We start from the raw sequence: 72,089 nt of genomic DNA, 5'->3' as shown, positions 1-72,089 counted from the left end.
CCCCTGCAAATAGTTCCCTGAGCCCTGAGCCAGGAGTGATCCTTGAATTCGAATTCATGAATGAGCCCTGAGCACAGCTGGGTGTGGTCTAATCTTGGGGGGTACGGGTGGGGGAGAAGAGAAGCCCAAGAATTAAGATTTTTCTAAATGGCAAAAATAAATGGTAAATTAGGAATATTTAAAATTTTGTTCCCTTGGGCCAGAGTGAGAACACAGTGGTAGAGCGTTTGCCTTGCACGTATCTAACCCTGGATGGACCCCAGTTTGATCCTGGCATCCCATATGGTCCCCTGAGCCTGCCAGGAGCGACTTCCGAGCTCAGAGCCAGGAGTAACACCTGAGCACTGCAGAATGTGATCCAAAAACCAAAATAAATACATAAATAAATAAATAAATTGTTCCCTCACCCATAGAAAGTAATCATAAATGATACAACAGTAATGGGGGAAATTTCCTCTGCAAATTTAGTTTTTTCTTACCCATCAGTTTGTTGACATTTTGTTTCTGTAGGTGTCCAATAAAGTGCCATTTAATGTCTGGACATGAAGACAGAATCTGAAGAGGAAACATGTTTATTGTAGATTTTATAAAAACAATGCCAGCTCTCTAACCTTTCATAACTATGCAATAAATTACTTTTATCATTTTCAGCTAGGTTCCTAATGATACCTTGAGGAAAGTTTAAGGTTCCTGTCTTTTTCTCATCCTCTTTTCCATCAACTCTTTCTACCTTTCAGATAGCACCCACTAAAAATGAACTGACTAAAGCTTTATCTTTCAAAAGGATCTAAGATTATAATAAGCCCTAATAATCACACAGGAGAAAATGACAGTTTTAATAAAGAAAGAGATCTAGCTAGAAACTATCTGGGTTGCTAAGCGAAAGCTGACATATCTACTGACAGCCTAACTTCCTGCTTTAATACAACCATAAAACGAGGATCAAATTTTCCAATTAAGAGCCAAGAATTAGAGACTTGCTCCTGAGCCCATGTTCCTCTGTGCCTACCTATCTTTATGTCTCTTTGCTAACTTGTCTGCTTTTTTCAAGTTTTTCTTGAACACATATTCCTTGCCCTTGCCCACACCTAAGTAAGTTTTGTTTAATAAAAGCTATCTTGCTCCACACATACATAAAAAAGCCAAGAATTAGAGAAATTTAGATATCCACTCACTTTAGGATTTGATGCTTTTTCTAGCAGTTCTTGAACCTAAAGAGTAAAACAGAAGTCAGAAGACACTTTAAAAAACAATTTAAAAAATGCTTTTTTGAGGCCAAAGAGATAGCATGGAGGTAAGGCGTTTGCCTTTCATGCAGAAGGTCAGTGGTTTGAATCCCGGCATCCCATATGGTCCCCTGTATCTGCCAGGAGTGATTTCTGAGCGTAGAGCCAGGAGTAATCCCTGAGCACTGCTAGGGGTTTTTGGGTGGCTGGGACATCCAAGTGTGCGTGCGTGCGTGCGTGCGTGTGTGTGTGTGTGTGTGTGTGTGTGTGTATTTTGCAGGGACTGAATTTGCGGCCTAGTATGTGCTCGCCACAATCCCTAACAAAAGGATCCTTACATAGTTCTCCCCAAAAGTACGCTGGCCATGTCCATAGGCCTCGATCACCATATCTGCAGGTTTGGTTTTGCTGACAGCTACTAGCCGGGGCTGGATGGCTGGGAGATCCTGTCAAGGCAAAGAGGCACAGAGTTAATATTTCAGGAATGTCAGATAGGTCATGTAGAATAGTTTTATTTATTTATTTTTGTGCCACACCCAGTGACTCTCAGGGGTTACTCCTGGATATATGCTCAGAAATCACTTCTGGCTTGGGGGACCATATGGATGCCAGGGGATCGAACTGCGGTCCATCCGAGGTTAGCATGTGCAAAGCAGACAACCTACTGCTTGCGCCACTGCTCCAGCCTCAATAAATAGATTAGTTTTTAAAGGGTAACACCTAGCACCTCCAGGGCTGGCAGAGCCTTGCAGGTCCTAAATGAGGTGCTAGGGATCAAGTCTGGGTTGGTCTCATGAAAAGCAAATACACTGGCTGCTGCCTTATTGCTCTAGTCTCTAAGAATCTTAAGAATTTTTTTGGTTTTTGGGTTATACCCAGTGGTGCTCAGGGGTTACTCTTGGCTCTGCACTCAGAAATTGCTCCTGGAAGATTTGGGGGACCATATGCGATGCCAGGAATAGAACTTGGGTCTGTCCACAGTTGGCTGTGTGCAAGGCAAATGCCTTACCCCTGTGCTAATGCTCTGGCCCTAAGAACTGTTTTTTGTTTTTGGGTCACACCCAGAGGCTCTTAGGGGTTATTCCTGACTCTGTGTTCAAAAGTTGCTCCTGGCAGGCTCAAGGGACCATATGGGATGCTGGGATTCAAACCACCGTCTGTCCTGGGTTGGCCGTGTGCAGGCAAACGCCTTATCGCTGTGCTATTGCTCCAGCCCCAAAGAACCTATTTTTTAAGAAACTCTACAGATAAATCTCCCAATACCTAGATTGAAAGTTCAAAAATCCCTAGAAGTAAACTGCTGGGTATGGCTCAAAAACAAACAAAACAACAACAAAAGAAAGTAGCATTATCAACCTTTTATGAGATCATGTCATAACTGTTTTGCTTTTGTATTACTATTGACGGGACTAGGAGGCCCACCAGTGAAGCCAAGGATAGAACTTGGGATGGCCAAGGCAGGCACTTGGCCTGCAGTACTTTCTTTGCTTTTTGTTTTGTTTTTGGGCCATGCCTGGAAATGCTCAGGGACTTGTGAAGGGGGGAATATATATGGGATGGTGGGAGTAGGGGGGATAAAACCTGAGTAACCCCTACTTTTTCTTTTTGTTTTTGGACGACACCCGGCAGTGTTTAGGGGTTACTACTGGCTCTACACTCAGAAATCGCTCCTGGCAGGCTCGGGGGATCATATGGGATGCTGGGATTCGAACCACCGTCCTACTGCATGCAAGGCAAATGCCTTACCTCCATGCTATCTCTCAGGCCCCCCTACTTTTTCTTAGAGCATCAGATGATTTATTTTTTTCCTGGTTTGTTCTGGGTCACACCCAGACGTGCTCAGGGCTTACTTCTGTCTCTGTGCTCCTGGTGGGGGATCAAACCTAGTTTTACTATGTACAAGGCAAATAAGTGCCCTACTCTTTTTACTATCGCTCTGGACCTTGGGTTGTTTTCTTGAATAGTCTGATTAAAGACTGTCTAGGCCAGCATTGCAGTTGCCACCTAGTCAATGATTTATGAGAGAAACCTTTAACCTCTCTCTCAGTCTGTTGGACCTCACTTTTTAGCCAAAAAGTCTCTAAAAGGGGGCAGATATTGACTTTGGGGCTAATGACATTTTAAGGGGAATGACTGACACTGACACTGACACTGACACACACACACACACACACACGACATTTTAAGGGGAATGACACACACACACACTAATGACATTTTAAAGGGAATGACACGCACACATATACACATATAAGGAAAACAAAAAACTCCCCTTAAACTGCTCGGGATGGGATGTCAGTTCTCTCTCTCCTGTCCAGAAAGTGCAATCTTCCCCGGGGTCCCCCAAAGTCCGGCCTGCGCCCCCTTTCCTCTCTGGGTGGAGCACACATTTGCAGAGCATCTGCCATCAGGTGCCGCCACGCACGTGACCGTGCCAGGCAGCTCCTGCGGGACTCGCTCGGCCCCCCAGCAGCCTCCGGGCCCGAGAGACAAGACCAGACAAGGCAGCAGTGGCCCCAACACCCCCGCCCCGTCTCACCCGCGGCCGCCGCGCCACCGCCTGCTGCATGCGCTCGTTCACCGCCCGCAGCGCGACCCCCAAGCCGAGCTCCGCCGACATGCCGCCGGCTCGCCGCCACATCCCCCGGGGGCCCGCGGCCGACTCCAGACCCCCGCGCGCGGCGTTTTCCGGTCCCGCCCAGTCACGACTCGCCGCGGACCAATCAGCGCTCGGCGGCTGCGCGGCCTCGCCCAATCGCCGCGCGGGTAGAGCTAGAGGCCCGCCCCCTCTCGGCGGCCATCTTGGGAAGGTCTTCTCGGGAGGCCCGCAGTGAGGTCCGCGGGTGCTGCTGACACCACCTGCCAGCTTGCCTGTTCCTGGACTTCAGAGATGAAATTTCTTTGGGTAGCCTTAAAGGCGGGCAGAGCAGGAGCGATGGCTTTCGTAGCATACAGTGATTCTTGTGCTAAACCAGGGGAAAGGAAAACTAAAGCTAGAGGGCTGGATTCAAAAAGGTGTGACTTAACTTCTAGACCTGGGAGTGTTGGTAGACATGTGGGATCCACTTAATTGAGAAATGACCCAATGGGGACTGAAAAATAAAACATCTTACTAGCCATATAGTCATTTAAATAAGATTTCAACATGCAACTGTTGAGGCAGAATAGATGGGAGGAAGGAGGGCTCTGGGATTCAGCTTTTGGGGTACAATAAAACCTAAGAAATGGCCCACCCCTGAAGTGACCCAAGGGATGGTGCATGAAGATCACATCCTGTGAGATATGACTCCTGAGCTCATTGGAGATGGCGAAACTGAAGCATAATCCAGATAAGGGCGTGCTCCTCTCTGAAAGGAGAAGCTACAGGACTTAGGTTGTAATGAAATTATGCAAGGCCTTCCCTGTGACTAACCTCCTCCCAGCAGCCCTTCCACACTTATTTTGTGTGCTTTCTCCTGCCTGTGTTCTCTTGGTCACATCTCACTATTTCTTTCCCGTTCCCTTGCATATCTTTAAATTTCTTTTAACAAAACATTTTGACTTCATTTTGCCTCTTCCTCTTCTGTATAAGGAGAGGGACCTGAATGGGACCTCATGTTGCAGGCAGATAGGGGGCTCTGATAATGTATTTTAGGGAAATAATAGAATGTAAGGTTGCCTAACCCAGAAGTAGCCCAAAGGGAGAAAGTTCTGATTCTTTTGAAATACAGGTCTCGAGTTCATTGAAGAAAAACTGAGATACCATCTACATGCAGAAACACAAGACCCTATGCAGAGGATGGACCCCCCTTCCCCCTCAGTAAAGCTACAGGAGAGGCTCAGAGCGATAGCACAGCAGATGGACACTTGTCTTGCACACAGCTGACCCGGGTTCGATCCCTGGCATCCCACATGGTCCCCAGAGCCTGCCAGGAGAAATTTCTGAGTGAAGAGCCAGGAGTAACCAACCCCTGAACTCGACTGTGTGGCCCGAAAACAAAAACAAAAAGAAGCTATAGGAGAGTCTATGCAATTATGAAGACCATCGACTTCACAAGGGATGAGATTATGAAAAGATCATCAACAGAGCAAGGTTTTCCTGTGACAACATCAGGATTAATTTGCTTCTTTTTGCTTTTGGGCCACCCAGCAGTTCTTTATTTCTGGTGAGCTCAGAAGAACCATAGTGAAATGTCAGGGATGGAACCTGGGTCTACTGCAAGGCAAGGAAGGGGCTTACCAACTATACTATCTGAGTCAGCACCAGGTGTAGGTGTGTGTGTGTGTGTGTGTGTGTGTGTGTGTGTATGCACACAAATATATACATATACATACACACACACACACACACACACACAAACCTCCAGGAAAATTGGAGGAATTGTATAAAAGCTTATATTGAAAGCCATTTAGGTTTTTTTTTTTTTTTTTTTTGTCACACCCGGTGGTGCTCAGGGGCTACTCCTGGCTGTCTGCTCAGAAATAGCTTCTGGCAGGCACGGGGGACCATATGGGACACCGGGATTCGAACCAACTACCTTTGGTCCTGAATCGGCTGCTTGCAAGGCAAACGCCGCGGTGCTATCTCTCAGCTTGCCCTTTTAAGTCTGTGTTCTCCTTTGAACATCTATCTTGCTTACTTGTTTAAATGACTCTGCTTGTCCTATGAAAGTTATTGTCTTTTAAACTTGTATTCTTTTCCTTCTACCCCTTGCCTTTTTTTTTTTTTTTTTTTTTTTTTTTGGCTTTTGGGTCACACCCGGTGATGCTCAGGGGTTACTCCTGTCTATGAGTTCAGAAATCACGCCTGGCTTGGGGGACCTTATGGGACGCCGGGGGATCGAACCTAGGTCAGTCCTAGGCTAGCACAGGCAAGGCAGGCACCTTACCTCTAGCGCCACCATGCCAGCCCACCCCTTGCATCTTTTTAAGTAAGTTTTGTTCAAGAAAAAACCAAGTTGCTTCACTATTTTGCTTCTTCCTGGAATTCTTTTGTGAGGAAAGATGACAGACTCAGAATGTCTGAGGCAAGTTTAGGACTTTCTTGCAAAAGAGCAATTATTTGCTCTGGCCATGGCTCCCCAAGAACTTGGATGGTAAGGCTCCATCCCAATGCTATGCAGGACAAGTGTACTTCAGGTAGCGGCCTTATGAGGGTCTTTGCTGTGTAAGTGCTCACAACAGACCATACCAATCCTTGACCTACCCCCGGCATTTCCCTAGGTGCTGATGTAGGTTGTGCAAAGTGGAAGCACTCTTTTCCTTGCTTCACACTTTACCAAGACATCTGCAACTAAACTGATAGAAAACCTTTGAATGACAATACATATGTTGTATATATACATTACAGGTATAGCTTGCCTCAATTTTGTTTGTGGTGCAGTAGTTTTGAAGTCGTTGGTAAGTCCCCATGGCTAGTATTTTCTTGTGGATAGAGACAGTCAGTTTTGGCTTGGACAGCATGAGTTCAGTCATATGCTTAACCTAACTCGAGCATCCTGACCTGACTTCTGTTGGAATCTGAGAAATAGGAAGGTCATGAACGTGATGGAATCCAACACCACAAAGGAGACTCAGTGAAATACTAAGCTTAATAGTTCAGATGGTAAAATAGCAGCTGGTGTGGCAAGTAGAAAATCAATTTTGTTGAGGGAAGTAAACTTGGCTGTTTGTTCCTGTTGAAAGAGTTCCAAATGTTATTTCAACGTTTCTTTCCAGGTGGGAAGCTATTATGGTGGTGAAAGGGCTCCAGTTTCTCCAGGTTGCTTTGAGGTACCTGGGCTTCTGCTGACAGGCCCAGACACTAAGAGCTTGTGCACTAATTCAGAAGACCTGTGGTTTGACAAGTGGGTTTACTATAGACCTACTCTTCACTTCACTAAGAGACACTGATATGGAAACTATCACAGATAAAACAGGCCAAAGATGAGCTGCTGTGGGGCAGGAGAGATAGCACAGCAGTAGGGCGTTTGCCTTGCACACAGCTGATTTGAACAGAAGGTGGTTTGAATCCCAGCACCCATGTAGTCCCCAAGCCTGCCAGGAGTGACTTCTTTTTATTTTATTATTTTTTTTTTGGGGCCACACCCGTTTAACGCTCAGGGGTTACTCCTGGCTATGCGCTCAGAAATCGCCCCTGGCTTGGGGGGACCATATGGGACGCCGGGGATCGAACCGTGGTCCGTCCTACGCTAGCGCTTGCAAGGCAGACACCTTACCTCTAGCGCCACCTTCCTGGCCCCCAGGATTGACTTCTGAGTGCAGAGCCAGGAATAACTCCTGAGCACTGCTAGGTGTGACCCCCAAAACCAAAACCAAAATAAAGATGAGCTACAGTGTGCAATACAGCCTTGAGAAAGAACAGATGGTATGACTGTGTTGTCCCTTGCCTGAAAGTTTATGAAAACACCTGAAGAGCTCTATATCCTGGGAATATAATGACCAGGATTTTGTCCTGGAGTCAGCCTGTTCAGTTGGGATCTGACCTCTTCATTTCTCTTTCTCCCCAGCATACTTTTTTCCTTCTAGAGTGGTGGAATCTTCTTACTTTCTGCTACCCCAAACTCCAGGAACTGTGATGAAATTTCACAATTTCTGCTCTGAGAAATTGAGAAGACTCTATGGTTCCTTACTATTAAGAATTTCTGGGGCCGGGCGGTGGCGCTAAAGGTAAAGTGCCTGCCTTGCCTGCGCTAGCCTTGGACAGACCGCGGTTCGATTCCCCGGTGTCCCATATGGTCCCCCAAGCCAGGAGCAACTTCTTTTTTTTTTTTTTTTTTTTTTTGGTTTTTGGGCCACACCCTGTGACGCTCAGGGGTTACTCCTGGCTATGCGCTCAGAAGTTGCTCCTGGCTTCTTGGGGGACCATATGGGAGCCGGGGGATCGAACCGCGGTCCATCCTAGGCTAGCGCAGGCAAGGCAGGCACCTTACCTCCAGCGCCACCGCCCGGCCCCAACCAGGAGCAACTTCTGAGCACATAGCCAGGAGTAACCCCTGAGCGTTACCGGGTGTGGCCCAAAAACCAAAAAAAAAAAAAAAAAAGAATTTCTTTGGAGGATGATGTCTCCATTTACTATGTTATACATAACTGGGTCATATCTAAACTAGGGCAAGGCTTCTTAAACGCCTTTCCATTTGCAACCCTTCCCCCCCAAATGCAAAATAAGTGATCATTGCCAGAAACACCTCAGATTCATTATGTGGTTGGTTTTGAATTAATTTTCAGTTTTTGCATGTTCAGAAACCCTTTACTGTTGCCAATTTTTTGGTGACAGATTTAAGAAACTAGGAACTCTTATTGCCAAACTTTAGGAGTAACTGTGCTCGAATAATGTTTCTGGGCTTCTAGTTTTGCAAAGTGATAACAATTTAAAAACTAACAGATGAGGGGCCAAAGCAATAGTGCATCAGGTAAGGCACTTGCCTTACACACGGCCAAACTGTGGTTTGATTCCCAGAATCCCATATAATCCCTCACATCCCATATGGTCCCCCCCCCCAAACACTTCTAGGAGTAATTCCTGAGTGCAGAGCCAGGAGTAACCCCTGAAACTGCTGGTGTGACCCCAAAATAAAATATCAAAATGACTAGATGAACCCTTCAAAGCTGTGACCATAATAGATGTTTGCTGTAGGGCTATCAGGTTGACAGATAAATCTGAGGTTACAGGATGAACAAGGGGAAGAAGTGAAGGGTGTGTGTGTGCACAGGGAAATGACTGGGTAAGCCAAAGCCAATAAGAGACAGGGCCAGGAGGATTGGTTCTTGGTAGGAACTTTGCCACAAATAGTGGGGGAATACAATAAGACAGAGAAGGGACCACTATGACAAGGATGGTTGGAAATGATCATTCTGGACAATTCAACTGGGTGCTGAAAGGAGGTAAAGCGATATATATGATATCCCTTTAGTAACAATATTGCAAATGAGTGTTTAAAAGGAGGGGGGGAGAGAGAGAAAGAAAGAAAGGGAGGGAGGGAGCGTGGGAGGGAGGGAGGAGGAGGGAGAGGCAGGAAGAGAGGCAGTCAAGCAGGGAAGAGGGCAGAGACTACAGTGGGAGAGAAATGGGACACTGGGGCAGGAAATACTCACTGGTGAAGGGTGCTGGATATTGTATGACTGACAATCATGTAACTGTGTATCTAATGATAATTCAATTAAAATTAATTTTATTTAAACATTTTTTTTAAAAAGTTGGGAATAAAGTATGTGTTTGTAAGTGAAAAAAAAAAAAAACAACAAAAACAAACACAGATTGGGAGGCCGGAGAGATAGCATGGAGGTAAGGAGTTTGCCTTTCATGCAGAAGGTCATCGGTTGGAATCCCGGCGTCCTATATGGTCCCCCGAGCCTGCCAAAAGCGATTTCTGAGCACAGAGCCAGGAGTAACCCCTGAGCGGTGCCGGTGTGACCCAAAAACCCAAAAAACAAAAACAAACAAAAAACCAAACAAACAAAAAAACCAGATTGGGTGTGAGCAAGACGTGCTTAAAGTGATGTGCTATTAGGAAAACATTAAAAGCCACAAATACCTCATATATTTAAGGGATGAGAGATGATATTCAGGTGTTGGTCTGAAGACAACATAACATGTCATCCCAATATGTTTAGGCATATAATTCTAAATTGAAGGTACTTGAGAATCAGGCAATACAAGCAAAACTCTTTTTCCTAACAATCAGGCAACTTTCCAGGTGAAATGGCCCCTCCCTGAGCCAGAGGGGTAGAACCTCATCCTTGCTGTGAATACTACTCATCTTGTTCCCCACATCTTTCTCTTATTTCTTGTCTTTTGCCTTTCACTAATGTTCAAAAATGTTTCTATAAACATTTAATAATAAATGTTAAACTACGAGCCAATTATGGACGAGAAAAAAACATATCTCATCCTTGACCATGTCACACAGAATCATCAAAGATTGACATTGCAAAATGAACCAGAGACAGTACTATGGGTATAGTACTTGCCCTGCACACAGCCAACAGCACCACCACACATGGATCCCAGGCCCGCCAAGAGTGAACTCTTGAGTACAGAGTCAGGACTAAGTCCTGAACACAGTCCAAAACAAAACAATCCTCTCCAACCAAAAAAGAACATCTCCAACACTCCTCCCAAAAGGGTGACATATTGAGCAAAAGGGTGAAATTTTAAAGAACAGTTCTACAAACTCCAGAGACTTCATCAAAACACCATTAGCCATTACTGGACTCTTTCCCACTTCTTCCAATGGCCCTTTATAAATCTCAAGTCCCCACTTGAGAGTGAGAGTTTTTTGGGGGGTGGGGAAACAAGATCACCCAGCTTAGGCTAGCATATGAGTAAAAAGTTTTTCTTTGATCAATCCTTGTCTCAAATATTGGTCCTAAAACTGTAAGTAACCAAACTAGGATTTGGTCAGGTTTTCACCAGAGATAGGGAATTTAGGATCAATGCTGTAGAAACAAACCTTGTCACTTCCTTGATAATTTAAGTCCAGATCTCTGTCAATTATTCACAAATTTATTTAAGAAGTATTTGTGTTTTGCTTTGGTCACTTCTGTATTTTTTTTTTTTTTTTTTTTTGGTTTTTGGGCCACACCCGGCGGTGCTCAGGAGTTACTCCTGGCTGTCTGCTCAGAAATAGCTCCTGGCAGGCACGGGGGACCATATGGGACACCGGGATTCGAACCAACCACCTTTGGTCCTGGATCGGCTGCTTGCAAGGCAAACGCCACTGTTCTATCTCTCCGGGCCCCACTTCTGTATTTTTAATGGAGTTCTCAAAACCAAGTAAAATTTTTTTTCATCTGAATCTGTCATATGTTTACACAACAATTAGAACAGCCAAAGAACCTAGAGGGAAAACATTTCTCACACACAGGTAACAATGGTAGGTAGGAGCACCTAACTTAGTAGTTTAGGTGTCTTTTATGGTCCATTCCCTAACCTGGTCTGTGTGGTTCCCAAAAGAGCGTCAGGAAAAAGATTTAAACTGCCAAGTCAATGAGCATGGGATGGGCATGGTTGTAGTTACATAGGGCAGGAGGCTGAATTCTGGCTTTATTATTAAACTGTGAATGTGGAGAAGTTACTCAACTTTCTGTTTTTCATTTCTAAGATGGGGTCAGTATCTCCTTCAGAGTTACAGGTAAGGATCAATGAAGATGACATGCAGAACACACGTAGCAGAGTGCTTGCAGAAAAGCACTGATGGTTTATTCGGTGAAGGTACCTTGGAGGAAACTAAGATAGAGGATTCACTGTGGATTTTTTTTAAAAATAGGATGCAAATTTTTTTAAAAATTCACAATGATTTACAAAGCTATTGAAAACAGTTTTAGTCACCGATTGTGGATTTTGGAGTGCAGGGGGTTTGGGTCACACTTTGCAGTGCTCAGGGTTTACACATGGTGGGCTACGTCAATCATATGTGGTGTCAGGAACTGAACCCAAGTCGGCCATAGGCAGGGCAAGCCCCCTACCCACTGTATTATCTCTCTAGCCCATGTGGATTTATTCTTAAATGCTTTTCATTTCTAATATTCTAAGACCTTATGAAAATGAAAGACAATGGGACCAGAGTAGTACAATGGGGAGGGCATTTATTTGCCTTGCACATGGCTGACCCAGGTTCTCATCCCCAGCATACCATTTGGTCCTTTGAGCCTGCCAGGAGTGAATGCAGAGCCAGGAGTAACTGCTGAATTCTGCCAGGTGTGGCTCAAAAACAAAAAATAAAAAACAACAAAAAAAGAAAAATTAAAAAAAATATTGTTATCCCTTGAAGTTTCATTATTATTTTACTTTCATTTCAGCTGTTCTTTTAAACTGTTTACTCAAAACAATTTAATTTTTCTCTCCCTAATATTAAAACCATCCAATCTAACCTTTCATTCTTGAAATACTACTTCATCCTTGAAAAACTAAAACTACTTCATTTCCAGTAGTTGTCTTTTTTTTTTTTTTTTTTTTTTAGTTTTTGGGTCACCTTGCAGCACTCAGGGGTTACTCCTGGCTCTATGCTCAGAAATCGCTCCTGGCAGGCTCAGGGGACCATATGGGATGCCAGAATTCAAACCAATGACATTCTGCATGAAAGGCAAACGCCTTACCTCCATGCTATCTCTCTGGCCCCACCAGTAGTTGTCTTTTAAAATGCTCCAAAAGGACAAAAAGACTGAAAGTCTAAATACCCATAACAAATCTTATATACAATCTAAACTTTGTATTCTTACTCAACTTAAGTGCCATCAACTTTCTGAAGCATTTACCTGTATGATCTAAGGTACTTGAATTAAGAAAAAAATTTTTTTTGTCGATTTTAAAACTGTTTCCTGCTGAGCTCAGTGTGATTCTCTGGGAATAAAAGATAAGAACAGAAAATTATAGTTGCCTGGCTATCTGGCTCTGAGAGAAACAGAGGAACAATATCCAGGCCCCAACTGAAGTGAATTCTAAAAAAGCAGGTCATTTTAACTTTTAAAATGCTCATATAGGTTCTAGCACCCAGACATGAGGATAACCTAGATTATTAGCTACCTCATATTGAATGACATTTGAACCCACCCTAACTCACCCAGTTTTGAAGCCTATCAGTGCGATGTTATCCATATATAATTTATTTATTTATTTTTGGTTTTTGGGTCACACCTGGCAGCGCTCAAGGGTTACTCCTGGCTCTACACTCAGAATTCGCTCCTGGCAGGCTTGGGGGACCATATGGGATGCTAAAAACTGAACTGGGGTCCATCCAGGGTTGGCCATGTGCAAGGCAAATGCCCTACCACTGTGCTATTGCTCCAGCACCCAAGTGTGGCTAGATTTCAGGTAAAAAAGTAAATATTCGGAGCCAGAGAGATAGCATGGAGGTAAAGGTCATTGGTTCAAATCCTGGAATCCCCTATGGTCCCCTGAGCCTGCCAGGAGCGATTTCTGAGCATAGAGCCAGGAATAACCCCTGAGCGTCGCCGGGTGTGACCCAAAAACCAAAAAAAAAAAAAAAGTAAATATTCAGTTAAAAATGTTTTTTGTTTTTTTTGTTTTTTTTCTGGGGGGTCACACCCGGCAGCCCTCAGGGTTTACTCCTGGCTCTACGCTCAGAAATCGCTCTTAGCAGGCTCGGTGGACCATATGGGAGGCCGGGATTCAAACCACCATCCTTCTGCATGCAAGGCAAATGCCTTACCTCCATGCTATCTCTCCGGCCCAATATATACTTCTTTTTAAGTATGTCTCAAGTAGTACTTGGGACATCCATAAAAATTTTATTTATGTAAAGTTTACATTTAGTTGGGCTTACTGTATTTATTTATATTGTACTTGGCTGGGCAGCTTTTCAGAGATCTTTGAAAATCTATTTTCCTCCTAAACTGAGATCAAAATGAGTCAAAAGCAAGCATTTCTTCCCTTTGGAATAGATATAGAATACCACCTTTGCTATTAGATCATTATTTTTTGTTGTTTTGGAGTAATACCCAGTGGTGTTTAGGGCTTACTCCAGGATCTTTCCTAGAGGGGCTTGGGGTGGGGGGGCATGTGGTGCCAGGGATTGAACCTGGGTAAGCCATGTGCAAGGTAAGTACCCTGACACTGTTCTACTGCTACAGCCCCTGATGCTGGATTTTTTGTTTTGGGCTGCACCTGGTGATGCTCAGGAGTGTATTCAGGAACTCCTGGCAGGCTTGAGTGACCATATGGGATGCAGAGGATTGAACCTGGGTTGACTGCATGTAATGCCCTACCCATTGTTCTGCTACTTGGGCCCCTTGTGTTGGATTCTTTAAAATGATAAATCTCTAAAGCACCGATTGAGAATTACGCCAGACTCAAAATCTGTTACTGCTTCTATGTTGGTAATGGGGACAGATACGTGAATATATTTTTAGTGTGATCTTACAGGCAACTCACAAGACAGGAATATTTTATTTCGTTCTATTATCCATCCTAACTTAACAAGTGCTAAAATTTCACTTTAATAAAAGTAATACAAAGATTTATTTAGCAAGACTAAAAACAAAACAAGACATAAACTCATACTTTTAGTGTTTGTTGTCCAAATGACTTCATCTATCAACCCAAGGCAATTGATTCAGCTCATCCCTTTTAGAATGATTACTATCACAAAAATAATTTCTCAGTTACAAAGTCAAGTCATTGGTCTCTCTGAAAGGAGAATGAGTTTGCCTAGTCAATCACTAGCTTATACCAAAGCAGAAATAAAAAGCAATAGAAACACAAACACAGGGGCTGAAGCGATAGCACAGCAGGGAGAACATTTGCCTTGAATGCGGCCGACCCAGGCTCAGTCCCCGGCATCCTACATGGTCCTCTGAGCCTGCCAGGAGTTATAAATTCTGAGAGCAGAGCCAGGAGCAACCTGAGTGCTGTCAGGAATAATCAAAATCCAAAAACAAAAACATAAACAAAACACAAAAAAAACACAAACACAAAATCATTAGCTATTATCTGTTTTGTCAGGAGACATGGCAACAAAGGCTAGACCCTAATGACTATGTAATTTAAAATAGCAATGATTAGGTTCAGATTAGTCTCTAGTTAAGAGATATTTTATCAGGGAGGAGTTCTTTTTTTATAACTGAAACCCAACTACAAACATGTTTGTAACCGTGGAGCTTAAATATTAAAAATATTAAAAATGAGATATTTTATCTTAAAACTTAAGTAGGGAAGTTGGTAAATGTAATGATCTTATATGCACCACTGCTGAAAAACAGACCCAGAGAAATGACAACATATGTTTTATAAGACATCTACTTTTCTCTTTTTAGTGTAAAGGATCAAACTCAGGGTCTCATACATGCATGGTATGTGCCCAACTACTGACCTAGAACAGCAGCCCAACCACATACTTAAATAACAACAAAACAGTATCTTTCTAAAATTCTTTCAGTGTTACATATTTTTTCCTCCTTTAACTTAATCTGAAAACAGAGCCTCCAAATTATTTGAGCCATATAAAAGTCAAAAAACTTTGGCTTCCTTGCAAACATACTAGCCTCAGATTAAACAAGTAGTTGAAAATACTTGTTTAAAATGTGAATCACTTCTGCAAAGTATGAGTGAGAAATGTTCAACCCAGGTTTTCCTTAGAAAATCCTACAAAAATGGAATTTTAAAATTACTCATTTTGATAGAAGTTTCACTTACAAGTATCAGCCATGACTTCCCTGCCTACAGTTTTGCCGACTGTCACATTTTACGTGTTTAGAATCCAAATGTTCTAAGATCAGATTTTCTAGCAAGTGTTAAAAGAAATAGTCAAACAGACAGATGGGCTAGTTGTCACGTTAGGTCAACAGCTGATTTCCATGATTTTACTAAACAGGCAGACAATCACTTTTTTACTAAATGTTTTACTAAATTTTACTCAACTAGACAACCAATCACTGGGTTTAAATTGATAGTTACAACAACATCAGTATTTTTGTTTAAGAAGTGACACTGGGGTCGGAGAGATAGCATGGCGGTAAGGTGTTTGCCTTTCAGGCAGAAGGTCCGTGGTTCAAATCCCGGCGTCCCATACGGTCCCCCATGCCTGCCAGGAGCGATTTCTGAGCATAGAGCCAGGAGTAACCCCTGAGCACTGCCGGGTGTGACCCAAAAACCAAAAAAAAAAAAAGAAAAGAAGCAACACTAACACTGAAGGGGCAGGTATAGTAGGATTTTGTTCTTGGCTTGCCCTTGGCTTTGTGCTCAGGCAATCTAAGTACTGGACATGCTGTACTATTGCTCCAGCCCCAGGACTTTGAACTTTTGTGGTCAAAGACTGACTCTGTGATGCTGTCACAAGATGTTTCAAGTTAAAACCCGAGCAATAGGGGCCAGAGCAATAGTAAAGTGGATAGAGCATTTGCCTTGTATGTGGCCAACCTAGGTTAGATCCCCAGCATCCCACAGTCTCCTGAACACCACCAGGAATAATTCTTTTTTTTTTTTTTTTCCTGGTTTTTGGGTCATATCCAGCAGCACTTATGGGTTACTCCTGGCAGGCTCCAGGGACCATATGGGATGCTGGGATTCGAACCACCGACCTTCTGCATGCAAGACAAATGCCTTACCTCCATGCTATCTCTCCAGCCCCCACCAGGAATAATTCTTGAGTGCTTAGCCAGGAAAAACCCTTGAACACCTCCAGGTGTGGCCCCAAACAAAAAACCTCTGTAATAGTGCTGTTTTGATAGGCAGAGACAGCCTTGCTCCTTATTCAACTGGGAAAAAGGTTTTTCTGAGGCTGAGAAAATTCTAAGAGTAAAGGCTGGAGTAACAGTACAGTGGATAGAGTGTCTACCTTACAAGTGGCCAGCCTGGTTTCAATCCTAGGAATCCTATATGGACCAGTAGTCTGAGAAATCGATGTGCCAGTAATTACAATGGAAGAGAGGGACAACATTTGAATTATGAGGAATTCACATTTTGTTTTTTTCCTAGGCTGGCTGATTGCTCCCCAAACGCCTAACAAATCTGGTAATGCTCAGGATCAAGCTAGTCTAAATTCTGGGGCAATTGATAACCAGAAATCTGGACATGGAACCAAACACAAAGTGGGATCTATGCCAGAAAGTATCATTCCTGGTTTCACTGAAGGAAGAGGGGCATAGAGTAAGCTAGGAGAAAAAGACTAAAATCCAGGCCAAATATTTTTATTAAAAAAAAAAAAGAGTTCCTCAGGAGCTGGAGTGGTGGTGCAGGGCTAGCTTAGGATGGACCAGGACCAAGGTTCGATCTCCTGGCGTCCCATATGGCCCCCCCAAGCCAGGAGCCGATTCGAGTGCATAGCCAAGAGCAACCCGAGTGTCACAGGGTGTGGCCCAAAAACAAACAAACCAAAAAAGAGTTCCAGGGCCATATCTGGTTATGCTTAGAGACTATTTTTGGCACAATGCTCATGGTCACTCCTGACAATGTGTAGGGGACCATGTGGTGCCAGTGCAGGTAACTGAACCAAATCTCATGTGCACTCTGCAGGGACAGGTAGTGTGTGTGTGTGTGTGTGTGTGTGTGATTCACATGGTGGGTGCACACTGCAGGGACGGGTAGGGGTGTGTGTGTGTGTGTGTGATTCACATGATGGGTGTGTGTGTGTGTGTGATTCACATGATGGGTGCACACTGCCCGAATCCACCTGCTTGAAAAGCCTTTCTTTTAAGGATGCACTATTTGATCCTAGTCTCAGAGTACCCCCCCCCCCCAGTGTCCTAATTAGTAATGAAAAAGAAAAGTTTTGAATGTGTTTTGATGCAGCTATTTCAATCCAGATTCAAGCATGGGCCCTGCCTTGTACCTAGACAGCTTGCCAGGGCCCAGGATCTCATTGTGCATGTTATTTATGAGAAAATGCTTCCTCCCTTTCTTCTTTCCATCCTTCTAATATTTGGGGGCCACAATTGGATGTGCTACACCCATCGATCACTCCTAGTGGTGCTCAGGACCATAGGTAGTGCCAGCGATCAAAGTAAATGGGGCACATGGAAGGCAAGTGCCTTAATCTCTGAACTCTGTCTCAGTCTCTACACTCCTTTTAAAGCTATATGAGGGGAGAAAAGGGAGGGCAGCAGCATATATCACAGGCATATAGATGAGGCAGTATTTTTGTGGTCACCATTCTTCTTCCTCCAAAGGAGCTCTCCAATGCAGCATCTCCACAACAATAAAGATATGATCTTAAGGAACAGGTGTGTGGAAAAAGCCATTGCAATGGCTGACATACACAATGATCCCACTTCAGCAGATATTAAGACCCTTAAGTTGTTTGTTCGGTCTTCTGAATGCTGAGTGGAACTAATGAACAGATTGGGAGGGGGAAGAGAACAGGACACCAAATCACAAAAGGTGAAAAGTTTTTTTAAAAATTGTGTGGTAGTGACCAAACCCTGACTGGAAATGTAGTCAGAAAGCCACCATTCTCTAAGCCCTGAGGCAAGGAGGGCCAAGAGTAGAAAAGCTTGCAAAACCTAGCACCAATTCCTCTTGCCAGTGCTGGAGAAAGCAGCCTGAGAGGAATTCATAACTACAAGGATCCCAGGAAGGTGCATTTGCTCAGTCTGAGACACGCACTCAGACATCTCCTACCTTGAAAGCAGGGATGACAAAACTGGACCCATTTCCCAAAGAAGGGAATACAAATCAGTTGATGGCCACACCCAGCATTTCTCCCACTTCTCAATACCATCCCAATTAAGCCTGAATAAAAGGACTAAAATTAGTGTTTGCAAGTCAAACCCATGAATTTACAAGTCCTATTAGTAGTCACTAAACCCACTTACCTGAATAAAACCCCAAGTCATCAATCCCTGCCCCAAGATTTAAATCCTTTTCTTCTTTTTGCACCACAGTTGGAAGAGCATCAGAGAGGGTACTGTGGGAAGGAGGGGCATCCTGGCTCATAGTTAAAAAATAAAGATTTCTTCAAGTGTCATTTGAGGTTACAGAAAATGTTTTCAGTTTTCATCAGTGTCTGTCTCCAATGGCTCATCTTCTAAACCAAAGCCCAGTTTGTCAGCAAGCCCCTCAAACTCCTTGCCCAGAGCACCTGCAGCATCCACAAACATGGTAGGGATGTCTTTCCCGAAGTAAATTTTACTGTTGGAAGCGATGGCCTTGTACTTCATTAGCTGCAGGTACTCAGGGGTCAGCTTCAGCTGTAAGAAAGGGAGGAATAAAGCCTCAGACAGGAGTCAGAGGAGTTGGAGTCACTTGCTGGGGGGGCCCTTTACCTTTCCCTTGCAGGGCTCTGTCAGATAAATAGGCAGCTCTTGGGGGGGGAGCAAGAACTTAGGCCTTCAAGACAGTGTGTAAACCTTCCATGTTGAACATAAAACCAATACTTGAGGGGCTATAGCAATAGTAGAGCAGGGGTGGCACTTGCCTTGCACAAAGCCAGCCCAGGTTTGAACCCCACACCCCTTATGGTCTCCTGAGCCCCTCCAAGAGTGGTTTTTGAATGCAGAGCCAGGAGAAACCCTCAAGAATCCCTGTGGTGTGGTCCAGAAACAAAGACAAATCTAAAATAAAAACAGCCCCAAATTTTAGTCCAGGAACTCTAAAGAAAAGGCAAGGACTTGGCCTTTACCACACTGGCATCACCCCTTCTCTGGCCAGGGACTGCAGGGGTCCCTGACATCACAACTCACAAGCACATAAGCCCAAGCCCCAATCCACCCAGGCAGCACTGCACCTTTACCTTATTCGCTTCAGCTAATTTCATCGCAGTATAGCATTCAGCGTCAGCCTTGGCCTTCTCCCGGGCCAGAAATGCCGCATCTGTGGGGAAGAAGGCAGTGAGCGAAGTGCAGTTTGTGAGGGGTGCAACGAGTACAGGGACACAAAGACTGGTGGTTGGGGGTCTTCCCCAGATTGTGACCTGGACAGACTGCTTTTTGCTCTGGAATTTGGTTTCCTCATCTGTGAAATGGGAAGCAGGCATTTTTTTTCCAGCGCCACACAATCCACAGGGAGAAGAACCTCCCTCCCTATGGTGGAGGCAAGAGAGAACCAAGTCTGGGGCGATGCTGACTGGACAGTACGTCTGAGTAAGTAGTGAGGATGACCCACCTGACATCAGATTCCCACCCCCCCCACCCCGCCCCAAATCCAGTTTTAGAGATCTATGCCTTGACCCTCTCGTGGAAGCAGAAAAAGCAAGAGAAGCACAAAGAATGTTCTGTCTGTCATCTAAAACCAAATATCATAAACATATCCCTGATCTCATCATTCCAAAGGTTCTAATGAGCGATGTTTCAGTTCTTTCAACTCTGAAACTTGCTTGTGATAGGCAAACTAGCACCTGTCTGGATTAAGGTTGTGGTCTTTTCTGGGCCACACTGGCGGTACTTAGGGGTTGCTCTGGTACAGTGCTCTGGGTCATATTCGATGTGAGGATCAAACCCAGGTCAGCTGTGCTCAAGGCAAGCATCCTACCTGCTGTACTATTATACTGGCCCAAGACCAATTTGTTTGTTTGTTTTGGGTTGCACCTGGTGATGCTCAAGGGTTACTCCTGGCTGGCTATGTGCTCAGAAATCACTCATGACTTGGGGACCACATGAGATGCCAGGAATCAAACCCAGGTCATCCTAGGTCAGACACTATCAAGACTAATCAAGACGAATGCCCTTGCTCTGGCTCCAAGACCAATTTTTTTTTTTTATGTTTTGGGCCACATCTGGTATTTTCAGGGCTTATTCCTGGCTCTGTACTCAGGAATCACTCCTGAAGAATATTTCTAGGAAGCACATATGGTGCTGGGATCTAACCTGTGGCAGGTGCATGCAAGGTAAGTGTCAGTCACACCTACCATACTATTTCTCTGGCCCTGGATTAAGATCTATTTAAAATTATACTTGCAAGTAACATATTTCATTATTCCTGGGTCCGGAGAGATAGCACAACGGTGTTTGCCTTGCAAGCAGCCAATCCAGGACCAAAGGTGGTTGGTTCAAATCCCAGTGTCCAATATGGTCCCCCGTGCCTGCCAGGATCTATTTATGAGCAGACAGCCAGGAGTAATCCCTGAGCACTGCCGGGTGTGGCCCAAAAACTAAAAAAAAAAAAAAACAACAAAAAACATATTTCATTATTCCACTGAGACTAGCTTCCAATTGCCACAAAAGCAAAATTTTTGCTGTTAACTCCTTTGCATGGAGAATAACATTTATGTTGAAAAGTTCAGGTTAAAATGTTGATCTGTAGGGCTGGAGAGATAGCATGGAGGTAGGGCATTTGCCTTGCATGCAGGACAGTGGTTCGAATCCCGGCATCTCATATGGTCCCCTGAGCCTGCCAGGATCAATTTCTGAGCGTAGAGCCAGGAGTAACCCCTGAATGCTGCTGGGTGTGACCCAAAAACAAAACAAAACAAAAAGTTGACTGGTGGGTAAGGGCTTACTGTCCATCCACCCTCAGCAAATGTGTGGGGAGTTGCAATCTGGCTGTGTATTATAGACTCAACTGTCCTTAGCACCTGATGGTGGTTTTCTGAGAAATAAAAAAATGTTATTTTGGAGCTGGAGAGATAGCATGGAGGTAAGGCGTTTGCCTTTCATGCAACCCATATGGTCCCCTGAGCCTGCCAGGAGCGATTTCTGAGCATAGAGCCATAAATAAAATCCTGGCAACCCATATGGTCCCCTGAGCCTGCCAGGAGCGATTTCTGAGCATAGAGCCAGAAATAACCTGAACAAGTCCCGAAGAAGGAGGAGCCACTGCTTTTTCAAATCCTAATTGATGGGTTCCTGCATGGCCTCAACCAAACACAGCTGGACTGAGTACTTTATAGCAAGAAGCTGGGTGTTGACACCTTTATTTTTTTAAAATTTGAGGTGAAGGCTAGAGAGCTAGTACAGTGAGTAGTGCTTGGCTTGAATGCAGGCAAACCAGATTTGATCCCCAGCATCCCATATAATCCCCTGTAACCTACCAGGAATGATTCTAATCGCTAAGCACTACAGGACGGAGGGAGGGAAAGGGAGAGGGAGAAAGATTTAAAATAGTATTTTTGCATCATGCAGTGGCTCAGGGCTACTCTTGGCTGGGTGCCCTGCCATCACTCCTGGGTGGTGGTTGGGGAACCTTATAGACAGGGAATTGTTCCTGGGTCACCTGCATCCAAAGAACATGCTTGACATGTTGAGCATCTTTCCAGCCCTGCTCAGTTTTCAATGGACAAGTACATACATCCTCAAAAGGACACTCACACCAGGCTTACCACCAAAGTACCAATAGCCTTTCTCCATAGTGCACTAAACAAATGTTTCTCAACTGGGCATGTCTGTTTCTATCCCGTTCTGTAGTCAGAATTCAAGTGTTTATTTTACTTGGCCTTTCTCTGGTCCTTCGTTTTATTCTTTTTTTTTTTTTTTTTTTTTTTTTTTTTTTAATTTTGAGCCACACCCAGTGATGCTCAGGGGTTTCTCCTGGTAGGCTCAGGAAACTGTATGGGATACCAGGGCCGGGGATCATGCAAAACAAGCATTTCAAGCTGCTATATTATCTCTCTGGCCCCCTCTTCTTTGATTTATTCTTTATGTTTCATTAGTAAAATCACATGGTATTTATTTACTATCCTTTTTTTTTTATTTTTGGGCCACACACAGCAGTGCTCAGCACTCCTGGCTCTGTCTCAGAAAATTGCTCCTGGCAGGCTTGGGGGTAACCATATGGGATGTCGGGGATCGAACATGGGTCTGTCCCAGTTGGTCTGTGTGCAAGGCAAAAGCCCTACCACTGTGCTATCACTCTGACCCCTACTGTGTATTTTTGTATGAGAATTTGCTTGACATAAGCACCCAAGGAATAGACAGGTAGCTGGTAGGGATGATGTGGGGGCTGAGGGTTAGGTAGGAAAGAGATGATATTCAGGAAAGTCATCTAAGAAAACAGCGGGCGGGTGGCGCTAGAGGTAAGGTGCCTGCCTTGCCTGCGCTAGCCTTGGACGGACCACGGTTCGATCCCCTGGCGTCCCATATGGTCCCCCAAGCCAGGAGCAAACTTCCTGAGCGCATAGCCAGGAGTAACCCCTGAGTGTCAACGGGTGTGGCCCAACAACAACAACAAAAAAAAACAAAACAAAACATCCCTGCAAAGCCCCAGAGATTTTCTTCAAGCCTAGAGCAGATATAGAGGCACATGGGATACAAGGACAGGCTGACCCCCTATGTTTTGTTTTTTATTTGGGGGGGGGGCGGGGGATCCCAGGCCATTAAATCTAGTGGTCCTAGATTGGCATGTTGGGGGCATGAATTGTTGGGCATAAAAGCTCTGCCAGCTGAGTCACACCTCTAGCCTCATGATTCCCATTTTCTTTTTCCCTACTATGCTGAGGCTCCCAGAGGCAAAACTGGCAGTGCATGGGGCTCTACCTGCTTACACTTAGGTGGCCATGTCATGGTGAAGAGTAAAAGGGTCATACCTTGTGGCAAGGAAGGTATGACACCTCTGGCCCCTCAGTTATCTTCCTGACCCATCTTTTTCATCTTTATTGCTTTTTAATCTTATTATTGAATCTTAAAAGTTATATGTGCATGATACAACTACACTGCAGATATATATATATATATATAGTTCTGATCTGTGGTTTATAATTTTATTTTCTTATTTATTTATTTATTTATTTATTTATTTATTTATTTATTTATTTATTGGTTTTTGGGCCACACCCGGCAGCACTCAGGGATTACTCCTGGCTCTATGCTGAGAAATCACTCCTGGCAGGCTCAGGGAACCATATGGGATGACGGAATTCGAACCATCCTCTGCGTCTAGGCAGGGGTCTCAAACTCAATTTACCTGGCGGATGCAGGAGGCAAAGTCGGGGTGATCCTTGAGTGCAAAGCCAGTAGTAAGCCTTGAACATTGGGGGGGTGTGACCCAAACAACTAAAACAAAGCAAAACAAAAAAAGATTCCTCTAGGGCAGGGCCACAAAATGATGTACGGAGGGGCCGTTTGCGGCCCGAGGGCCTGCAAGTTTGAGACCTCTGGTAGGCAAATGCCTTACTGCTGTGCTATATCTCTGGCACCGACACTTTTATTTTCAAAACACTTTAATTTGATGGAGCTTACCATTTTTTTTATTTTTGGGACAATGATGCGGAATTACTCTTGGCAGTGCTTGGGGGACTCTGGGATGAGGGGGATGGAACCTGGGTCAGCTGTGGTCATGGCCAGTGCCCTTACTGCTGTGCTAAACTAACCCAGACCCATAATTGATTAATCTTTTAAAAGTTTTTAGTTCCTTTCAGATTCCTGTTTTCTAATACCTATTGGCACCTAACTCACATTTGTTAAAAGAGTAAATGAAATAAAAATTAAAACTAGGGCCTGGAGAGATAGCACAGTGGTGTTTGCCTTGCAAGCAGCTGATCCATGGACCAAAGGTGATTGGTTTCGAATCCCGGTGTCCCACATGGTCCCTTGTGCCTGCAGGAGCTATTTCTGAGCAGACAGCCAGGAGTAACCCTGAGCACCGCTGGGTGTTGACCCAAAAACCAAAAAAAAAAAAAAAAAAAAAAAAAAAAAAATTAAAACTAGCCTGATCCAAAGTTGAGTTGAAAACAGAGAAAGAGTGATTCTTTCAAGAAATATGTTATATTAAGCTCCCTCTCTCTCCCTCCCTTCACACCTCCCATTCCCTCTCTCCCACTCGGAAAAAAAAAAAAAAAGAAATATGTTATCTTAAATAAGATAAGGAAATGCCTCCTTTACCCCCTTTTCCATAAGGTGGGTTCTAAGAAAATGAGGCAGTGACTTCTGCTCACCTTCAATTCTGAAATCTTCTTCTCGGTTTCCTTCTCCATCACCTTCTGTCCGTAGGTGATTTCTGCTACTTGAGCCACTTTTTCTGCCTCTAAGTCAATAAAGTAGAAAAAAGAAAATCACTCAGAGCTGATATTCCCAATGTTTGATAAAAACACACCTGAAGTCTTCCTCAAACTTCACTATTCCCTTGCTAAGTCTCAAGCCTGGAATTAAGTAGGCATGTGCCAAAGAAAGTCCCTAGTCCAGAAGGCACCATGGTCAGAAACACACCATGCCTATTAAGGCCTGGTCTGCAACTGAGAAGGACACACAGGACAGTCCAAGGGAGGAGGTTCATTCCTCGGAGGACAGTGAGGGGGAGGCCTGGCCTCTCCCCTCAGTCACAGGGATTTCTCCCAGAGGAATATTTAAGAAATTCATCTCTAAAAAAGCTCCTTCCTGCCACGTCATGTGAGGAAGCAGTCAGGTGTGCAGACTAGGAAAGCGGGGAACCATCCAGGTTCTGGAGCCTCCCTGCTACATCTGGACCCCAGACTTCCCTTCTACTTACTAAATGAACATGTTATTTTACCTTCACAGGCTTTCATCTAGAAAAATAAGGTTAGCAATACCACAAGTAAGACAGCTCATACGTGAAAGTTTAGAAAAGTCTCTGACTCAGAAAAATGTTCAGTAACTGTTAGGCATTCTTACTGTAAGTGAAGAACTAGCAAGAGCTCTTTTCACTTAAAAGCTGTGCAAGGTCATACAGCGGGTGAGGCACTTCCTTGCCTTGCATGTGGTTGACCTGGGTTCAATCCCTAGCATCCCATATGGTCCCCCCGAGCAATTCCAAAAGTGATGCCTGAGTACAGAGTCAGGAGTAAGTCCTGAGTACTGTTGGGTGAGGCACCAAAACAAAACAAAAAGTAAAAGCCATACAAACTCCCATCTCTTGTTCTGCATGGCACTTGAGATTCAAAGGATCATGTGGTTGAAGGTGCTTCAGGTTCCCACAAACCCTCCCACCACCCCCAGCCCTTCTTCGGATCCCAGAAACTGTGTTCAGACCAATGAGAGCCTTCTTCCGCTCTGTCTCAGCTTCTTTTTCCACCACCTTCTGTTTCTGGGCTGCAATGAGTAGCTTTGTCTTTTCGCTTTCCCTGTGGGGGTGGGATGGGGTGGGGGGAGAGGTGGGGAAGAGAAGCGTGTAGGTGAACATGGAGGTGGGGGCACTAGGAGAAAAGTTCAGTCTCCCATGGACACAAGTCGCCCTGCCAAGGACTGTTTCTGCTGCCACCCAGAACGCTGTTAAGCTTCCAGGTAAGCAGTGATTGGTGTTAAGACAGCAGCCCGTTTTCTTTTTCTTCCAGAAGAACTCACTTGTGAGAAATAATTTTACTCTAGTAAAAGATGTCTGCCCACCTGTCTTTTATTTGGCACAAGTCATGAAGCATAAACAACCTCCACCACCGCCGACCCTGGGATCTTTCAAAAGTATAACAGCACAGAAGGGCTTCCTCAGAGTCCTTTGTTCCCTGCTCCAGAGCCCAAGTAACTGTCCAATGTCTGCTGTATCTTAAGAGTTGCTGTGTGTTGAGAATGTGGCACTCCAGGAGGGGATCTGCTGTAGCTAAACGAGAGGGGTGTGTGCAAACAGTGGGTTTTGTGGGGACGAGGAGATACTTACATCAGCTCATAATTTCTGCGGATCGACTCTGGGATGTTGGGTTTTGTCACCCGCACGGCCTGGAGAAAGATAAAAACAGCATCAGCTGGGAAGGCCAGGGTGGCCAGGGATTTGAGTAGTTCCCTCTAATCCTCGCTACTCCTGCAGAAAAATAAAAACATCCCAGAATGCAAGGATGTTCCAAGTTGGGGGTGGGGGAGCTGAAGGGTTCACTGTGGCTTACCTGGATGACAAGCCCCCGGGGCCATGGAGGTCAGGTCCTGCTGCAAAGCCAATTTGAGGTTCTCATCAATCTGATCTAGAAGCACAAAAGACAGAAAAGGAAGTGGTTACTATTTGTTGTGTCCGTTTTTAGGATTTACCTGAATGGTGCTCAGGGATTGCTCCCAGCAGTCCGGGGAAGCCATGTGGGGCCAGGATCAAACCCAGAGCCTCACACTCGAGAGGGCAAGTGCTCTTCCTCTGAACCTCACTGTTTACCCTTCTGGGCAGAGTAGAGGGAGATGGGGTACAGGGAGGGAGGACCATAAGCAAAAACACCAGCCTTGAGAATGCAGCTTACTGGCAAAAGGTCTGCCAAGGCAGCAAGATTATCAACAGGGAGAAATCAAGACGCCCTGCAAGACTGGAGCAGTGAGCTACCCAATCCCTCTACATCAGGCAGATGAGTGGATCCTCTCCTGTGGCCTCCAATTAAATCACCAAAGCCAGTAAGATGCCAGCCCTGCCCAACAAGGGCCCAACCTAGGTTGGCGACTTGCAAAGCAAATGCCTTGCTGAATCTCTCCAACCCTCTTTAGCATATTTCTTGTATTATGGCAGCATAAATCTTTCTCTAGATCAGGGTTTCCTCAAGTGGATATTAATATCCCCTGGGAGGAAGGGTGTATGTCAGAATGAGTATTCATGGGTCACAGTAGTCTCTGGGACAAAGGATTTGTTAGCTTAAAGAAAGCAGAGTTCCAGGGGAGCTTTAAGTAATTTTGTTTTCCTAAAATCGGGACAGCCATATACACTTGGGAACTTTTGTGGTTGGGAGAGATAGTACAGTGGATAAGGAGCTTGTGTTGCATGGAGAAGGTCTGGGTTTGATCCCTGGTACCCCACATAATTCCCTGACTTGAGGAGAGCCAGGTGTAAGTTCTGAGCAATACTAGGTGTGGTCCCCAAATGCAAAGCAAAAAGTCTGGGAACCTCTGTTCTAGACAATAGAAGCAAAAAGAGAAGTTAGGTTCCCAGTTTTCATGGAACAGGAAGTGGAATGACTAGGTTTTTTTTTTTTCCTTTTTTGGGTCACACCCTGTGGTGGGTCATCTGTGTTCAAGCAAATGCCCTATTCTTGTGCTATGGCTCCAGCCCCTAGGTTAAGTATTTTGAAAAATTAAAATTTAGTAATTTCAGATGTTTCTATTTTTTTAGTTGTACTTAGAAAAAATTTAAACACCATGGTTACAGGGTTGTTTATAAGTTATTTTTTTTTTCGCCCCACAGACAAGTTGAATTTCAGACATTGCTAAAAGAAAATCAGGACTTTGAGATCAAGGAAAGTCCCAAGGAGGGGTGGGGCTAGTTTACAAGGAGCAAATGAAAATGTAGAATTGAGATCTCCAGGGCTTCCCCCCAGCCACATGCCTGGGCAAGCCAGCGAGGTGGGTCCCCCTGCAGAGCTTGAAGTATCTAGGCTTTCCCCCATTCCCCCATCGGCTCCTTAGGGAGGGTCTGGGGTGGGCTCTGAACTTCCAGCCTCCCAGCTTCTTGAAGGATCTTTTTCCTTCCTGGGAGCCGGGAGTCTCTAGCAGCATGGGGGATTGGCAGGCCTCTGCCATGTCAGAGGCCTTCTTAACCAGGGCCTAGGGGGGGGTGCGGGACTTGGATGACCCCAGCACCCCTCTACCACCTTGCTCCAGATCTCCAGGGCTTCCCCGGGCCACATGCCTGGGCAAGTCAGCGAGGTGGGTCCCTTGGCGGAGCTTGAAGGTACCCTAGACTTTCCCCCATTCCCACTAGGCTCCTTAGGGGGCTCTGAACTTCCGGCCTTCCAGCTTCTTGAAGCAGTCACTGGTAATCTATTACCAGTCTATATTTTCAAAACCGCATGGGGGCGCTACATTAATAGTACTCACTATCATTGAATTATGTTTTTATGTATGCAGAATGTCCATTTTGTACTCTGTCCTTTCACACGCCCCTACAAAAGATCATTTTTCTCTTTAACTCTCTTACCCCTTATCATCATTACTCCACATTTACCCTTTTTTTTTTTTTTTTTTTGGTTTTTGGGCCACACCCTGTGACGCTCAGGGGTTACTCCTGGCTATGCGCTCAGAAGTTGCTCCTGGCTTCTTGGGGGACCATATGGGATGCCGGGGGATAGAACCGCCGGGTCCGTCCTAGGCTAGCGCAGGCAAGGCAGGCACCTTACCTCCAGCGCCACCGCCCCGGCCCACATTTACCCTTTTTAACTTAAGTACTATAGAGTCCTAAGTCATAGACCAAAGTGGTGCCCTGGAGTTAAACCCACCCAACACGTATGTCTTTTCAACATTTTATGTGTTTTCTTTGATGGCTATAACTTTTGCTGAATATTTTCTTATACAGTGACGATTTCCCCCCCCCCCCAATTTTTTAATCTTTTCTTCTCTTTGTGAACTGTAAAATACGGAATTTGGTGAAAGAGTCCCTCAGTTTAATGCTTATGTTTGAACCAAGTCATGGGTATTGTTGGACGTGTTCTTACGCCCCCACATACTCTGATAACGCCACGTGGCTTTATTTCTTATTTGCATAGGCACACTAAAACGGGAAAATACTATACATACAAATAAGTTCTTATCTAATAGAGATGGGAACACACAAATCTTGTAGTGCAATGGGAACTTACACCCTGAACATTGACATAAAGACCTGGCATACGCCTCAGAAGAATGGGCATTCTCCATTCACCCCTGATCTAGGGAAGACATCTACGAAACATCCAAGGTTGTCTATAACATCACCTGGAGGCAATCCTCTACCAGGGAAGACCCTACCGCTGCTCTGACATCGACCTCAAAAGAGACTTCCTTAACACTGAGAAGACTTAACAACAACAATGACCTGCTTACTGGACAGGGCTTTCTGTATTGCCCCTTAATTGTGAGGTGAAACTAGAAGATACTCCACACCAGCCTGACTTCAATGTAGGATGTGCAGATTCCAGGATCTTTAATACAGAAACCTGATGCCAACAATAGAGACTGTGTGAAAAATAAAAACTGTATTGGCACTACAGACAATGACTTGAATAAACTAGTTTGCCTGGAGCCTAGAGTTGGTATTATGCCAGGAAACTTCAGGGATAGGGTCTCCTTGTATTTAGACCAAGGTTTTTCCTTTCCATGTCCCCCATATTTTGGTGGGGCCCATGCAAACAATATTTGCACTCTAACACCGTTTTTACTGTGCTCTTTTGACTAACCCCTTAAAAAAAAAAGGGGGCCGGGCGGTGGGCACTAAAGGTAAGGTGCCTGCCTTACCTGCGCTAGCCTAGGACGGGACCGCGGTTCGATCCCCCGGCATCCCATATGGTCCCCCAAGCCAGGAGCGACTTCTGAGCGCATAGCCAGGAGTAACCCCTGAGCGTCACCGGGTGTGGCCCAAAAACCAAAAAAAAAAAAAAAAAACTCAAACTTTTGATGTTAACTTAAACTAATATGCATGTGCATGAAAATATAAAAAAAATACTATGCCTTCAATGTTTAAGGAGTCACATAAATCTCATGGCTTTAGATTGCTTTGTGTACTGCTAAGAAATGTTATAATGTACTACAATCTGGGGACTTGTGGACAAAGTAATTGTACATGGGTTCTGCCTTATTTTTCTTTTCTTTTTTTTTTTTTTGGTTTTTGGGCCACACCCGGCGGTGCTCAGGGGTTACTCCTGGCTGTCTGCTCAGAAATAGCTTCTGGCAGGCATGGGGGACCATATGGACACCGGGATTCGAACCAACCACCTTTGGTCCTGGATCGGCTGCTTGCAAGGCAAACGCTGCTGTGCTCTCTCTCCGGGGCCCTGACTTATTTTTCTTAATGTTCTTTGACTGTAAGTTCAATATTTAGGCGTCAGCAGGGGGATTTCTTCTGAGAACTCTGTTTATGGGCGATTGTCCTTTCACTGTAACTTTACCTTGTCCTCTTTGCATCATTATTCTCATAATTAAAAATAAAAAATTAATTAAAAAATGTAGAATTTGAATTCGAGTCCATCTTTGTGATGTGTTTTTTTGCTTTGGTCTTGATTGTAATGGTTTAGCACAAGGGCAACCATCTTATCCTGGAACACCAATTCACTGTTTGTTAGTTTGGTTTTTTGGGCCACACCTTGCAGCACTCAGAAATCACTCCTAGCAGGTACGGGGGATCATATGGGATGGTGGATTCAAATTAACTTTGGTCCTGGGTTGGCCTCTTGGAAGGCCCTATTGCTGTGCTTTCTTTCCGCCCGTACTGTTTTTTTGTTTGTTTGTTTGTTGGGTCACATCCGGCAGTGCTCAGGGGTTACTCCTGGCTCTACGCTCAGAAATCGCTCTGGCAGGCTCAGGGGACCATATGGGATGCCAGGTTTCGAACCACCGTTCTTCTGCATGTAAGGCAAATGCCCCACCTCCATGCTATCTCTTCGGCTCCCTCCATCCCGTCCTTTTTAAGGCAAGTAATCAGCCAAAATCAGAGACAGGACCTCCTTAAGGCTATGAACTCTGAAAATGATTCTTAGTGATTACTAACTGCTGGGGATTTTCTGCTAACTGCTAAAATGACCTTGCAATTGTAACCACCTTTCCAACTACTGACATTTTAGCCTGCTTATCTACTTGTGCACACATACTCTAGAAAGGTGTATTCACTCTCTGAAAGGTTTGGAAAAAACTATTATCAAGGCTGCACTTTGCCCTTCCCAGGGTGAACTGCAGTCACTACAAGGCTAATAAAGAATTCCTAACTTAGACTTCGCTGAGTGCTTCCACCCTTGTCACTCTGAGACAACACCGAATCCTATCTCTGGAATTCATTTCTGGCCACTTCCCAGACAACTGAAGGAAGAGCTGCTGCCTTCACTGCCTGGGATTTCAAAGCTCTCCTCCCGACCCAGGAGAGCTGTAGCAAGATTCTGGAAGTGGGGCTAGAGAGATTGTACAAGGGTTAAGGTATCTGTCTTGCAGCACATTGGTGCAATCCCCCGCAAAGCATATGGTCTCTCAAGCACCAAGAATGAGCTATGAGCAGTACCGAGTGTGGGCCCCCAAATGACAAATAAAGTAAAATAAAACCAAAACCAATTTTAGCAACTGTGGAAGGGCACATTTCAATGGACTCACTGTCAGAGGCTGCCTTTCTATCGCCTCAGAGCCACAACACAACAATTCCTTCTGCTCCATACAAACCCACCTGAAGCCCATATCCATCAGTTCCTCTCAGTGAAGTGCTCAAGTTACTTGGTAGCCAAATGAATACACTTGCTTATTATTCTTGGAAGGATTCTCCCATAACCCCACCCCACCCCCATTTTTGGGTCACACTTGGCTTTGTGCTCCTAATGGTGCATGGAGAACCATATAGGAATTTGGTGTTGGAACCTGAGTAAGCCATGTGCAAAGCAAGAACCCTACCTGCTGTACTATCTCTCCATTCACTGGGTAGGACTTTTAAAACAATGTTTCTTTGAAAGTTACACATGTAATACTATTGAAATCACAGCCTCTAACGCAAGAAAAAAAATACCCCCCAAAAGCAACACTCCCCCACTGGACATGGGCCTAAAAATCTAACACCTAGAGATAAACTATGTATCTAGAACAAAATATTCCTGGGGCTGGAGAGATGCAGTAGGGTGCTTGCCTTGTACAAGTCTGAGCATCACCAGGAATGATTCCTTAATGTAGAGTCAGGAATAACCCCTGGGAAATGCTGGGTGTGGCCTCTAAACCAGGAAAAAAAAAAAAGGACATTTCCTATTTTATATACAATTCCAATCAAATTTTTAACTCAAATGATGTGTTCCCACCAACTGTTGATAATAACAGCCCATTTATCATATGAAATGGTATGAGTCAAGGTAAAAAAAACAAAACAAAAACAAACTAGCCTAGGCTAGTACTGAGTGGGAACATCTGGAAGAAATATTTTAAAAGTTAGTTCAGTCATTTTAGTCATAAATTGTTCATTAACCTTATCCCCTCTACTATCTCTCTGTCCCACCTCCTTTTTGTTTTTGGCTCACATCCAGCAAGTGCTTGGGACTACTCCTGGCTCTGTTGTCAGGGGTCCATGTGGTGCTAGGGTTTGAACTGGGGTTAGCAGCATTTCAGAGGAAACACTAACATCTCCACCCAATACTAGCTCTTTGGCCCACTAGTTGTCCTTTCTATATACGAATAGATTTTAACCAAAACTGCTTGCCACCAAGATTGAAATGTAAAAAGAAGTTTTAAGGCAACTATATTTTCAGCTATTATATTCATTAAGTTAACAAGTTTCTCTCTAGTAAGAAGTTTTGTAATGTAAAACGATCTCTATTTTAACTTTCTCTTCATGGAAATTAGAGAAACAAGCCTTTGTTTTAGACACCTTCAAATGTTTCATTTAATGGCACCTTCAATTGTTCATTTAATGGCATAAGTCCTGAAACAATGGCTAGAGAAAAAAATGCATGTTTTGCAAAATCCTTTTAGTTTGAGTTCAAAAGAAAAAAAAATTAGTAGCAAATTTATCAAATATTTCCTTAAAGTATACTGAATCCAAAACCTATCAAATAATTTAGACAAAGTTTCCACTGAAGCAAAATTAAAAAGTGATACTGATGGCTTCCTGAATTTTACTCACAGTGTGAAAGGCTGTTTGCTTAATTAGGCTCATTGGCAACATCAGTGATTCCTCCTTCTGCTGCTCTAAGGAAATGTTCTCAACTCAGGATCCTTTTCATGAATATCCCTAGGGAAAAAATCATCATCCTGTGCTAGTATTAAGAATAGGTATGCTAGTATGGCATTGGAATAAAAAGACACAGCACTCAATGGAAGAAAACTGAGTGCCCAGAAATAAATTGTCACACATACAGAAAACTAATTTACAGCATTGGAGCTAAAGCCTACAAAGGAACAAAGTGTCTCCAATAAATGGTGTTGGAACAACTGAGGAGCCAGAGGCTAAGGTATGAAAAACCAGACCGATACTCCTAATCCCAGATATAAAAATTAACTCAAAATAGACTGAAGACTAGCTTATAAGACCTGAAACCAAAAGATACACAAAAGGAAAAAAACAACAAAATGTTTCTCAGTATTAAGCCTTAGAGATGACCTTCTAAATTTAACTCCAATGGTAAGGAAATAAAAGCAGAACTAAACAAATCAAACTAAAAAGCACACAAAAGAAACTATCTTTGAAGCATCATTTTTTATTTTTTTGGTTTTTGGGCCACACCTGACAGTGCTCAGGGTTACTCCCTCAGAAATAGCTCCTGGCAGGCGATGGGGGGACCACATGGGACGCCGAGATTCGAACCAACCACCCTAGGTTCTGGATTGGCTGCTTGCTAGGCAAACGCCGCTGTGCCATCTCTCCGGCCCCTGAAGCATCTTTTTGAATGGGAACAGATATGTGTAAATCACATGTCCAACAAGAAGTTACTGGAAGAGCCAGAGAAATAGCACAGGGAATATGACACTGAACTGAAATGTGGTTGAGATCCTGCACTGTGTGGTCACCTGAGCACTGCTGGGAGTGATCCTAGCATAGAGCACCACTGGGTGTGGCCCAACCTCAAGACTTTCCAATAAAGGGTAACTAGTCATAAAATATCCAAAAATACATAAAATAACGAAGTTATAATGCCAGCAGCCTGCAGCCACACCATACATCCATCGCCAGAAACAACAGAGATTCAAAATTGAACTCCAAAAATATGATAAGCAGCTTGGAATAGTCAGTCTACAAGCTGAAAACTTTATAGTATTCTCAAAATGGGGAAGGAATGATCCCCCTCACCTTCCTCACACTCCCAGCCATCAGAAAAACCAGTAGCCCCTGCCTATAACATCGCTGGGTAAAGAAAAAGGCTCAACTCTCCAACTAATTTTCCCAAGAAATTATTTTCCTAAGTAGACTAGTCCAGGCCAACAACTCTTGGGCTTCCTAAAATGGGGCAGGGAGATTCTCCTTTCTGCCTGAAGGCATAGCAACCTGCAGCCAAATACCCACTGCCCAAGAAACCCAACCAACTCAACCAGCAACCCATACCACATACCAACTGAAAGGTATCAAACTGCCTACTAGCCCAACAAATCTGATGGGTAAAGCTGCCTGAAAAACCAGCAAGCTCAGTGAACATAAAAAAAATACAGAAAACTCAACTAGCTCCAACCAGTTCAGTAAATCCTTCCACCAACAATTTCACCAATGGCAACATTTATTGTTCACCAGCCTTTATTATCAGGGAAATGCAAGTCAAAATAACAGGTATCACTTCATACCTGTAACAACAGCTCTACTTCAAAAATATAGGGGGGAAAAGGCATAAAACCAAGTGCTGGAGAAAATGTGGAGGGGATGGAACACTCATACACTGCGGTTGGAGGGTGTAAACTGGCGCAGCTGTTGTATTAAAATAGTAAAAAGATGTCTCAAAAGTTAAAAAACAAAATTTTCCTAGACTTTAAACTAAATCTGGGGGATATGGCCCAACTGGCATAACAAATGGCAGACCATGCTTTACTTTCCACTGCATACTCAGCACCCTCATACTTGGGTGTGGCCCCTATAAAAAGAAAAAAATATAAAAGTTGCATTAGCAGCCCCATGTCCATTGCAGCAGTATTTACAATAGCTAAGGCACGGAAACAACCTAAGGACTTATCTCTGGAAAGAAGACGGGATGAAGCTGTAGCACATATACATGATGACATTTTTTTTTTTTTTTTGTTTTTGGGCCACACCCGGTTGACGCTCAGGGGTTACTCCTGGCTATGTGCTCAGAAATCGCCCCTGGCTTGGGGGGGGGACCATATGGGACGCCAGGGGATCGAACCACGGTCCTTCCTTGGCTAGCGCTTGCAAGGCAGACACCTTACCTCCAGCGCCACCTACCCGGCCCCACATGATGACATTCTATTCAGCTCAACAACAATAAAAACCACAATGAAATCTGCCTATTTAAGCATGGCTCTCCCTTTCATCTTACAACAGTTTGAAAAATACTTAGTGAAGGAGCCAGAAAGAGAAAGACAAACACTTCATGACCCCACTCCTGGGTGGTGCATAAAGAAACAAAACACAATAAAATAAAACCATAATCTTTTAGACTATGAAGACCAAATTAGTGGTTACCAGAAGGAAGGGAGCAGGGAGATGAATAAATAGATAAAAGGAGTTAATTCTAGGTGGAGAGAACTATATTTTCTTAGTGTACAGATACTGATTTACAATGATAGATATCTACAACCTTAATGTACTGCTGTAATGCAATGTTACATTTTTTTTTTAAAGGAACATGGTATGAAGAGATAATCCAGGGGTAGGGTGCTTTCCTCGCATGTGACTAACTGAGGAATCCAGCACCCCATCTGGTGCCAAGTACTACTAGCACTGATCCCTGAGCTCAGAACCAGGAGTAAGCCCTGAGCACTGCTGGATGTTGTACTGAAACCACATACTCACAGTCTCTGTCATAAATACAAGTAAAAACTACTGTGCCTTGGTGAAACTTTCATTTACTTTTAGCAAAGGATTTGGAAAGTTCTATCTGCAAGTTTACACAGAACACTTTACAACAAGATAGCTATAAAGAACAGTGAAACAATTTATTCCTTCGCCAAAAGTCAGGTGAAAAGGAACAATAATATATATATTATTCCAATTTTAGTATATGTGCTGCCGAAGCAAGCATAATAATATATATTTTTAAAGATGTGGATCTTGGGGCCAGAGAGGTGGTGTTAGAGGTGAGGTGTCTGCCTAGCAAGCACTAGCCTAGGATGGACTGTGGTTGGATCCCCCATGTCCCCCCATCCATGCCAGGAGCGATTTCTGAGCACATAGCCAGGAGTAACCCTGAGCGTCAATGGGTGTGGACCAAAACCAAAACCAAAACCCAAAAACAAATAAAGATGTGGATCTTGGGACCAAAGCAATAGCACAGTGGGTAGGGCATTTGCCTTGTACAGGGCTGACCCAGGTTTGATACTCTGAATCCCAATGATCCCCCGAGTCTACCAGGAATGACTTCTGAGTGCAGAGCCAAGAGTCACCCCTGAGCACTGCTGGGTGTGGCCCAAAATCAAAAATGAAAAAGAAAAATGAAATTGGCTTCTGGGGTTGGAGAGATAGTACAGTGGGTAAGATGCTTGATTTGCAGGTGGCTGACCCTGGTTTATTCCCTGGCACCCCATATGGCTTTTTGAGTTTGGACCCAGGAAGCTCTGAGCACTGCTGGGTGAGTCCCAAACACCATTAAAAACCAAACCAAACCAAACCAAAACAACAAGCCCCAAAACACAGATCCTTTCCTTTCCTCTCCCTTTGTTTCTAGGTGCTAAGCTGTTCTTGGGACTACTCCCCAGACTTTGCTGAGGATACCAGGGCTCCTTCATGCCATGCTTATGTTCTAGCCTGTAGAGCAATATCCCTGGTTGCTGTTTTTTTTTGTTGTTGTTTTTGGGCCACACCCAGCAGTGCTCAGAGGTTACTCCTGGCTCTGAACACAGAAATTACTTCTGGCAGGCTCAGGGGACCATATGGGTTGCTGGGAATTAAACTCAGGTTGGTTGCCTGTAAGGCAAATGCCCTAACTTCTGTGCTATTACTTCAGCCCCTAACCCATATATATTTTTTTATTTATTTATTTTTAATATTTTATTTAAACATCTTGATTACAAACATGTCCTAACCCATATTTTAAAATATGGGAATGGTGAACTGGATCATCTCTCAAGTGCTTCTAGAACTCACCTTATCCATTCTAGCCCTCTGATTCAGAAGTGAGTCTTCTAGGACCCTGTTAGTTCTGTGTTCAATGCCCAAACACTCTTAATGATCTTTCCCAATAAAACATCGTCTGGAAATCTCTTTGTGGTGAGCCCCTGAGACAGAAATTCTCACCATTCATGTCTAATAGCACCCATCCTCAGTAGTGGGAAGCTCAGAACTGCATTGTGGGGACAAGAAAGTCTGCTAAGGTATGTTGTAGCTGAAAGGTTTCTTACCAAACAGCTCAATGTAGACCTCTTGAAGCGTTATGGACACTGCAGAATTGGTTCACTCGTGATGGATCTTGTTGAAGATAAGGGCCTTGTCGTAGTCGGCAGTGTGTAGTTCTTCACTATGTCGTACACTGAGGAGGGAATAGAAGGGTGCAGAGTTAAGAAAAAACAGGACTTTAAGGCTTTCCTAGACATCATAGTCCTGCTCAGAGTTATTAGTGGCAGGATAGGGGAAAAAAAACTGGTGTGAGGGCGAGCTGGGAAGTCGTACCTGCATTTGGGACCAGAAAGTTCACGACTTCAATTCTGTCAAAGTAGATCATCACACCACCACTATGGAAGGAAGATGGACAGAGAAGTCACCAATAAGCTCTGAGATACAGTGTGGTCTCTTCAGTGATGGCAGATGTGTGATTTGACCAAAAAGGCAGAGAAGAGTTTATGGGAGCAGAGAAGGCACATCCAGATTACCAACCAAGAGATCATCGGGCTTATAGTAAGAATACTATCTCTTGAGAAGTCATTTCTCCTTAAAAAATATCTTCACAAAGACAAAAGGAGACTTCTGGAGTGCAAGTGAACAAATATATACCTTTTAAATCAGCAATGCCGTTGGTGGAAAAGCAACTGATTGCTGGGCTTTTGAAGATGTATAGAGTTAAGGCATAGGCCTTGCATGTAGCTGAACCTGTCTCAACACTGGTACTACAAGGTTCCCTGAGCATTGCTGGATGCAGCTTGGAGGCCCCCAGCTTTGCACCAGACCATATCCTAGGCCTTCGATTTGCAATCCTTGTTGGCTGAGAATTGCCAGGAGCTCTATCTCATAAAAAGAAGACAACTGGAGAGACCGCACAGTGGTAGGGCATTTGTCTTGCATGCAGGAGAAATGGTGGTTTAAATCCCAGCATCCCATATGGTCCCCCTGGCCTGCCAGGAGCAATTTCTGAACACGAGCCAGGAGTAACTCAAAACCCACCTCCCCCCCAAAAGAAAGAAAGAAAACCTACCTTCCCCCAAAAAGAAAGAAAGGAAGGAAGGAAGGAAGGAAGAAAAGAAAGAAAAGGGAAAAAAAAGAAAAATAAAGAAGGAAACTATCAGGAAATAACTAAAAAAGGGAAAGGAGTAACCCAAAACCCAATACCCCCAAAAGAAAAGAAAGAAAAAGAAAAAGAAAGAAAAAGAAAAGAAAGAACGAAAGAAGGCAACTATCAGGAAATAACTAAAAGAGGGAAAGAGTAACCCAAAACCCAACACCCCTGAAAGAAAGAAAAGAAAGAAAGAGGAAAGAAAGAAGGAAGGAAGGAAGGAAGAAAGAAAGAAAGAGGGGCCCGGGCGGTGGCGCTAACGGTAAGGTGCCTGCCTTGCCTGTGCTAGCCTGGACGGACCGCGGTTCGATCCCCCGGTGTCCCATATGGTCCCCAAGCCAGGAGCAACTTCTGAGCACATAGCCCAGGAGTAGCCCCTGAGCATTACCGGGTGTGGCCCCCCCCCCAAAAAAAAAAAAAAAGTCTTGGGGCCGGGCGGTGGCGCTGGAGGTAAGGTGCCTGCCTTGCCTGCGCTAGCCTAGGACGGACCGCGGTTCGATCCCCCGGCATCCCATATGGTCCCCCAAGAAGCCAGGAGCAACTTCTGAGCGCATAGCCAGGAGTAACCCCTGAGCGTCACAGGGTGTGGCCCAAAAACAAAAAACAAAAAACAAAAAAAAAAAAAAAAGAGAAAGAAAGAAAAAAAAGAAAGAAAGAAAGAAAGAAAGAAAGGAAAGAAAGAAAGAAAGAAAGAAAGAAAGAAAGAAAGAAAAAGAAAAGAAGAAAGAAAGAAAGAAAGAAAGAAAGAAAGAAAAGAAGGCAACTATCAGGAAATAACTAAAAACGGGAAAGGAAAGATGACTGAAATTTCATGGTCAAGAATTTCTCACTTTGTACCCTCACAATAGTTCAGCGCTTTCCTTCCCCAAATCTTCATTATTTAATGGTAAGGCACTTGACTTTCATGTGACCAACTGGGCTCACATGTGATGCTGGGAATTGAAACAGGGTTGGCTGAGAGCAAGGAAAGTGCCCTGACTGCTGTACTATCTCTCCAACCCTAACAAAGGTGAATTGAAAGGAAGCCATTGGGTGGGACCCAAATTTGACTGAACTGAAAAAGGAAGACACTAGAGTTTGTTCTCTTTCCACAAATCAAGACGAAAGATCACTGAGACATAGCAAGGTAGCAGCCTACCAGGCCCAAAGAGAAGCCAGACCTGCTGCCACATTGAGTCTGGACTCAGTTTCTGGAACTGTGATAGTGACAGTCTGGGAGGACTAAGACTGATAGCAAAATAAAGGGCAGCATGAGTCCAATGGGTGTTGGTAGCAGTTGCCCAAGTTGCATTTCTTCCTTTTTATTTTTTTGATCCACATCCAGTGTTCAGGACTTACTCTGGGCTCTGCACTCAGGTCTCCTGCAGGAATTAGGGGATCATATTAAGTGCTAGTGATTAAACATGAAGGCAAGTAACCTACCTGCTCTACTATCTCTCCACAGTTACCTTTGTGGGAGTAACAAAGGGGCTACGAAAAAAAAGGAGAAAAGATGAAGCTGGCCTGATTGGAAGCCACACAGGTGGCAGAATGGCCACAACAGCCCATGTTGTACACATGTGGCTACGAAAACAGATCCTGCTCAGAGCGGAGAGATAACATGGAGGTAGGCTGTTTGGTTTGCATGCAGAAGGACGGTGGTTGGAATCCTGTCATCCAATATGGTCCCCCGAGCCTGCCAGGAGTAACCTGAGTGCAGCCAGGTGTGACCCAAAAACCAAAACCAAACAAAAAAAAGAGCCATTATTCTTTTAAGTCCCTTTCCAAATACCCCACCCCCACCCCCAAATACAGCTACTCCCTGCTATCATCCTGTGGGGTATCCAGATTGAGGATCGTCTGCTTTCTCATGTTATCTGAACTTAATCTAATCCAGTAGAGACCCTGTTAGCTTTCAACCTATTTTAGTGATCTTTTTTTTTTTTTTTTTAATTTCCTGCCCTTAGGGTTACCTCTTCCTTTTAGGACATTCTTCAAATTAGTAAAGCTAAAATTAACTTCCTGTCATTTATCTGCTGTAGCCTTGGTAAGGCTTCCCTTCTAATAGGAAAGGTCTATACTTTGGTGCCAAATAATAACAGTACAGCAGGGAAGACACTTGCCTTGCAGGTGGTTGACCCAGGTTCCATCTCTGGCATCTCATATGGTTCCGCAAATACTGCCAGGATTAATTTCTTAGTTCAGAGCTGGGAGTAAGCCCTGAGCACTATAGGTATAAGCCAGAAACCAAAAAATAAAAGTAGATGAAAAGGAAAAGTCTGCATTTCTTAGTGTGGCATTCAAGATCTTCCCAAATTCGTTGGGATTTTTTTTTTTCTATGATACTCCACCACTTAGTCAAAGCAGAATCTAGGGGCTCAGTGGGCAAGAACTTGATAAAATCACTCAGGAGTATCGACTTTTCACTGCCTTTTTAGTGATAGAAGCCAGCCAGACACCCTGCCACTTCTTAGGAGATGAAAAGCTTTGTTTTGGGCATCTTACCTAGTCCCACAAGGCACATTCTTCACCTCATCTGTCTGGAGTGTGGGTCTGGAAATGAAGGAGATATACAGCACAGCGACATGAGCAGTGGCTAGCAAAGTAACTTTCTAAAAACATTTTGGGGTAGCATAAACCTTTGTTAAGTCTTTAGTGTGAGACTAAACCAAGCAAGGAAACACACCATGGCTGATGGAGCTGAACCAATCTATGAATAAGCTGAGAAATAGTGGCTGAGTGCAAACAACCCTCTACCTCTTCCACTTACTAGTTCTGAAACTGCAAACTAAGGTAACCTGTCTCAGCCTGTAACAATAGCTAGAAAAAACGTGCATGAGGGCACCATCAAGTAGAGTAAATGTGGGAGAAACTGACAGGGAATAGCTGAATGAGGGAACTCAGAAGCCCTTCCAGAAACCTTATTCTTTTTTTTTTTTTTTGGTATTTGGGCCATACCCGGCGGTGTTCAGGGGTTACTCCTGGCTGTCTGCTCAGAAATAGCTCCTGGCAGGCACGGGGGACCGTATGGGACACCGGGATTCGAACCAACCACCTTTGGTCCTGGATCGCTGCTTGCAAGGCAAACGCCGCTGTGCTATCTCTCTGGGCCCCAGAAACCTTATTCTTAGTAGCTAACTAGACTTCCAAGATGTCTAAGTTAGCAGGGCATTACTTCAAACTCAACTGACCCAAATCCCCTTTTAGTTGTTATTTTTCCTGGATAGATTCAACTTTCCTCTACCCTCCCAAAAGCTGTTTCTCATCTTTAAAGTCCAACTAAGAATCAGCAAAATGATCTCATTTGTCTCCTATTGCAGCCTGTGACTTAAGCTGACAGACCACACCCTCCTATTTTCTCCTCTTGTTACACTCAGAACAGATTCTTCTCTGGCTCTGAAGTGAAGAAGTAACTGTTAGCTGGGGATGACAGGCCAAGGCAAAGACCCCACTCAACTATTTCAATCACTTAATAAAAGTCTATAGTAAATCACCAGAACTTTCCTTAAAGAGATTAAAAGATAAATTAGCCTTACATCACACTAAAAAGGCACCATATTCATTCAATAGCTAAATAATTCCAAATCATGTGTTAACCAACATCCCACAATTGCTGTCAGTAAACCAGACCACAGCAGCCAGGTATACCTGCACAGATTTATACGATGTGATGAAAGGGAGCATGAGATGGAAACCCTGGGCCGCTGGTAGAAAGTCAGAAGGGCACCACCTCTGCAGATTAGGGAGAAAGAGATAGATTTAGTAAGGCAAGAAGAGCTATGGAAACAATCTTGTTCAGGTCCATTTTTTTCTTCAGCTCCAGGAAAAAAAAATTTTTGGGGGGTGGGGCCCATACCCAATGATGCTCAGGTGTCACTCCTGGTTCTGCACTCAGGAATTACTTTTGGTGTTGCTTGGGAGACCATATGGGATATTGGGGATTGAACTCAGGTCTGCTGCATGCAAGGCAAATGCCCTTCCGGCTATATATCATTCAGGCCCCAGCCACAGAAACTGATAGTGACATGTGCCACAGCTCACTGATCCTCTCAACTGAACCCCAATATTTGAGGATCTGACAAGACAACATAAAATCATTAGTCATACTTTTGCTGCAAGAAAAATAAACAGATGTGGGGTCAGAGCTATAGTACAATGGGTAGGATGCTTGCCTTGCAACACAGCCAAACCGGGTTCAATCCTGGTCATCTCATGTTACCTGAGCACCACCAGGAGTGTTTCCTCAGTGCAGAGGGCAGGTATGGCCCCTGGAAGGGGTTTAATAGGAAGACAGGTTAAATGGACTAATTACAGAAGAGTCCCTGTCTGTACTTAAGAGAAGTCTGCTTTAAAATTTTTTTCATTTTTTATTGTTTTATTAAATCACCCTGATAGTTACAAATTTGCTTATGGTAGAGTTTCGGTCATGAAATGTTCCAATACCCATCCCTCCACCAGTGTGTATTTCTTGCCACCAAGGTCCTGTGCATCCTCCCCCAAACTTCCAGGGCAGACAATTTTCTTTCTTTTTTTCCTTTTTGGCACTGTGGTTTGCAATATTGTTACTGAAAGGAATCACTTTATGAGGAAGTCTGTTTTACTTTGTCATATCCCCTGAGCTTGCAGCAATCCATTACTGGCAGTTAAACCCAGTAATACTAAGAATCAGCTATCAATTAACTGCACTAATGCTGTATTTCTGTGACACGAACAATCAAAAGAATAATTTTAAGCACACCTTATAAATCATTTAGATAATTCCTCTGGCAGTGCTACTCCATATATAGGAATAATAAAATTTTCAGAAGCCTTTTGGGGGGGACATATAATAAGGTAATGAGGAAAAGTAATTAATAAATAGGAAACTCAGAGTTTTAGAACTTGTTGTAGGCAACCTAGAAGTAAGCAGAAATAAGACATATACATGAAAGGGTTCATAGATCCAAATGACTGGTTAAGGGTACTGAATGGAAAGAAACCCAAGATTTTTAAGTATTTCTCTGTCAAATTAAGAAGTCAAAGGTACTTGTTTTTTTTTTTTTTTTTTAAAGGAGCAACAAGGGGCTGGAATGAAAGCAGATAATCCTTAATTATTTGCTTTAGGTTTTGTATCTAAATCTTGATACACACTGAACAACCACCATCCATGGCAGCAACTTAGAAAGCTTCCTATAGTTACATTTATATATGTCCAAGTACATTATGTGCATATCTATAATTCCCTCCCAGTGTCACTGACAAAAGTGCAATGTGAAAAACTTTAATCAATGAAGTATTAACACATTACCCAGGGGATTCTTGTGTGTGTGTGTGTGTGTGTGTGTGTTTTGGGTTACACCTAGCTCTCCGCTCAGCAATTATTCCTGGCTTGGAGACTGTGCTTTGCATGGGATGCAAAGGATCACACCCGGATAGGCAAACAAGCGCCCTAACTGCTGTATTATTTCTCCAAACTCGGAAAGTGATATTTTTCACAGGAAACTGAGAGTTTTCCCCTATCTCACCTTACCTGTAATATACCCCAATATGTCCCTCTTCAATTTTGTGCACAGATGAGAAGATAGATGCACAACAAAAACTCACAGCCACGGCCACAATTGCTCCCAGCTGAGCCATCGGGGAAACCTTTATCCTAGGGGAAAAAAGACAGAGGAAAATGTGTGTGATTTGACACGCAGAGAGAGCAAAGCTCTGTGGGCTGGGGAAGCTTACCAAACTCAGCTCCCTCCACGCGGACCTTGCTAGGAGAGAAGGCAGTGGTAGCTACATACAGCTCTGGCTCCTTTACTCTGCCTACACACTAGGGCAGTGGAAGTTCCCACCTCCTTGAGGAGGAGGTGGAAATACCAGATGCAGCCTTGGCCCAAGGAAGGGAGTGCCAACTAACTGGGCTATGTGGCTCAGAAAGAACACAGCCTTCTCTTCCTGTGAACACGCAAGTGCTGTCATTGGAAACACTTCGGAGGAGAAAGAAAAAAAAAAAAAAAAGCAGAGGCAGCTGCGAAATGCTGACACCCCCCATCCCAAAATTACAGAGGATGTCAAATGCCAAGCAAGCTGTTGCGGCTATGTAATTCTGGTCAGAGCCTTCCCAGTTCTTAATTGCCTGCCATTTCAAAGGGGAAACCAGTAGTCACTCCTTCCAGGGCCTGGAGCCACCGTGACCGCCTACAAACATGCTCCAAGGTGGGCTAGGCTGCTGTGGCCCTCCATCCAATTCCCAGGTATTCCTTAACAGAGCAGAAATGATTCTGTCCGACCTCCAGACTTCCTCGCCCTCCCTTCCTCCCGCAGAGTTGCGTGCTCTGCAACCCTGGCAATTGCAACTGCTCTAGCAGCACCAGGCGATTGCTTGCTGGCCGGCTGGCTTGCTTCCCCGGGTCCCACTGCAAACCAGGCCCTGGCATTGCAGGCTGCACGAGTGACCGGGCAGAGGGAGGAAGGGGGGCTTTTTTTTTTTTTTTTAGGGAGCTGTAACCCGGCCCCGGGATGCGCTGACAGGTAGGGGGGACCACCGTACCAGGCCGTCTCTCCCTCCAGGCGCTCCGTACCCGTCTGAACCCCCGGCCAAAACGCAGAAACCGCCACACCCCTTCGCACACGCGACGACGACTTCCGGCCGGGCCCCGGCGCGCAGGTAACGTCATCAGCCCGCGCGCTCCCGCTCTCCTCCGAAGAGCGTCCGTCGCCCGCCCCGCCCCTGCGCTTTAGAGGGACGAGTCGGCAGGTGACCGCCAGGGGGCGCGAGCAACTGGACCCGCCAGAGGCAGGACTTCCGTTGAAGGCTTCCGGGCGGTGGTTCCTGGAGAGAGACCCTGTGGCTAGATAGCAGGTGGTGGTGGGCTGCCAGTGGCGTTCAGGTCAGAGGGTTTGAGAGTATGTCCTTTTGCAGATTTCCCCGCACGCTGGTCAAGACTATATATAGTATACATATATACATACACATATAATATCATATTATAAATTATATAGCACATTAATAACATATATAATATATTCATAATATTTGTATAAATATAATATTTAATATAAATTTATGTTAATAATAAATCATACTATAAAATTTATATGTAATATTTAATATATTATATATTTATAATATGTAATATTATATATTCACAATATATTTATAATATATTATGTATTCATAATATTATATACATAATATCATATATTATAAATTATAATCACAATATATAAATATTCATATTCATATGAATATATTATATAATATATGATTATATGTGATATATTATATATTATGTAATAGGGTTATATATGATATAATATAGAATGTATTATACAATATATTGATGTATAATATAATATAATAATATACAATTGTATTGCATAATATATTATATATGTTATATTGTATAATGTATCTTTATATTTTATACTTTTTATTTATATATTTTTATTATATATATATATATATTTTTTTTTTTTTTTTGGTTCTTGGGCCACACCCGGCGACACTCAGGGGTCACTCCTGGCTTTGCGTTCAGAAATCACTCCTGGCTTGGGGGACCACATGGGATGCCGAGGATTGAACCGAGGTCTGTCCTGGGTCAGCTGTGTGCAACGCAAACGCCCTACCACAGCACTATCGATCAACCCCAAAACTATATTTCTTACTCAATGGGTAACACCATTATAGAGCATCTGTACTGCAGATAGCACAGCCGAACAAAACATGAAATCATCTACTTGTTTTGGGGCTACACCAGGTGGTAAACAGAGGCTACTTTAGGAAAGGGGGTTGCTTTTGTCAGTGCTGGTGGAGAGCATAATGTGTCAAATATCAACTTTGGGTTCCTGTGTGCATGAACTCCCATATTTTGGTTGCAGAGGAGGGGTGTGCTTTGGGGGCTGCTCTGTGCTCTGCAGGAAGAGTTACTCCTTGCCCTGCTGAGTAGGAACACCTATGCATTGCTGGGATGGAACCCCTGTTCTTGTATGTAAACATGCACACAGGCATTGAACAATGTCTTGGGCTCTCCATTTAAAAATCTTTTTTTTTTTTTTTTTTTTTTTTTTTGGTTTTTGGGCCACACCCGTTTGATGCTCAGGGGTTACTCCTGGCTATGTGCTCAGAAATCGCCCCTGGCTTGGGGGGACCATATGGGACGCCGGGGGATCGAACCGCGGTCCGTTCCTTGGTAGCGCTTACAAGGCAGACACCTTATCTCTAGCGCCACCTTCCCGGCCCCTAAAAATCTTTTTAAAAAATAGTTTAGATGCTCTGGCACCTGGATTCTTCTGGGGGAGAGGGAGAGATTATATAAGCTGACTGTCAAAGGAGCCATGGCATCTGTCTTGCCTTTTCCCACTTGAATCATCAGTGCTAAGCACACAGCAGAAAACAAGGGGCTTCTGCTGATGATTGATCAAGAGAGCTTTGGGAGATTAAGTTCAAGAATATGAGTTGATTTTCAGGGAGGGACTTCAGAGCATAAAAACCGACTAAGCTTTGCAAAAGCCGGCTCCCTGTGTGTGACACCAGGCGGGGGAAAATCCGCGAAAGTACACCGGCCCAGTGGGGCTCAACTGTGAAAGACTGTGAGTGTGACCTGTCTATGTCTGTCTACTGTCCTCTTGCGTGAAACTCTTGCGAGTGGGGCAAAAAGAGGCTCCAGAGGAGCACGGCCGCGTAGCGAAGCGGAGCGGCCGTGCACTCTTTCTAAGGAAAGAACTCCATTGCAACAAGAAGGAAAAATCACACTAAGAACGGCGCTATATCACAGAAGCAAACATTTCTCTCTGGACTGTCTTCTCTGTTGCATGCTCGGGCCTAAGATTTGACCCAGTGTGAGGCTTCATCCACGGAGGACTCCCCTCCCTTAGAGGCAAGTCAGCCCATCCAGAAAGGGAGGAGCCAGAGGAGTGTGCTGCCTACATCATATAGACAATGAATACCACCACAACACGTAGAAAAACCCACAATACAAGTGTGACAATGGGGAAACAACGCAGGCCAGCATCAGACATAGAGAATGAAGATGACAATTCTGAGGACCAGATAATGACTGACCAACTAATCAACCTCTCAGATAAGGACTTTAGACTAGCAATATGGAAGATACTCAACAGACTCCAAGAAACCATGGATCGAGTTGAGCAGAACACTAATAAGAACCAAGAAAATATGAAGGCAGAAATCACAAAACTCCAAACTGAAATAACATGTCAACTAACAGGACTGAAAAAGTCAGTAAACGAAGTGAATGACAAAATGGATAAGCTCTGGGACAGGGTATCAGAAGCTGAGAATAGACTTGGTGCTGTGGAAGATGAGATACATAACAATTCCATACAGCAGGAGAGATTGGACAAAAAACTTAAAGCAAATGAGCAGACAATGGAAAAATTAGTCAAAGAATGGGAACAGACGAAAATAGAAGTCTATGATAAGATCAACAGAAACAACTTAAGAATCATTGGAGTCCCAGAGACCTAGGAAGAAAATTTCCAGGAAGAATCAATGGTCAAGAACATCATTAAAGAGAAACTTCCAGAGCTAAAGAATATATGTGATCAAATCCTGCATGCCCGAAGAGTACCAACCAAAAGAGACCCCAGAAAAACCACCCCAAGACACATCCTAGTCACAATGACAAATCCCACAGATAGAGACAGAATTCTGAAAACAGCAAGATCAAAAGGGGAAATCACGTTCAAGCAAGCTTCCCTGAGATTTACAGCAGACCTGTCACCAGAAACACTCAATGCCAGAAAGCAGTGGTGGGATATTGTGACAAGACTGAATGAAATGAATGCTTCACCCAGAATACTATACCCAGCAAAACTCACTTTCCGGTTTGATGGAAGAATACATGGTTTCACAGACAAAAAACAGCTCAGAAACTTCACAGACACAAAACCAGTCTTAAGAGAAAAACTGAAAGACCTAATCTAAGACAAGACTACCCAAAAGACACACCAAATTTTGAAATAAAGATGGCGTTAAATCCCAGGACAATTCTTTCTCTCAACGTCAATGGACTAAATGCACCAGTTAAGAGACACAGAGTGGCTAAATGGATCAAAAAACTCAATCCAACCTTCTGCTGCCTACAAGAAACGCACCTGAATAGTCAGAACAAACATAGACTCAAAATAAAAGGCTGGAGAAAAATTATCCAACCAAACAACACCCATAAAAAAGCTGGAGTGGCCATACTAATATCAGATAATGTAAACTTTATACTCAGGAAGATTGTAAGGGACAAAGACGGACATTTTATATTAATCAAGGGGTACGTAGAGCAGGAAGAATTCACTCTCCTAAACATATATGCACCGAATGAGGGGCCAGCAAAATATTTAATACAACTGTTGACAAATCTGAAAAATAATATCAACAACAACACAATAATTGTGGGGGACCTTAACACGGCTTTGTCAACACTGGACAGGTCAACCAGACTGAAACCCAACAAGAATATACTAGACCTGAGGAGAGAAATGGAAGAAAGAGGCCTAGAGGATATATATAGGACACTCCATCCCCAGAAACCTGGATACACATTCTTCTCCAATGTACATGGGACATTCTCCAGGATAGACTACATGCTGGCACATAAAACATACCTCCATAAGATCAAGAGGATAGAAATTTTGCAGACTACCTTCGCTGACCACAAGGCTCTGAAATTATTTGTGAACTCCAAAGGGACTCAGAAGAAACACTTTAACACCTGGAAGTTAAACAGCCTCATGCTCAATAACCAGTGGGTCCGAGATGAAATCAAGGAGGAAATCAAAAGGTTCCTGGAAACAAATGACAATCAAGACACAAACTATCAGAACTTATGGGACACAGCAAAAGCAGTACTGAGAGGAAAATTTATAGCTTTGCAAGCACACATCAGGAAGGAAGAAGGAGCTTACCTGAGTAGCTTAATGACACAGCTAATAGAACTAGAAAATGCTCAACAAAAGGACCCAAGAATAGGAAGACAGAAGGAAATAACAAAGCTGAGAGCAGAAATCAACGAAGTGGAAACTCAAAAAACAATCCGAAAGATCAACGAAAGCAGAAGTTGGTTCTTTGAAAAAATAAACAAGATTGATAGACCACTGGCAAACCTAACAAAGAAAGAGAGAGAGAGAAACTTGATAACTCGTATCAGGAATGAAAAAGGAGAGATCACTACTGATATGACAGAGATTCAAAGGGTAATCAGAAACTACTTTGAAAAACTCTACGCCACTAAAAATGAGAACCTGGAAGAAATGGATAAATTCTTGGACTCTTATAATCTTCCACGGTTGAAGGAAGAGGATGTAGCATATCTAAACACCCCCATCACCATTGATGAAATTAAAACAGTAATCAAATGTCTGCCGAAAAACAAAAGCCCAGGTCCAGATGGATTCACTAATGAATTCTATCAAACTTTCCAAGAGGAACTACTGCCAATCTTGGCAAGACTCTTTCATGAAATTGAACAAACAGAAACACTTCCAAATAGCTTTTATGAAGCCAACATCACCTTGATACCTAAACCAGACAGAGACGCTACCAAAAAAGAAAATTACAGACCAATATCACTGATGAATGCAGATGCAAAGATCCTCAACAAAATCCTGGCAAATAGGATTCAATGCCTCGTTAAGAAGATCATCCACTACGATCAAGTAGGTTTCATCCCAGGAATGCAAGGCTGGTTTAACATCCGTAAATCTATCAACATAATACACAACATCAATAACAAGAAAAATAAAAACCACATGATCATATCAATAGATGCAGAGAAAGCATTTGATAAGGTCCAACACCCATTCTTGATCAAAACTCTCAGCAAGATGGGAATGGAGGGAACCTTTCTCAATATAGTGAAGGCCATCTACCACAAGCCAGTGGCAAATATTATCCTCAATGGAGAAAAACTGAAAGCCTTCCCTCTAAATTCTGGCACAAGACAAGGCTGTCCTCTCTCACCACTCCTATTCAACATAGCACTGGAAGTACTTGCTATAGCGATTAGGCAAGAAAAGGATATCAAGGGAATCCAGATAGGAAAGGAAGAAGTCAAGCTCTCACTGTTTGCAGATGACATGATACTCTACTTAGAAAACCCTAAAGACTCTATCAAAAAGCTTCTAGAAACAATAGACTCATATAGCAAGGTGGCAGGCTACAAAATTAACACACAAAAATCAATGGCCTTTCTATATACCAATAGTAATAAGGATGAAATGGACATTAAGAAAACAACCCCATTCACAATAGTGCCACACAAACTCAAGTATCTTGGAGTCAACTTGACTAAATATGTGAAGGACCTATACAAAGAAAACTATAAAACTCTGCTCCAAGAAATAAGAGAGGACACACGGAAATGGAAACGCATACCCTGCTCATGGATTGGCAGGATTAACATCATCAAAATGTCAATACTCCCCAAGGCATTATACAGATTTAATGCCATCCCTCTAAAGATACCCATGACATTCTTCAAAGAAGTGGATCAGACACTTTTGAAATTCATTTGGAACAATAAACACCCTCGAATAGCTAAAGCAATCATTGGGAAAAAGAATATGGGAGGAATTACTTTCCCCAACTTTAAACTGTACTACAAAGCAACAGTTATCAAAACAGCATGGTATTGGAATAAGGATAGGTCCTCAGATCAGTGGAATAGGCTTGAATACTCAGAAAATGTTCCCCAGAGATACAACCACCTAATTTTTGATAAAGGAGTAGGAAATCCTAAATGGAGCAGGGAAAGCCTCTTCAACAAGTGGTGTTGGCACAATTGGATAGCCACTTGCAAAAAATTAAACTTAGACCCCCAGCTAACATCATGTACAAAGGTAAAATCCAAATGGATTAAAGACCTCGATATCAGCCCCAAAACCATAAGATATATAGAACAGCACATAGGCAAAACACTCCAGGACATTACAGGCATCTTCAAGGAGGAAACTGCACTCTCCAAGGAAGTGAAAGCAGAGATTAACAGATGGGAATATATTAAGCTGAGAAGCTTCTGCACCTCAAAGGAAATAGTGCCCAGGATACAAGAGCCACCCACTGAGTGGGAGAAACTATTCACCCAATACCCATCAGATAAGGGGCTAATCTCCAAAATATACAAGGCACTGACAGAACTTTACAAGAAAAAAACATCTAACCCCATCAAAAAATGGGGAGAAGAAATGAACAGACACTTTGACAAAGAAGAAATACACATGGCCAAAAGACACATGAAAAAATGTTCCACATCACTAATCATCAGGGAGATGCAAATCAAAACAACGATGAGATACCACCTCACACCCCAGAGAATGGCACACATCACAAAGAATGAGAATAAACAGTGTTGGCGGGGATGTGGAGAGAAAGGAACTCTTATCCACTGCTGGTGGGAATGCTGTCTAGTTCAACCTTTATGGAAAGCGATATGGAGATTCCTCCAAAAACTGGAAATCGAGCTCCCATACAATCCAGCTATACCACTCCTAGGAATATACCCTAGGAACACAAAAATACAATACAAAAACCCCTTCCTTACACCTATATTCATTGCAGCATTATTTACCATAGCAAGACTCTGGAAACAACCAAGATGCCCTTCAACAGACGAATGGCTAAAGAAACTGTGGTACATATACACAATGGAATATTATGCAGCTGTCAGGAGAGATGAAGTCATGAAATTTTCCTATACATGGATGTACATGGAATCTATTATGCTGAGTGAAATAAGTCAGAGAGAGAGAGAAAAACGCAGAATGGTCTCACTCATCTATGGGTTTTAAGAAAAATGAAAGACACCCTTGTAATAATAATTTTCAGACACAAAAGAGAAAAGAGCTGGAAGTTCCAGCTCACCTCAGGAAGCTCACCACAAAGAGTGATGAGTTTAGTTAGGGAAATAACTACATTTTGAACTGTCCTAATAATGAGAATGTATGAGGAAAATGGAGAGCCTGTCTAGAGTACAGGCGGGGGTCGGGTGGGACGAAGGGAGACTTGGGACATTGGTGATGGGAATGTTGCACTGGTGATGGGTGGTGTTCTTTACATGACTGAAACCCAAACACAATCATGTATGTAATTAAGGTGTTTAAATAAATTAAAAAAAATAGTTTAGGTAACATGAGGTTACTATCAAGCTTACAATAGTTTTCATGTTTATTATTTTCTGTACAAAGTTACTGCACTTTCACCACCACCAACGTTTCCAAGACCCTCTCACCTCTGTCCCTATTGCCACCATAAGGTCACCTGTTAACCCTTGTTCATAGTCCCTTCACTTGGTAGTCACAATTCTATAATCCAAGGTCAAGGGAATGTATTTTTTTGATAATACCTATACTCTTGTAGTTATGTATATGTATATATATATACATATATGCATATATATATCACAGATGAGATCATCTTGTATTTGTCTTTCTCCTTCTGATTTTTTAAAAAAAACTTTATTGATTGATTGATTGGTTGGTTTCTGAGCCACACTCAGCAGCACTCAGGGGTTACTCCTGGCTCCACTCTCAGAAATCGCCCCTGTCAGGCTGGGGGTCCATATGGGATGCCGGGAATTGAACCAGGTCCTTCCCAGGTTGGCTGCATACAAGGCAAACACCCTACCGCTGTGCTATTTCTCTGCCCCCCCCCTCCCTCTGATTTAATTCACTAAACACAGTACACATTGCCTTCCATATTGTAGCAAATTGTAAGATTTCATCCTTTCTTATAGTTGTGTAGTTTTCTGTTATGTATATAGGCCACAACTTCCTGGCTCATTCTTCTGTTAGTGGACATTGGATTATTTTCATATCCTGGCTATTTTATGTAGCTTTTCAGTGAACATAGATATGCACATGAAAACCCATCTTTTTAAAAATGTGCAGATTAACATCATATATCTTTAAGCATGAATTGAGATTGTAGCCATACACCTCTACAATGTTCTTTATCTAGAAGTCGGCTTTTGTGATATCTGTAGCACTCTAGCATCAATTAACAGTGAATTATTTCATTTTAAAAAATATTATAGAAGCTGGAGAGAAATACAGGGGTTAAGACACTTGCCTTGATTTGATCTTCAGCATATCAAATGATATACATGGTCCCCTGAGCACTACCAGAATTCATTTGTAAGCAATTAGGAGTAAAACCTGAGTAACTGGGTATGGCCCAAAAACAAACAAAAAAATTTTTTTAAACTATTTTTAATTTAACTTAATTTTTTTTGGTGTTTGGTTCTTTGGGTTGCTCCTGGCAGTGCTTGGGTCTTTGTGGTGCTGAAGATCTAAATTGGGCCTCCCACTTGTAACGCTTGCATCTTTAGCCCCTTAAGCTTTCTTTGGTTCTATTTTCCCAGGTATTTTTTTTTCCTTCTGGTTTTCCTTCTCAGAGCTTACTCCTGGCTCTGTACTCAAGGGACCTATGTGGAGTCACAGTTCATTAAATTGGATGATAACTTCAGTAAGGTACAAGGGTAGTAAGGTGCAACTGGAAGATGCCCTCCTTGACAGGGAACATCCTGAGTTTGAACATTTCCTCACTTGCTGCAGTATACCTGCTCTTAGGTTTCTTAGTCTCCTTGTCATTGAGGGTAGCTGTGCCTGCCCTGCAGATTTTGGGGGTGCTTGGGTGGTCAGGTGTTTGGGAAACAAACTGAAGGTAGAGGGGAACCATAATGGGATTCAGACTTGATACTGTACTGCCCTGGGGCATTTCTTCTTTTTCTTCTTTCTCTTTTTTTTCTTTCTCTTCTTTCTTTCTTTCTTTCTTTCTTTCTTTCTTTCTTTCTTTCTTTCTTTCTTTCTTTCTTTCTTTCTTTCTTTCTTTCTTTCTTTCTTTCTTTCTTTCTTTCTTTCTTTCTTTCTTTCTTTCTTTCTTTCTTTCTTTCTTTCTTTCTTTCTTTCTTTCTTCTTTCTTTCTTTCTTTCTTTCTTTCTTTCTTTCTTTCTTTCTTTCTTTCTTTCTTTCTTTCTTTCTTTCTTTCTTTCTTTCTTTCTTTCTTTCTTTCTTTCTTTCTTTCTTTCTTTCTTTCTTTCTTTCTTTCTTTCTTTCTTTCTTTCTTTCTTTCTTTCTTCTTCTCTCTCTCTCTCTCTCTCTCTCTCTTTCTTTCTTTCTTTCTTTCTTTCTTTCTTTCTTTCTTTCTTTCTTTCTTTTTTTTTTTTTTTTTGGTTTTTGGGCCACACCCGTTTAACGCTCAGGGGTTACTCCTGGCTATGTGCTCAGAAATCGCCCCTGGCTTGGGGGGACCATATGGGACGCCGGGGGATCGAACCGCAGTCCGTTCCTTGGCTAGCGCTTGTAAGGCAGACACCTTACCTCTAGCGCCACCTTCCCGGCCCCCTTTCTTTCTTTCTTTCTTTCTTTCTTTCTTTCTTTCTTTCTTTCTTTCTTTCTTTCTTTCTTTCTTTCTTTCTTTCTTTCTTTCTTTCTTTCTTTCTTTCTTTCTTTCTTTCTTTCTTTCTCTCTCTTTCCTTCCTTCCTTCCTTCCTTCCTTCCTTCCTTCCTTCCTTCCTTCCTTCCTTCCTTTTTTTCTTTCTTTCTTTCTTTCTTTCTTTCTTTCTTTCTTTCTTTCTTTCTTTCTTTCTTTCTTTCTTTCTTTCTTTCTTTCTTTCTTTCTTTCTTTCTTTCTTTCTTTCTTTCTTTCTCTCTCTTTCTTTCTTTCTCTCTTTCTCTTTCTTTTCTTTCTCTCTTTCTTTCTTTCTTTCTTTCTTTCTTTCTTTCTTTCTTTCTTTCTTTCTTTCTTTCTTTCTTTCTTTCTTTCTTTCTTTCTTTCTTTCTTTCTTTCTCTTTATCTCTCTTTCTTTCTCTTTCTCTCTTTCTTTCTTTTTTCTTTCTTTTTTCTTTCTTTCTTTCTTTCTTTCTTTCTTTCTTTCTTTCTTTCTTTCTTTCTTTCTTCTTTCTTTCTTTCTTTCTTTCTTTCTTTCTTTCTTTCTTTCTTTCTTTCTTTTTCTCTCTTTCATTCTTTCTCTCTTTCCTCTTTCTTTCTTTCCTTTCTTTTCTTTCTTTCTTTCCTTTCCTTTCTTTTCTTTTCTTTCTTTCTTTCTTTCTTTCTTTCTTTCTTTCTTTCTTTCTTTCTCTTTCTTTCTTTTCTTTCATTCTTTCTTTCATTCTTTGTTTCTTTCTTTCTCTTTCTTTCTTTCTTTCTTTCTTTCTTTCTTTCTTTCTTTCTTTCTTTCTTTCTTTCTTTCTTTCTTTCTTTCTTTCTTTCTTTCTTTCTTTCTTTCTTTCTTTCTTTCTTTCTTTCTTTCTTTCTTTCTTTCTTTCTTTCTTTCTTTTCTTTCTTTCTTTCTTGTTTTTGGGTCACACCTGGGTTGCTCCTGGCTCTATGCTCAGAAATCTCTCCTGGCAGGCTCCGGGGACCATATGGGATGCCAGGATTCAAAACACCGTCCTTCTGCATGCAAGGCAAATGACTTGCCTCCATGCTATCTCTCTGGGTGTCTTAACCCCAGCTCTGGGGCATTTCTAATTCAACCTTTGCATTTTGTTTGCTGAAGAACTCAAAGGAGTCCACTTCATTGACAGTCTTGGGTAAGGGAGGCATTCTGCTCTCATGCCAATCTTTGGAGAAATGAAAAGTTGCTCATGTTATGTAATAAGATGGAAATGCAACATTGCCAGGCATGACTGGGATCAGCTTCTTCTCTCTTCCCAGATTTGCTGTGTGTTGGGTTGTCTTAGCACTATATGTTTAAATACACAGGTGGGCTGCACAGGGCTTTTTGATTTTGTTTTGTGATTGTTGTTTGCTTTGGGGATACCTGGAAGTGCTCAGAGCTTGTTTTTAGCTCTGTGCTCAGGAATCACTCCTGGCTGGGTTTGGGAGTAACATGTGACGATGAAGCTCAAACCTGGGTCAGCCATTCGCAAGACAAGCACTCTGTACTATGTCTCTGACCCTGAAATAAGGCTTTTGTGTTTTGTATTATGTACATGAGGGCCTGTTACGTACATGAGGGTCTTCCCTCCTGCCATCTCTCACTTGAGATTCCACTCCCATTTCACCACCTCACCACACACACACACACAAACACACACACACACACACACACACACACACACACACACACACACACCCTGATCTCATTGATACTTTATGAATGTCAGTGTTTTTTTTCTCTTTTCTGTTCCTTTTCTGCTGTGATTGCCATGACTGGGGATCCCCAGAGCCCCTAGAAATTGAGAGTCTTTTATTTTGTATGTTAAGTGATATAACTCATCCAGGCATGCATAATAAATGTTTATTTACTAGTTGAGAAAATGACCAAGAAAAATGGAGATGTTGGGATTGATTAGACCAAGAAATATGGCTGACTTTGGCTGAAGCATACAGAATTTAAATTAGTTGTCATTTAAGAATTCCCTGAGTGGGCTTGCTCTTCAGGTCCTTTAACTTGTGTCTCAATTGCTTGTCTCTCAATTGTTTCTTTGCTTCCTATTTCCACCCTATCCCCACCTTTCTCTCCTTTCACATTTTCTTTTTTTAAACGTATTTTCTTTATTTAAACATCTTAATTACATATATGATTGTGATCAGGTTTCAGTCATGTAAGGAACACCCCCTTCACCAGTGCAACATTCCCACCACAATGTCCCAAATCTCCCTCCATCCCACACCACCCCACCTGTACTCCAGACAGGCTTCCCAGTTCCCTCATTCATTCACATGATTATGGTAGTTCTCTGTGTAGTTATTTCTATAACTGCACTCACCACTTTTTGTGGTGAGCTTCATGAGGTGAGCTGGAAGTTCCAGCCCTCCTCTCATTGTCTCTGAGGATTGTTGCAAAAATGACTTTTATTTTTCTTAAAACTCATAGATGAGTGAGACTATTCTGCATCTCTCTCTCTCCCTCTGACTTATTTCACTCAGCATGATAGATTCCATGTACATCCATGTATAGGAAAATTTCATGACTTCATCTCTCATGACGGCTGTATAATATTCCATTGTGTATATGTACCACAGTTTCTTTAGCCATTCGTCTGTTGAAGGGCATTTTGGTTGTTTCCAGAGCCTGGCTATTGTGAATAGTGCTGCAGTAAATATAGGTGTGAGGAAGGGGTTTTTGTATTGTGTTCTTGTGTTCCTAGGGTATATCCCTAGAAGGGAATAGCTGGGTCAAATGGGAGCTCAATTTTCAGATTTTGGAGGAATCTCCATATCGCTTTCCATAGAGATTGGACTAGACGGCATTCCCACTAGCAGTAAATAAGAGTTCCTTTCTCTCCACATCCCCGCCAGCACTGATTGTTCTCATTCTTTGTGATGTGCGCCAATCTCTGTGGTGTGAAGTGTTATCTCATCGTTGTTTTGATTTGCATCTTCCTGATGATTAGAATGAAGAGTATTTTTTCATGTGCCTTTTGGCTATTTGTATTTCTTTTTTATCAAAGCATCTGTTCATATCTTATCCCCATTTTTTAATGGGATTAGATGTTTTTTTCTTGTAAAGTTCTGTCAGTGCCCTATATATTTTGGATATTAGCCCCTTATCTGATGGGTATTGGATGAATAGTTTCTCCCACTTGGTGGGTGGCTCTTGTATCCTGGGCACTATTTCTTTTGAGGTGCAGAAGCTTCTCAGTTTAATGTATTCCCATCTGTTGATCTCTGCTTCCACTTGTTTGGAAAATGCAGTTTCCTCCTTGAAGATGCCTTTAGTCTCAATGTCATGGAGTGTTTTACCGACATGTTGTTCTATATACCTTATGGTATCAGGTCTGATATCAAGGTCTTTAATCCATTTGGATTTTACCTTCGTACATGATGTTAACTGGGGGTCTATATTCGCCTTTTTGCAAGTGGCTAACCAGTTCTGCCAGCACCACTTGTTGAAGAGGTTTTCCCTGCTCCACTTAGGATTTCTTGCTCCTTTGTCAAAAATTAGGTAATTGTATGTCTGGGGGACAATGTCTGAGAACTCAAGCCTATTCCACTGATCTGAGGACCTGTCCTTATTCCAACACCATGCTGTTTTGATAACTATTGGTTTTGTAGTACAGTTTAAAGTTGGGGAAAGTAATGCCTCCCATTTTCCTTTTCCCTAGGAGTGCTTAAGCTATTCGAGGGTGTTTATTGTTCCAGATGAACTTCATAAGTGTTTGATCCACTTCTTTGAAGAATGTCATGGGTATTTTTAAGGGGATCGCATTAAATCTGTATAATGCTTTGCCATTTTAATGATGTTAATCCTGCCAATCCATGAGCAGGGTATGTGTTTCCATTTCTGTGTGTCCTCTCTAATTTCTTGGAGCAGGGCTTTATAGTTTTCTTTGTATATGTCCTTCACGTCTTTGGTCAAGTTGACTCCAAGATATTTGCGTTTGTGTGGCACTATTGTGAATGGGATTGCCTTCTTGACTTCCATCTCTTCCCTATCATTATTGGTGTATAAAAAGGCCATTGATTTCTGTGTGTTAATTTTGTAGCCTGCCACCTTGCTATATGAGTCTATTGTTTCGAAAAGCTTTTTGGTAGAGTCTTTAGGGTTTTCTAAGTAGAGTATCATGTTATCTGCAAACAATGAGAGCTTGACTTCTTTCTTTCCTATCTGAATTCCCTTGATAACTTTTTCTTGCCTGATCGCTATAGCAAGAACTTCCAGCACTATGTTGAAGAGGAGTGGTGAGAGCGGACAGCCTTGTCTTATACCAGAATTTAGAGGAAAGGCTTTTAGTTTTTCTCCATTGAGGATAATATTTGCCATTGGCTTGTGGTAGATGGCTTCAACTAGATTGAGAAAGGTTCCTTCCATTCCCATCTTGCTGAGAGTTTTGATTAAGAATGGGTGTTAGACCTTATCAAATGCTTTCTCTGCATCTATTGATATGATCATGTGATTTTTATTTTTCTTCTTGTTGATGTTTTGTATGATGTTGATAGATTTACGAATGTTAAACCATCCTTGCATTCCTGGGATGAAACCTACTTGGTCGTAGTGTATGATCTTCTTGATGATGCATTGGATCCTATTTGCCAGGATTTTGTTGAAGATCTTTGCATCAGCATTCATCGGGGATATTGGTCTGTAGTTTTCTTTTTTTGGCAGCATCTCTGTCTGGTTTTAGTATTAAGGTGATGTTGGCTTCATAAAAGCTGTTGGGGAATGTTCCCATTTTTTAAATTTCATGGAAGAGCCTGGCTAGGATTGGTAGTAGCTCCTCTTGAAAGATTTGAAAAAATTCATTAGGAAATCCATCTGGGCCTGGGCTTTTCTTTTTGGGCAGATGTTTCATTACAGTTTCAATTTCCTCAGTAGTGATGGGGGTGTTTAGATATGCTATATCCTCCTTACTTAAATGTGGAAGGTTATAAGTCCAAGAATTTTTCCATTTCTTCTAGGTTCTCATGTTTAGTAGCATAAAGTTTCTCAAAGTAGTCTCTGATTACCCTTTGGATCTCTGCAATATCTGTCGTGATCTCCCCCTTTTCATTTCTAATACAGGTTATCAGATTTCTCTCTCTCTCTCTTTCTTTGTGAGTTTTGCCAATGGTCTATCAATCTTGTTTATTTTTTCAAAGAACCAACTTCTGCTTTTGTTGATCTTTTGAATTGTTTTTTGGTTTTCCACTTCATTGATTTCTGCTTTCAGCTTTGTTATTTCCTTCTATCTCCCTATTTTTGATTCCTTTTGTTGGTCGTTTTCTAATTTTGTGAGCTGTGTCATTAAGTTATTCAGGTATGCCCCTTCTTCCTTCCTGATGTGTGCTTGTAGAGCTATAAATTTTCTTATCAGGACTGCTTTTGCTGTGTCCCATAGATTCTGGCAGTTTGTGTCTTCATTATCATTTGTTTCCAGAAAAGTTTTGATTTCCTTTTGATTTCATCTCGGATCCACTGCTTGTTCAGTAGCAGGGTGTTTAATTTCCAACTGTTAAAGTTTTTCTTCTGTGTAGCTTTGTAGTTCACATCTAATTTCAGAGTCTTGTGGTCAGCAAAGGTAGCCTGTAAGATTTCTATCCTCTTGATTTTATGGATTTATGCTTTATGTGTCAGCATGTAACTCTATCCTGGAGAATGACCCATGTACATTGGAGAAGAATGTGTATCCAGGTTTTTTTCAAATGGAGTGTCCTATATATATCTCTAGTCTTCTTTCTTCCATTACTCTTTTCAGGGCTAATATGTTTTTGTTGGGTTTCAGTCTAGTTGACCTATCAAGTGTTCATAGGGCCGTGTTGAGGTCTCCCACAATTATTGTGTTATTATTGATTTCTTCAGTAATTGTCAGTAATTGTATTAGATAATTTGCTGGTCTATCATTGGGTGCATATATGTTTAATAGTCTGATTTCTTCCTGTTGCACATATCCCTTGATTAGTACATGGTGTCCACCTTTGTCCCTTACCACTTTTCTGAGTATAAAGTTGGTGCCATCAGATATGAATATGGCCACCCCAGCATTTTTGAGGGTGTTGTTTGCTTGGATGATTTTCCTCCAGACTTTGATTTAGAGTCTATGTTTGTTCTGACTATTCAGATGTGTTTCTTGTAGGCAGCAGAAGGTTGGATTCATCTTTTTGACCCATTTTGCCACTCTGTGTCTTTTAATTGGTGAATTTAGTTCATTGACATTGAGGGAGATGATTGTCATAGGATTTAATGTCATCTTTGTAGATAATTTTACTGTGTTTTTTGGTCTCTCTTGTCTTAGAGTAGCACTGTCAGTTTTTCCTTTAAGGCTGGTTTATCATCTGTGAAGTTTCTGAGCTGTTCTTTATCCATGAAGCTTCTTCTTCCTTCAAACCTGAATGTGAGTTGGGCTGGGTGCAGTATTCTCGGTGAGGAATTCATTTCATTTAGTCTTGTCACAATATCCCACCATTGTCTTCTGGCCTTGAGAGTTTCTTGTGACATGTCTGCTGTAAGTATTAGGGATGCTCCTTTGAATGTAATTTCCCCTTTTGATCTTGCTGCTTTCAGTATTCTATCTCTATCTGTGGAATTTGTCATTGTAACGAGGATGTGTCTTGGGGTGTTTTTCTTTGGGTCTCTTTTAGCTGGTTCTCTTCGGGCATGCAGGATTTGATTGCATGTAGTCTTTAACTCTGGGAGTATCTCTTTGATGATGTCTTTCTCAGTTGATTCTTCCTGGAGATCTCCTCTCCTACCTGGGTCTCTGGGACTCCAATGATTCTTATGTTGTTTCTGTTGAGTTTATCGAAGACTTCTATTTTCATCTGTTCACATTCCTTAAGTACTTTTTCCATTGCCTGTTCATTTGTCTTAAGGTTCTTTTCCAATTTTTTCTGTTGTGTTGAGTTTTTCTGCATCACATCTTCCAGTACTCCGATTCTCTCCTCAGCTACTGATACCCTGCTGGTGAGGCCATTCATTGAGGTTTTCAGTTGAGCTACTATGTTTTTTAGATCTGTTATTTCAGTTTGGAGTTTTCTGATTTCTGTCTTTGTGTTCTGTTCAGATCGATCTATGCTTTCTTTGAGTTCTTCAAACATCTTTCATATTGCTATTTTAAGTTCCTTATCCGAGAGGTCAATCAGGTGGTTGTAATTTATTGGGTCATTCGAGCTTTCGTCTTCATTCTCTGTGCATGGTGTTTGCCTGCGAGGTTTCCCCATTGTCACGCTTGTAGTGTGGTTTTTTCTGAGTGTTGTGGTGGGGTTCATTGGTTAGAAAGATTGTGCAGCTGGCTCTTCTGCCGCCTCTAGTTGACAGATTTTTGGGAGTGCACTCCCTAGGTCTCTGAGGAGACCTTCATGATTCAGAAACACAGGCAGACTGGCGCAGGAGAAGTTTCCCTTGAAGTCCTCAAAGTGAACAAAGGTACAGCAGGGTGAAGCCTCTGCAGGCCAGAGAGCTCAGCTTATTGGAACGCTACCCCCACAGCCAGAATTTACTCACTGGGCAGCTTCAAAATGCAGTTTTTTTTTTGGGGGGGGTGCACTCCCTAGGCCTCTGAGGAGACCTTCAGGGATTCAGAAACCCAGGCAGACAGGTGCAGGAGAAGTTTCCCTTCTCCTTTCACATTTTCTAAATAAATTTCAACAAAACTGACCTTGTTTCACAAAAAAAAAAAAAAAAATTCCTCGGTTCCTTGGGGGTAGAGTGATAGTGTGTAGCAGGTAGGGTGTTAGCTTTGCATGCAGCTAATCTGGGTTCCATCCTTAGCATCCCCTGTGGTCCCCTGAGCCTGCCAGGAGTAATCTCTGAGCTCCATTGGGTATGGTCCCCAAACAAACAAACAAACAAACAAACAAACAAACAAACAAACAAACAAAAGAATTCAGTGAATGTGAACTGGAAAGAGAACTCAACAGGCTGAGCATAACCTTTTTTGTTTGTTTGCTTGTTTTTGGAAATGTATTTGGGCTTATACTTGCTGTATTCGGGGTTTACTCTCAGACTTAATCTCTGAGGTTCATATGCTGAGGGATCACTCATGGCAGGTCAAGACTATATTGGGTACTAGGGTTTGAATCCTGGTTGGCCATGTGCAAGGCAAGTACCCTATCTGCTGCACTACTTCTTTGGCTCCTGAGTATGTACTTTGTAAGCAGGAGGCCTGGATTTGATCCTCTGAGCACTGAGTTGAAAGTAGCTCCAGCACAGCTGGTGTGGCTCAAAAACAAACAAACAAATTCCTGACAATTAAAGTTTGGCATGAACTATGAGCGGAAGTTGTGGGATTTTATTCTCAAGAGACTTTACCAGACCTAAATTGGCTGGTTCTGTCTAGATGCTGGGAGTGAACTTTAAGTAGATGATCTAAAATTTCTGAAAAATTATTTTTTAAGAGACTGTGATTTTTAATGATTTAGTATACAGAGTTACCAAGCGGGTAAGTCCATGATGACTTGTTTAAAAAGTGTTTAAGAATCCATTTCCCAGGGCCAGAGTGGTGGTGCAAGCAGTAGGGTGTTTGCCTTGCACACGGCTGACCTAGGATGGACCACAGTTCAATCTCCAGGCGTCCCATATGGTCCCCCAAGATAGGAGCGATTGCTGAGTGCATAACCAGGAGTAGCCCCTGAGTGTCACAGGGTGAGGCTCCAAAACCAAAAACCAAAAAAAAAAAAAAAAAAATCTATTTCTCAGGGCCAGATAGCACAGCGGTAGAACATTTGCCTTGCACATGGCCCACCTGGAATGGACCTGGATTATATTCCTGGCATCCCATCTGGTTCCCCGAGCCTGCCGGGAGAGATTTCTGAACATAGAGCCAGGAGTAACCCTTGAGCACCACCAGGTGTGGCTTTAAAACTTCAAGTAAATAAATAAATAATTTTTTTTTGTTGTTGTTGTTTGTTTTTTGGGCCACACCCGGCGGTGCTCAGGGGTTACTCCTGGCTGTCTGCTCAGAAATAGCTCCTGGCAGGCACGGGGGACCATATGGGACACCGGGATTCGAACCAACCACCTTTGGTCCTGGATTGGCTGCTTGCAAGGCAAACGCCGCTGTGCTATCTCTCCGGGCCCATAAATAAATGTTTTAAAAAAAGAATTAATTTCTGTATTTCTAGTATTGAAATATTGGATGTCTGAAACAACTGACGTTAGGAACAATTTTTAAACTACAATGTTTCAAAATAAATTAAAGAAATCTGTATTTCCTTCTTTTCATATAGCAGCCACACCAATGGTGCTTAGCAACTCAGGATCATGTCCCTTCTGTCACTGCTGTGTTTGTTGTCAAGGGCCATGCTAGGGATCAGTGCTAAGGACTGAAGTCAGGGCCTTGCACATACTAAGCATTTGCTTTACTGCTTGAACTATCTCTCTGGCCCTTAAAAATTCAATTCTTCCCCTTGTGACTTTAAAATCACTTTAACTTATATTAAAAAAATTAAAGTGATTTACCATACTGCTAATGGGAGGACTTCATGCATATAATGTACCAGTATCCACCCTCCACCAGAATGTTCACTTCTATCCACCATTGTCCCAAAGGCTCCTCACTGCCCCATTCCTCCCCCTTAGTGAGCTTGCTGACAAAGATCAGTTCTCAGTTTCTGTTGCTTTTGGACATTTGTTATTTCCTTACTATTTTCTTTATATCTCACATATGAGAGTTAATTGTGTCTGGCCTTCTGCTAATTCTCTCAGTGTGATCGTCTCAAGATCTATTCACAAAGCAGCAAGTTGCACGATCTCAGCTTTTTTTTTTTTTATAGTTAAGTTGTATTCTATTGCGTATATATACCATGGTTTTTATTAGAGTTCAGAGTTGAAGGACAAGACCACACAACTGGGGTAAAACTGAATACTTTATTCCATCTGCCAAAAGGTCCCTGGCCGGCCAGGGTCATCTCTAGAAGGAGATGAACCCTGCTCAAGGTTATGAAGAGGGTTCTATAGAGAGGCCCTGATTTTTTTTTTTTTTTTGGTTTTTGGGTCACACCGGCAGCACTTAGGGGTTACTCCTGGCTCTTTGCTCAGATATTGTTCCTGGCAGGCTCAGGGGACCATATGGGATACTGGGATTCGTACTGCCATCCTTCTGCATTCAAGGCAAGCACCCTACCTCCATGCTCTCTCCGGCTCCGAGGTCCTGTCTTTTTGATGATCTTTAAAATGATTGGCTTTTGTCTAGGGCTACCTTCCTACTGCTCCTTTGTGTCCTTCCCTGATAGGCTACCTGGTATGGTCAGGTAGTTTGGGGGGGTGTATTAATGGAAATCAGCTAGTGGAAGCCTACCAAGTGTCTTACACCATGTGGTCCTTACAAAATGGTGTCCCACCTTGTTCAGAACCCAGGTCCCAACAGTTTCTTTATCTAGTCATCTATTCTTGGACATGGGTCATTTCTAGATTTTTTTTTTTTTTTTTTTTTTTTTGTGGTTTTTGGGTCACACCCGGCAGTGCTCAGGGGTTATTCCTGGCTCCAGGCTCAGAAATTGCTCCTGGCAGGCACAGGGGACCATATGGGACGCCGGGATTCGAACCGATGATCTCCTGCATGAAAGGCAAACGCCTTACCTCCATGCTATCTCTCCAGCCCCCATTTCTAGATTTTGGATATTGTGAATGAACAAAGGACAATGAACAGAGGAGTGTAAATGCCTTATTTAAATTTTTTTTTATTTTTATTTATGTATTTATTTTTTGGTTTTTGGGCCACACCCAGTGACGCTCAGGGGTTACTCCTGGCTATGTGCTCAGATCGCTCCTAGCTTGGGGGACCATATGGGATGCCAGGGAATCGAACTATGGTTCATCCTAGGCTGGCGCAGGCAAGGCAGACGTCTTACTGCTTGTGCCACTGCTCTGCCCGCCCCCCATCTTTTCTTTTTTTAAAAAATAATCCTCTTTTTTATTTTCTTTTTTGTTTTTGGACTATACCTTGTGATACTCAGGACTGATTCTTGGCCCTGTGTTGAGGGTTCACTCCTGGTGGGATTCTGGGATTTTATGTGGTGCTGGGGATCAGATCCAACCCAAAATGGCCACATACAAGACAAGTATTCTGTCTACTTTATCTCTCTGGCCCAACAAATGTCTTTTCTGAATAGAGTTAAGAATGATTTTTCAAAAAAAATTATTTTTCAAAAGGCTTTTGCATAGGTGCCAGAGCTATAGCACAGCAGATAAGGCATTTGTCTTGTACATGACTGTGGCCTAGGTTTGATCGAAGTACAGCGTGAAGAGCCAGGAGTGTAGTTAGGAGCGCTGCGCACTGCTGAGAGTGACCCAAAAATTAAAAAATAAATAAAATATTTCATATAAAGTAAGGCACAGTTAAACTACCTAGGTTTTGTCCTCCCCATTCCCCCTCATCCCTTACTAATCTTGAGAAAATAACAAAATGTATCTGTGTCTCAACTTTTCATCTGTAAAATGGGAGCAATAAAAGTATGAGCCATTTAGAACTGAAAGGATTCAAGGACAAATCACAAAAAATACACGCATCAATTTTTTTTGCAGGTCTAATATGTTTAGTAAGTATTAGCTATTAAACATTTGCTGTTTTCAATAGCAAACTCCCTTCATATGTCCTTGCCCATTCATCCACTTAGATTATGAATGTGATAGTAGGTGAGAGGAAGTTAAGATTAAATTTATGTGGTATTGAGTAATAACCAAATGAGGCGTATCAGAAGAGATAAGAAACCATGAAATTATATCTTTATAGATATTTACAAATCAAGTTTCATACAGCATTACTGAGTACTTTATATGTACTTTAAGGTACTTTGTACCTTTTGCATTTTATATGATTTTCAAGTCAATTCTTGAATCATTTTAGAGGAGGAAGTCAAAGCTTAAATGATTACCTAAGATCTCAAAGCTTGTGAATTGCAGGACTCAATGTTCATTGCTTTCTTAAATTAACAAATTAGAAAGGGGTGGCTCAGCAGAACTAAGGGTTGGGGTATTTCACTCCTCTTTTCCTCCTGTCTTCTGTTTATTTCACTTATAACCTTTCAGGAATGTAGACCAGTGGTCAGAAGTTGAGAAACTTTTAAGTTGGATCAGTTCATTTTTGAGATGTAGTTTGAAGTAGGATATAAAATACTCCTAGTCTAGAAATCCTTATCTCTGGACTTCTATTTGCTTAGTTATTTTATCAAGCTAATTAATTGTTGGTTAGTATGCTGCACCAAAGGGAAGCAGCTTCCCCTTTCATGATAAGAGCACTTCTGATTAACAACCCAAAAGGCACTGGGAAATTCTTGAGATCTTTGACTTTAATTTACCAATATTGTTATGATGTAATAGAAGTTGCTAGAAGAAATTTTAGGAAAATATTTTCCCCTCTTCTCTTTTGTGGTAGTGGTGCTGGTGCCAGGATCCCATGAAGCCAGTGGGGTGTTTACTAGGTTCCACCTGGCTTGTGGATCCATCTCTTCTAACTCTCCTGCCTCTGAGCTATCCCCAAGTTCCGGGGCCATTTTTATTCTCTTCCATTTTTCAGGATATTAAATGCCAATAAAATTCTAGTGAACTTGAGAAAAGAGAAACAGAGAATTCTGTATTTAATTATCAAAAGAGTGGGTTACCTAGAATTTCACACCTTTTTACTTTGGAAAACCATATTAGCTGCTTTCTAAGAATAAAAAGATATTTGCATGGGACCTATGATGTGTTTTATTCCCTGACCCACTTTCCCAGGAAGCTGCAAAGAGGAATCATGAAAAGAAGATAGATTTGGAATGTAGTTGGTCATCACCTAAAGACCATTTTGTGTTGGGGCCGAAGCCATAGCACAGCAGATTTGCCCTGCAGTCTGCCTGGATCAATCCCTGGCATCCCATTTGGCCCTTGAGCCTGCCAGGAGTAACCCCTGAGTGCTGCTGGGTGTGGCCTCCTCAAAAGACCGTTTTGTGATTTTGTTTTTATCGCTTTATTGAGACATGATTGAAATATAATAAAGTACATATAGTATACAATTTGTTAAAATTTCACTAAAATTTGTGAAGCCATGTCCATAATCTCGATAAAAAGACATATCTCATGACCCGCAAATTTCCTCATGCCCCTTGATAATCTTTACCCTCACCACTTATTGGTCTCCCTCCAATTCCAAGCAACTACCTTCCTGCCTGTCAGTACAGATGCATTTGCAGTTTCTACACATGAACTTATATAGCATGCACAATCTGTGTGGGAATTTGACTTCTTTTTTCAGATAAATGACTTTAAATCATAAGATTGAGCATATCAATATTTCACTAACTTTATTGTTGTGTGATATTCCATAGTACAGTTATACTAAATTTGTTATTCCATTCATATTACATTTATTTGCAATGAACATATGATTTAAATACCATCATATATTTCATTCAGGAACAAATGGAGAAACAAACGAGAGAAAGTTCCAGACAGGAAAGCTGGCCATGGTCAGCGTGTGTTTAACTAAAGTGGCCGCTCTCCTAGGGAACTATAGCAAGAGGCCAGGTGCCAGGTATGACTTGACCACTTTTGCACAGAAGGCCATTCACATGGCATTTCTAAATCCATGCTAATAATCGGGATTTTATTTATTGGGGGGGGGCATACTTGGCTGTGCTCAGGACTTACTCTTGGCTCTCTGCTCAGGGATCACTCCTGGTGGTGCTTAGGGGACAGTATAGGTTGCTGAGTTGAACTGAATTGGCTGCATACAAGGCAAGGACCCTACTCACAATAGTATTGTTCTGGCCACCACGACCTTAAAAAGGCAGCATGGGGGGCCGGAGAGATAGCATGGAGGTAAGGCATTTGCCTTTCATGCAGAAGGTCATCGGTTCGAATCCCGGCGTCCCATATGGTCCCCCGTGCTTGCCAGGAGCAATTTCTGAGCATGGAGCCAGGAGTAACCCCTGAGCACAGCCGGGTGAGACCCAAAAACCAAAAAAAAAAAAAAAAAAAGGCAGCATGGAAGATTTCTGTATATATATATGTAATATACTATATTTCCAGTGCTGGAGCTGTGGTGCAGTTTCTACATTTGCCTTGCATGAAGCTGACCTAGGACAGATCGTAATTTGATCACCTGGCGTCCCATATGGTCCCCCAAACCAGGAGTGATTTCTGAATGCACAGCCAGAAGTAACCCCTGAACATCACTGGGTGTGGGCAAAAACCTATATATATATACTAGATTTCTTTATGTATGTATTTCCTTATATTATCGATGACTCCATTTTGCTCTAGACAAAGATTGATAACTTCATTTTTACTCTATACCTGATATACTTGGTATAGGTATCTCAGAGAATTAGGGAATCCACATTGCATTCTGGGCAGTCTTTTTCTTATAACTCACCCATCATCTCTTTAGGTACCTAGACTTATTATCTCCTCACTCTACCAGCCTAATGTCTCCACTTTACTTTCACTTCTTCCAACTCTTTCGTTCCATTTCCCTATTCTTTTTCTCGCTATCTCTTCCTCTCCTTATAGTTCTCCTCTCTCTGCCCTTTCTCTTCCCCTGCACTATTCCCCCACTTCTTCTGTCTTTCTATGCTTGTCTGGATCTATCTTCCTTTGGTTTCTCTATCATGAGTCCATGCTATTCCTCCAAATGCCTCCAAATTCAGAGTCATTGATTGTCTGTGTTTTTTATTCTTCTTTCTTTACCTTTTCTTTGCGGAAGGTTTCTTATATTTATTAATCTTCTAATTATGTGATTGCAAATTCCTCTACTAAATGCATATTAATAGCTATGAGTTAGACTTGAGCACCATCTTTTCAGCGGTTTGATGGGAATAGAACTATCATGTCTCCACTGGGCCCCTACTAAAAGGCACCAGCATTCATCCCACCTCTCATTTTCTCTGTGCCCCTACCCGTTCATGTGAAGCTCTCATTGTTCATTCCTGGTATCCTATTTCAAGGCTATTTCACGTCTCACTTGAATCATTCTTTTTTTTTTTTTGTGGGAAGGCACACCCTGTGGTGCTCAGGACTTACTTCTGACTCTGTGCTCAAGGATTATTTCTGTCATTTTCTGGGGCAAAATTTGGGGTGCTGGATTGGCCACCTGCAAGGCCAGTGCCTTACCTGTTGTACTATCTCTCTAGCCCCTACTTGGATTATTCTAAGAAACTAATGTTAGTAATATCCTTACTTCCATCTTTAAATTACTCTTGAATTAATGCTAAGCTTAAGTGTCTTCATTCCTGTTAAAAATCCAAAAAAACAAGTTTTCTATAGAAAAATATTCCAATCTCTCAGCTTGTTGCAGACTTTTAGTTTGGTTGGTTTTAGGCCATGCCTGGAGTGCTCAGGACTTACTCCTGGCACTACTTTCAGAAATCAGTCCTGGAGCTGGAGATATAGTACAGTGATAGGGCCTTTGCCTTTTATGTGGCCGACCTAGGATGGACCCCAGTTTGATTCTTGGCACCCCAGATGGTCCTACAAGCTTGAAGTGGTTTCTGAGTGCAGAGCCAGGAGTAACCCTGAGCACCACCGGGTGTGCCCCCCCCCCCAAAAAAAAATCAGTCCTGGTGGGGATTTGGGAGGACTAGGATTGAACTCAGGTTGGCATGTGCAAAGCAAGTACTCTACCTTCTGTACTATCTCTCCAGCTCTATTTATGCAGATTTTTAAAATGATTATATATACTCCCTATACTCCAGCTTTTATTGGTTCTTGATGTCTTCTTACTAGATCTTTTCAAGATTAGATTAAGAGTATTTTCAAAATTTTTTTAAAAACTCAGGTGCATGAGTGATAGCACAAAAGTAGGGTATTTGCTTTGTACCTGGCCAACCTGGGACAGACCTGGGATGGGTTAGATCCCTGGTATCCCATAAGGTCCTCTAAACCAGCCAGGAGTAATTTTTTTTTGGGGGGGGGGGGTTGTGTCATACCTGATAGTGCTCAGGGATTACTCCTGGCTCTATGCTCAGAAATCGCTCCTGGCAGGCTCGGGGGACCATATGGGGTGCCAGGATTCGAACCACCATCCTTCTGCATGCAAGGCAAATGCCCTACCTCCACGATATCTCTCCGGCCCCAGGAGCGAGTGTAGAGCCAGGAGTAACCTCTGAGTGCCGCCAGGTGTGCCCCCAAAACAAACAAACAAACAAACAAACAAACAAAAAACCACTCGTAGGCTAGAGAAACTGTAGAGGGACTAAGGTGCCTGCCTAGAATGTGGCTGACTCTAGTTTGATCCCTGGTACTGGCATGTGCAGTTCCACCACGCAATTCCAGGAGTAACCCCCAAGCACAGAGCTGGGAATGGCCCCTGAATATTGAAGGGTGTTGACCATAAACTAAATAAACATATAAAAGTTTTTCTGTTCTACAGCTTCCTCTGCATTCCCTTGCAGTCCCTCTGGCACAATTTGGATATATTCTGGTTATGTCAGCACTTCTCACAAGAACAGGATTTCCTGGGAGGTGTGCATATGTTTTAGTTATTTTGTGTCTTCCGCACCCCACAGAAGGGCCTAACATACTTCTTTGCTCCTAATTGGCACTTTGAGCACTTGTTGAGTAAAATAACCATCACAGCACTCTTCAGCACCTAAAAAGTGCTTACAGTTGTGCTAACTCATTTGATTCATAGCAATCCATGAGTATCACTAGACTCTATTCTACAAATGAAGACATGCAGATGACAGGGCTAAATTCCTTGGAGGTCATGGGCTGACCTGATTATCAATCTGATTGTCAAGCTGATAGCTCTTCTACCTATTCGTTAGTCAACATGGCAGGACTGAAATTTCATTCGATCCATTAAACACTGAGTGATAGCAGTCCTGAGTGATAGCAACAGAGAAGTGGGAGAACCCTAGGTCTGTAAGTTTCTGTAGGAGGGTTTCTCACCCTTCCTACTAGTACCATTTTAGACTGAATAATTTTTTCTCTTTTGTTTTGTTTTGGTTTTTGAACCATACCTAGTAGAGATCAGGACCACTGTGTTCAGGGATTACTCCTAAAAGGGGCTTGGGTACCATATAGGGTGATGGGGATCCAGCCCAGTTGGCTGCCTGCAAGGCAAAGGCCCTAACTGCAGTACTATCTTCAGTCTCAGGCTGAATCTTTTTTGTTTGTTTGTTTTATTTTGGGGCCACATCTGCCTATGCTCAGGGCTTATGCCTGGCTTTGTGCTTAGGAACCACTCTTAGCGGTCTCAGAGGACCATATGGTATGTCAGGGATGGAACCTGTGTTGGTCGCGTGCAAGGCTAGTGCCCTATCTGCTCTATTATTGCTTGGGCCCTAGATCCCTTTTGAAAAATTAGTTTATTTACTTTTTGGTTTGCAGCC

At 42.7% G+C, this 72,089-nt stretch overlaps 2 protein-coding genes across 3 annotated transcripts in view; both read right to left on the bottom strand.

Moving 5' to 3' along the window:
- Positions 1-3,888, bottom strand: part of PLPBP (pyridoxal phosphate binding protein) — a 261,670-nt gene extending 257,782 nt beyond the window's left edge. For both annotated transcript variants that reach the window (XR_007494851.1, XM_049771882.1), the window contains exons 1-4: positions 3,766-3,888; positions 1,565-1,672; positions 1,176-1,211; positions 480-555 (exon numbers count right to left, since the gene is read on the bottom strand). Coding sequence is in view for 1 of the 2 variants with exons in the window: in XM_049771882.1 (XP_049627839.1) it covers positions 480-555; positions 1,176-1,211; positions 1,565-1,672; positions 3,766-3,867 (322 nt within the window). In the remaining variant the exon portion in view is untranslated. The remainder of the gene's footprint in view (positions 1-479; positions 556-1,175; positions 1,212-1,564; positions 1,673-3,765) is intronic.
- A 14,639-nt stretch (positions 3,889-18,527) lies between these two features.
- Positions 18,528-45,052, bottom strand: ERLIN2 (ER lipid raft associated 2). Its single transcript, XM_049771920.1, is given in 14 exon segments — positions 18,528-18,848; positions 19,391-19,470; position 24,164; positions 24,464-24,552; positions 25,515-25,606; positions 26,134-26,218; positions 26,366-26,431; positions 37,368-37,470; positions 37,473-37,495; positions 37,636-37,697; positions 40,937-40,984; positions 42,057-42,127; positions 43,907-44,063; positions 44,983-45,052. Coding segments are annotated over 13 exon segments (1,062 nt in total). The 5' UTR covers positions 44,048-44,063; positions 44,983-45,052; the 3' UTR covers positions 18,528-18,647.
- Positions 45,053-72,089: the final 27,037 nt, after the last annotated feature.

The sequence above is a fragment of the Suncus etruscus genome, chromosome 4 (assembly GCF_024139225.1).
Source record: "Suncus etruscus isolate mSunEtr1 chromosome 4, mSunEtr1.pri.cur, whole genome shotgun sequence".
Lineage (NCBI taxonomy): Eukaryota > Metazoa > Chordata > Mammalia > Eulipotyphla > Soricidae > Suncus > Suncus etruscus.
The sequence above is the reverse complement of the archived record's forward strand: the minus strand, read 5'-3'. Positions and strand labels throughout refer to the sequence as shown.